This window comes from Chenopodium album, chromosome 4, assembly GCF_948465745.1.
Source record: "Chenopodium album chromosome 4, dcCheAlbu1.1, whole genome shotgun sequence".
Classification (NCBI taxonomy): Eukaryota; Viridiplantae; Streptophyta; class Magnoliopsida; order Caryophyllales; family Amaranthaceae; genus Chenopodium; species Chenopodium album.
This window is the reverse complement of record NC_137837.1, coordinates 20,515,643-20,587,731: the sequence shown is the minus strand read 5'-3', so window position 1 is coordinate 20,587,731 and position 72,089 is coordinate 20,515,643. Positions and strand designations below refer to the sequence as shown.

The 72,089-nt window shown below is 34.1% G+C and overlaps 1 protein-coding gene and 1 pseudogene across 6 annotated transcripts; both read right to left on the bottom strand.

Annotated features, from left to right (window-relative positions):
• Positions 1-34,002: 34,002 nt before the first annotated feature.
• On the bottom strand, positions 34,003-35,075 carry LOC145626812 (NDR1/HIN1-like protein 6 pseudogene; annotated as a pseudogene).
• A 6,702-nt stretch (positions 35,076-41,777) lies between these two features.
• Positions 41,778-58,083, bottom strand: LOC145626811 (uncharacterized). 6 transcript variants are annotated; one of them, XR_014111088.1, is made up of 8 exons: positions 57,907-58,083; positions 57,181-57,338; positions 56,538-56,604; positions 52,794-52,895; positions 44,615-44,662; positions 44,399-44,498; positions 43,220-43,458; positions 41,778-42,049 (listed from the first exon to the last, which is right to left on the bottom strand). XR_014111088.1 is itself a non-coding variant. In XM_081679280.1 (5 exons), exons 1-4 carry the CDS (start codon positions 58,036-58,038, stop codon positions 52,797-52,799), a joined length of 456 nt encoding a protein of 151 aa, XP_081535406.1. In that variant the 5' UTR covers positions 58,039-58,083; the 3' UTR covers positions 41,778-42,049; positions 52,794-52,796. The 6 variants fall into 6 exon arrangements, 2 of the variants coding, with proteins under 2 accessions (XP_081535406.1, XP_081535407.1); XR_014111087.1 differs by having other exon boundaries at positions 44,399-44,662; XR_014111085.1 differs by lacking the exons at positions 44,399-44,498; positions 44,615-44,662.
• Positions 58,084-72,089: the final 14,006 nt, after the last annotated feature.

Here is a 72,089-nt window from a genome sequence, read left to right as displayed (position 1 = left end):
GCTAACTCACCATTGTAAAAAACATAAATAAGTGACTCTTAATAGAGACTCAAGTTTATTGAATATGATGTGGAATAATTAAAATTGGAGAGATAAATTATGAGCTACTCCACCAATGTGGTTGCTAGATAAGGTTACTTTTTACAGAGTATTGATTTCCACACAATGTCCACGTCACCGCCTCACTTGTTTAGTGAGCATTTTTTTTTCTTTTTCAAGTTTATTGGAAAACTACTACTTGAAGTGAAGGCACAACACCCAAATTGTTTTGAAACATATCTTTGGGGTATTTACACTATTTTATAGAATAACTAGGTGTGAAGCTCGTGCGATGCACAACTTTATTTTGTTTTTATTATTATTTAAGATTTATTTCCTTCTCTTATAGTACATAATAATAACAATAAAAATATATATAGTCATAAACACAAAGACAGTTATAAGTATAATTATCATTGATAAACTATTGCAATTAATTAAAAACTTCTTTTTTTATTAATAAGATATATATAAAAAAAACAATCTATAAGGTTCATTTTTTTTTATTGGATTCGTTGTCTCCTAATTACCATGATATCCAAATAAATATAAATAATTTACTAATAAATCTAACATTATCAAATATAAATTATTTTTAAATAATAAGGATCTGTTCTCTTTAGATTATTTTTAGTTCTGTTCACTTCAGTTCTAATAAGTTCAGTTTAGTTCAATTTACTTCAGTTCTTAATTTCCTTCTCTCATAAAATATTGAGTTCAGTTCAGTTCAGGTCAATTCAGCTCAGTTCAGTCAATCAGAACAAACCCTAATTAAATCTTAGTTTATCATGATTGATAATCTAATATCATATCATATCATATCACTAATAAATAAAACCGGTTTCGCGATCAGGCCACGATACATCAACACTTGGCATTTTCAGTTTTTCACCAAGTGTCGAGCCACATAGCCGACAATTAGGTATTATTGTGATACATAGGAAACTAAGTAAGCGAATTTTGGATACATTTTTTTAATTAAAAATGTTATATAGTGTTTTATTATCGATATACTTGTAAATTTCGTATATACAAAAATTAATTATACCTTTTAATAAATGTCTTATAACTCTGTACTATTTTCATCATAAAATTTATTTTAAAAAGTTATGTAAAATGAGATCCATTAATAATATTGTAGGGAATATTTCAAGCATTACCCCAAACTTGAACCCCACTGTGATCATACACTAAAGCATGGTGGCGTCCAAAGGGAAGGAAGCTAGAGCAAAAGAGTCGCCAACAAGTTTTAGGAACTTGTAAACCGTTCACAAGGTGAAGATTACACCCCTTAACGATCTAAGAGATCGTTAACTCCAATAGGTCTGTAACCATGACTAGAAGTTCGGGGATGAAGGTACAAATCCAACCTAAAAGAGATTGAACCTGCCCTAATAATAGGCCTCTACTTTTTTCTTCTCGTATTCATGTGCGCTTTCTGACTAACATACAATCAATAGATTAACTCTAAACCTGTTTATCTATGTTGGTTGAATATTAATGCACAAATAAAACTATTATTGGCGATCACTTGAATTATAATCATATTAACACTAAACAAAATTATTAATTATCTTATTAAGCGTGATTACAAGTACCAATTCCCTTTAAATATGCATAAAAGGCGTGATCAAGTAATAACAATAAATATCAAGCAACATAACAACAATAATCATAATAATAATCATAATCAAAATAATCATGTTAAAGCATAATAGCAAGATCCTAGGCATGATACTAACAAGATTAATAACGAACCCTAGCATGTCACTAAACAATAAAAATCAAAGCTTTAACCCTAACATGATACTAACATGAATATTAAGAAAGACAATAGGAAGCATCACATGAATCATAATAAGCATATTTGATATTATAACCTTTTCCCTAAACATGATACTAGGAATCATAATAACAACCTAGACATGATTTCTATATCATAATAACAATAAATCAATTAAAGCACTTATTTGGATGTCTCGTATCTCTTTCTAATAACAAAATACACATGTTAGTAACTTCAAGGAAAATAAAACAAACAATTTAATTAAATAATTGAAAGAGATATTTGGAACCAAACCCTCAGAAATCAAACCTTTCACGTCTAGGGCGAAGGCAACTTCGAATTTGGCTAGGTGTGTCTAGTGCTAATGTATGAGGAATTGTGTTTGTAAAAGTGTTTGTTTAGAAAGAGAGAGAGAGAGAATCAATAAATTCTTGATGAGAGTTGATGATGAGAATTGATGATTTAAAACAAAATTTTATGAGGCTATTTATAGAGAAAATCAGTCGGACATGATAAAAAAAAAACGAATTAAAGTTTCGAAAAGAATAAAATACGAAGCTGTCGCCAAACACGCGCTTGTCGCCAGACGCCAAGCGTGTTGCCAGACGCCAGGTCTGTCGCCAGGCGACAGACGTGTCGTACGGTGCAGCAATCAATTTTCCACGCGTTTTCTTATTTTGATAAAATTTAAGCGTAAAACTGTATTTTCCTTAAAAACACTTCTTTTATTCTAATTAAAACTCTTAAAAGTCAATTTATCAATACTAATCAAATTAGGATTCAAAAGAACCTTCTAGAAGATTCTAGAAGACTATAATCAATCCTAATCGCATTAGGAAAGATAAATCAAAAGTTTTTTTTAGATTTTAACACCTGCTAAAAACCCGAAAATGGTTTTTAACACCTCCAAAAAAAAATGGGTATTAAAACCATACAAATTTCCAAAAAATTGGTATTACCACCAGTTAACGGTTTCCGTTAAAAAATTCCGTTAAATGTGGTCCACAGTGACACGTGTCACTATTTTATTTATTTTAAAAAAATAAAAATAAAATTAAAATTAAAAAAATAAAAACCTAAAACTATCCCCAGCCACCCCAGCCACCCCAGCCCCACCTACCGTGCCACCACCGCCGTCCCCAAACCCACCCTCTGTCGACGTCCGGCATCCCAGAGAATCGCCCGGCGCCGGCGACCCCACCCCACCCCCTTCCCTTTCCCCATTTTCGTTTCCCGATCCACCACCCCGAAACCACACTTAATGCCCCTCCCCCGGAAAATGGCCCTCCTCTCCTCCCTCCTCCCCCAGAAATGCCCTCCCTCTCCTTTCCCCCTCCCTTAATCGATTCCCTACCACCCCAAACGAAACCCTAAAACCCGTTTAGGGTGGTTTCGGGGTTGTGGGTCGGGAAACGAAAATAGGGAAAGGGAATGGGTGGGGTGCATAGGTGGAGGAAAGGGGGGGTGGGGGGCGCCGGGCGATTTTTTGGGACGCCGGACGCCGGGAGGGGTAGGTTTGGGGACGGCGGTGGTGGCGCCGTGGGTGGGGCAGGGGTGGCTGGGGATAGTTTTAGGTTTTTTTATTTTTTTTTTAAAAAATTTTTTTAAAATTTTTTTTTTGTTTTTTAATTTTTTATTATTTTTTTTTTGGCCAATAATAAAGCGACACGTGTCTGTATGGCCCTACTTAACGGATTTGTAAACGGAATCAGTTACGTGGTGGTAATACCCAATTTTTTGAAATTTGGGTGGTGTTAAAATCAATTTTTTTTTTGGGAGGTGTTAAAATCTAAAATAACCAAAATCAAAATAGGCTCCTCTAGATCATTGAGCCGCATATAAAAATCAAACCGGGCGCAATTTAGTAATTTGGCCATAACTTCCTCATTATTCATCGGAATTGGGCTTACAATATATCGTTGGAAAGCTCTTTTCGAACCCGACCCAACTACACTAATATTGGACCCTTGGCATGGACCAAACTAAATTGGATTGGCTGTTTTCACAAAAATAGGTTTTCAAAAACAGAGAGAAAGAAAATAATTAAAAACTAAACGCAACACCAGACCTTCCACACTTTCACTTCATTTGATTATGATTCGACGTGAAAGGTACTAATCACTGGGTTTGATTTTGGGGAGACACAAATGGGTGTCTACAAATATACTTTAATAAAAGGTAAATTCTCAATGGTAGCCTCATGTTTTTTATTTTTCTCAATGGTAGCCAATTTTTTTTTTTTTGGATTCTCAATGGTAGCCTCCAATTATTTAAAAGTTGCAACTGTAACCTTAATCATGCTTTTCCGTTAAATTTCTATTAAATCTAACCTTGTTATAAACCAAGGTTAATTTTTATAAAAATAATAAAAATAAAATAAAACCACACCTCCTCACACCACCGTCTCCCCCTCCACTACCATATGCCGGCGCCTGGTCAACCCTTGCTCACTAGCTCCCGGCCTACCCCCAACAGAAATTCTAACCTAACACAATAACAACAACCACCACCCCAAGAGCCCATCTATCCCTTCCACCCCTTTCCCCATACCCACCATTTCCCCCACCCTTTTCGCTTTCCCGTTGAAACCTGAACCGCCCACTCCATTTCCCCAAACTTGATCAAAACTTGGGAGACAGCCTCGAATTTAAGAAATTGAGTATGATTTTCCTCTTCCTTGTCCAAATTTGAATCACTATCCTTTTTCAATTTCGAAATTAGCATTAAGATTTCCAATTAAATAAAGGTGCGACTTGTGGTGGGAGAAGGGAAAACGGGTCGAGCCGTCGTCGTGGTTGGGGAAATGAAGGGTGGCAGCCATGAAGGGGAGGAGAGAAAAATGGGTTTGTTGATCGGTTATTTGCCGGAGATTTTGTGACGGGGTGGCGGCGGTGTATAGCTAACCTTGGAAATGGGGTTGAGGATCTCGAAGTTGAAGGGGTGGAAATGGGTATGTTTGTGAGTTTTTCGTTGTTAGAAAGGGGTTGGAGTAAGAGGTTTGTAAGGGTGTGGCATGCGGCTGCCATGGCCATGCTCTCAAAGGAGATACAGTGAGAAGGAGGGGGAGAGGGTGGCTGGGATGGTGGGTATTGATTGGAGGAAAAGATCGTGGTAGCCATGAAGGAAAGGAGAGAGAAAAAAAATTGAACATGGTTATTTTTTTTTTTTTTGTTAATTTTAAGAACACATGGTTAAATTCTCTAACTCTAGTTACATTTAACAGTTACTTAACCTTTTTTAGTTAATAAGGTCGCGGTTGCAACTTTTAAAAAGTTGAGGGCTACCATTAAGAATCCAAAAAGAACTTGGCTACTGTAGGGAATATTTCAAGCATTACCCCTATCTTGAACCCCACTGTGATCATACACTTAAGCATGGTGGCGTCCAAAGGGAAAGAAGATAGAGCAAAAGAGTCGCCAACAAGTTTTAGGAACTTGTAAACCGTTCACAGGGTGAAGGTTACACCCCTTAACGATCTAAGAGATCGTTAACTCCAATAGGTCTGTAACCATGACTAGAAGTTCGGGGATGAAGGTACAAATCCAACCTACAAGAGATTGAACCTGCCCTAATAATAGGCCTCTACTTTATTCTTCTCGTATTCATGTGCGCTTTCTGACTAACATGCAATCAATAGGATTAACCTAAACCTGTTTATCTATGTTGGTTGAAAATTAATGCACAAATAAATCTATTATTGGCGATCACTTGAATTATAATCAAATTAACCCTAAACAATATTATTAATTATCTTATTAAGCGTGATTACAAGTACAAATTCCCTTTAAACATGCATAAAAGGCGTGATCAAGCAATAACAATAAATATAATCAACATAATAATAGAAATAAATTATAACAATTATAATAATCATAATAATCATAATTATAAAAATTATAAAAATAATCATAATCATGTTAAAGCAAAATAATAATAGCAAGATCCTAAGCATGATACTAACAAGATTAATAACAAACCCTAGCATGTCACTAAACATTAAAAATCAAAGCTTTAACCCTAACATGATACTAACATGAATATTAGGAAAGAAAATAGGAAGCATCGCAGGAACCATAACTGTCATATTTGAGGTTAGAAATTATAGTTGTTACCCTAAACATGATACTAGGAATCAATAAAACATCCTAAAATGATACTAGGAATCAAAATAACAATCTAAACATGATTTCTATATCATAATATCAATAAATCAATTAAAGCACTTACATGGATGCCTCGTACCTCTTTCTAATAACAAAATACACGCGTTAGTAACTTCAAAGAAAATAATAAAACAAAAATTAAATTAAATAATTGAAATAGATATTTGGGACCAAACCCTCATAAATTAAAACCTTTCACGTCTAGGGCGAAGACAACTTCGAACTTTGCTAGGTGTGTCTAGATCTTGTGAATGCAGAATTTTGTATGTAAAAGGGTTGGTTTAGAAAGAGAGAGAATGAGAGTTGATGATTTAAAAAAGGGAGATATGACCTCTATTTATAGGGAAAAAAGAGGGTCGAAGAATAAGAAAAGAATCCGAATTCGAATCGAAATAAAACTCGATGGACAACAGTTTTTGCGGATTTTGTTTTTATCATATCTTTTGATCCAGAAGTCCAAAGAAAGCATAAAATATGTCATTGGAAAGCTCTTGAAGTCTACTTTCCAACCCAATTAGAATCAGAATAAAATAATTTGTAGATAAAAAGATATGGCCGAAATAGTAGGACAGTGTCAGTTTTGGATAGAGTTTCTTATCTCATTCATATATTTTTCGTTGTAGCTCGGATTTAATATTATAATATATCATTGGAAAGATAATTTCAAGATCTATCCAACCATATAAAATTTGGATAAAGATTATGAGGCACGAAAATAAAATCTGACTATCTTTGAACATCTTTAAATTCGAATAAAATTAGGTTTTTTTTTTAATAGAATTAGGATTTAAGAAAAAGGAAAGTTTTAAAAAAGGAAATTTTTTATTTAACTCAAATTATTTAATCTTATCTTTTCAAAAAGGATAATTAAGATATTTTAGAAACTTATAGAAACTTCTAATTAATCCTAATTAGTTAAGGAATATGATTAGACCTTTGGACCCCCCACATGATCATTGGGTCGTAGGTAAAATCCGGTTTGGGCCCAGTTTAGTATTTTCGCCATAACTTCCTCATTATTCATCGGAATTGGGCTTATAATATATCGTTGGAAAGGTATTTTCAAGCCCCATCCAAATACACCATTATTGGACCCATATCATGGACCAAACTAAACTGGAATTCACGTTTTTCAAAAATAGGGTAAGAAAAGAAATATTTTCAAAAACAAAAAGAAGAGATATTTTAATAAAAACATCCTCATCACTAGACTTTTCACACTTTCGCTTTGTTCAATAATCAAATGACGTGAAAGGTACTCATCACAGGGTTTTGTTTTGGGGAGACACATTTGGGTGTCTATAGCTACCATTGAGAAAAAGCAAAAACATAACGCTACCATTGAGAATTTCCCTAATAAAAAAATAGAAATTTGGTAAAATTAAGTATTAATCATAAAAATAATTTTAGTTTGGTAAAAATACTTTCAGTTCATTAAAAATAATATAAGCGCAATAAAAAAAATCAAGTTAATATTAACATACGAGTTTATATATCTATTTACAAATAAAACTACAAAAAGTACATTATTATATAAATAAGCGATATGATATCATATGTCTAAATATTTTACATCATCAAAAAGGGTTATATAATCGTATTTAACATTCAAGCTAGGACAATCCGGGCATTGCCCGGGCACAAAACTAGTATATATATATATAAAGGAGAGTTTTTTCCCGAGTTTTTAGAGAGCCACATAGGATTCAATTTTCTAAACTTGTCATGTATGATTATAAATTTCAGTTTTAGCCAATTAAATAAGTGATTTGTAATTTCTTTTATAATAAAATAATTCAAATGCCACGTAGGCAAAATGGATGAATGAGATTTTAAAATTTAAATTATTTTAATATAAATAATATCTTTTGAGATTAGGAATTTTATCCAAATATATAATGAATGAGTCGCAATTTATGTTAAAATATAAATAGTAAAGGACATGGTACATACATATAAAGAATAAAATAACAAAATTTATCATATAAATACAAAAAATATTTTTTTTTTTAAATAGAAACAACTTGTGCATCACATATACAAATAAAAAAAAAAAAAAAAAAAAAAAAAAAAAAAAAAAAAAAACTACAACACTATAAAAATTTTAAGATAATTAAAATGGAAAATATGTAAAATATATACCAAGGAGTGTTGCATTACTACAAAACTGATCTAAATGTTGCAATTGAACAAATACAAAGCTATGCAATGAAATTTTGTTATTATCTGCAACACCCTTGACTGTTGTATTTTGAAAAAAAAGGAAAAATACACTTTAATAATCTCAACTATGGGCGATTTACCTACAATAATTCCAACTAACGTTTATTTTGTAACAATCCTAACTATGCCCTGAGTTTTCTTTCAGCAGTCCCAAAACCCGGTTACCTGCTGAAATGATAAACTTTTTTTTTTGTTTTTAAAATGCCACATGTCAGCACATGATTGGCTTAATTTAAAAAAAATTTAAAAAAAAAAAAGAAAAATCAGCCTGTCAGCCTAGCCTACCACCCCCCTACTCCCTTCAGCCACGACAACCACCACTTCATTCCCAAATCCGACCACCGGGAGGTCGACTATCCTGAACCCCATCCCCGTAGCTAACATCCGACCACAGCCTTTGATCTCGCGGATTTAGGACTTGACGAATTGAAAGCAACAGTGTCATGAGGAACAGTTTCCGGCAAGGTGTCGCAGATTCAAGCCTCCTCCGGGTAATTTGGGGCTGCTGGTGGTTTCACGGGCAAGGGTTTCGGGGGTGCGGCTGGTCATGGGTGTTGCTATTGCGATTTAGGTGTTTTGGCCGGTTTCACGAGCAAGGGCTTCGGGGGTGCTACTGGTGCGATTTGGGTGTTTTGGTCGGTTTCGGGGGTGCGGGTGGTCGTGGGAGTCATTTCCGGCTTGGGTGGCTGGAGAAGGTGGTGTTTTAGGGTTGGGCAGCAGGAGGTGGAGGTGGTGGTTAGGGCTGAAGGTGGTGGTTGGGCGGTCGGAGGTGGAGGTGGTGGTAAGGGTTGACTGCCAGATTTGTTTTTTGGTTTTCTTTCCTTTTTTTTTTATTTTTTTAAACCACTCACACGTTGACACGTGTCAAACAACCTACAATAATAGGTTGTTGACTTTTGTTGACCGGTTTGGGACTGCCAGAGGAAGACTGACCTATTAGTTAGGATTATTGTGGAATAATCGATAGTTGGGATGATTGTAGGTAAATCGCCCATAGTTGGGATAATTAAAGTGTATTTTTCCTTGAAAAAATTGTATCATTATCTTGTTATGCTCACAAAACAATATCCAGTCTTGTTAGGTACAATGGAAAACTATCGAATCGTGTAAACTTTGCCTTCAATTAGTTTTGAACAAAATTGTTGGACAAATTTTCCTTTGATTGAAGCATGAACATAATCACTTTGCACATGAAAAACATATTGTAAGTTAAAATAATATTTTAAGTTACACAACAAATTAACAAAAATATTATGTTATTCAATGAACTAAAAACGATAAGTATGATCAATTAAAATAAAATTTAAGGCATACCTCTTCGTCAATTAAAACCATGTCCATACTAATCAAACTTTTATGTTTTCGAAAGTTCAAAATTAAACATCAAGAAGCCTTGATATATACACGTACTTTAATTTTTCAATAATTTTTGGAAGAATTTATTTCTCGAATCGAAGAAATAGTTCTAAGAAAACAATGCAATGAAAATAATTTGTTAATAATAATCCTACACATAACTACAATATGAAAAAATTTGAGTTAAGGAATTAGATGAATTATTGTGTGATTCTTTAATTTGGTGGTGCGTGAATTAAATTAATGGCTATTTATAATAATAACAAATCATAAGCTAATTAAAACAATTCATATCTTTTTCCCAACTTAAATTTTATCATTTTTTAAATTGTAATTTTAAAATATTTCTAACAGTCCAAAAATTTATCCATGTAACAACATGCATTATCATCGACAATCATCAAAGGCTAAAACCTTAGGTTGCGGAGCCTACAAACCTACAACATGATAAAATCTGAAAACTACAATTACTATTACAATAAAATCAAGTTTACATGAACTTAAGCTGACAAAAAATTATTAAAGCATAAAACGTATAATAGTCATTGACCAAGTTTACAATTCCAATTATATCTTAATGAGATTTTTTTATTGGTGGGGTTGGAAGGGACTAAAGGTGGTGAAAAGGATTAGTGATTTTTTTAAGGATTAATTTTTTAAGTTTTTTTTTCTTATTTGATAAACATAATCCTACAGCTTGTCGCATGACGACAGAGCCTGTCGCCATGCGTAATCCCTGTCGTTTCGCGCTGGGTCCTGTCCTTCGCGACATGAGTTGTTTTATCCCGATTCGAATCCTGACTATTTTCTATCGTTTTCGAACTATTTTCTTTATAAATAGGGTCGTATTTTCCCGTTTTTATTCAACAATTTATCATCAATATTCTCTCTCTTCTCTCGCTTAAGAAATATCTTTTCTTTCCCCCTATTGCTTTCTAGATAGCTTTTACAAACAAAATACCGCATTCACAAGTTCTAGACACACCTAGCCATGCAAGCTCGAAGCTGCCTTCGCCCTAGACGTGAAAGGTTGATAATTTCTGTGGGTTTGGTCCCAAATCCCTATTTCAATTATTTAAATTAATTGTTTGATATAATATTTTCCTTGAAGTTACTAACGTGTGTATTTTGTTATTAGAAAGATATACGAGTCAACCAAGTAAGTAATTTCATTGATATGTCTATAGAAATCATGCTTGAATTATATTAATTCCTAGTATCATGTTAGGATGCTTTTGTTATTCCTATAGTATAATGTTAGGATTTTTTATTGCTTTTCTAGTATCATGTTAGGTTGCTTCCTATTTCTTCTGTCATGTTAGTATCATGTTAGGGCTAAAGCTTAAAATCTTTATTGCTTAGTGACATGCTAGGATTTGTTATTAATCATGTTAGTATCATGCCTAGGATCTTGCTAATGTTTATGCTTTGATGAGATTGAGATTATTATGATTATTATTATGTTGCTTGATATAGCATTGTTATTTCTTGATCACGCCCTCTCCTGCAGGATTAAAGGGAATTTGTACTTGTAATCACTCTTAATAAGATAATTAATAATCTTGTTTAGACTAATATGATTATAATTCAAGTGATCGCCAATAATAGATTTGTGTGTGCATTAAAATTCAACCAACATTGATTAAACAGGTTTAGGTTTAATATATTGATTGTATGTTAGTCAGAATGTGCACATGAATATGAGAAGAATAAAGTAGAGGCCTATTTTTTAGGTCAGTTTCAATCTCTTTTAGGTTGGATTTGTACCTTCATCCCCGAATATCCAGTCATGGTTCCAGACCACTATGGAGTTAGCGATCTCATGGATCGTGAAGGGGTGTAAACTTCACCCTGTGAACGGTTTACAAGTTCCTAAAACTTGTTGGCGACTCTTTTACTCTATCTTCATTCCCTTTGGACGCCACCATGCTTAAGTGTATGATCACAGTGGGGCTCAAGTGTGGGATGCTTGATATTATTCCCTACAGGATGCTTGAAATATTCCCTACACTAACGATCTTTGGGCTAGTAAAATAGCCTAAATCCCAATTAGACGGATAAGGCTCATGATGGGCCTCATCCCCTAGGTGGCCATCCATATGGTGGGTTTAAGAGGTTTTAGGCTTGCTTCCTAGTCTAGTTATTATATGATTATAAATAGATTAGCTAGGTGCCCAGGGTTGAGCAGAACAATTCAGTGATCAGTAAGATCAAACCCTAATTAGCAAGCACGAGACCAAGCCTCTCTCATACTCCCCTCTCTCACGGCTCTCTCCTCCTCTCTCGGAGCCGGTGGTGTGTTCGTGGTGGTGGTGGTTCGTGCGACGGTAGGTTGTCCATTAAAGATGGTGCTCATGGTTTTTCCCTTTACTCGATCAATCTAGTATTGGTGGAAGGCTCGTTCGAATCCCATTGACTAAGTAGAGGAGTCAAGCTTGGGGCTCTATTCTCTCCCTGATTTGCCGATCGAATAGCTACGTGGAATTCACGCTTCAAAGGTATGATTATAAGATTCTTGTGTTTTATGTATGTTATCTTGGTTTAGATGCTTATGAATGTGATTCATGAAATTTCACTTATGGTACCTATAAAGTCCTACACTATGAATCTCTATCTTTGTTTTATTACTCTATCCACTTCAAAATATATTAGCATGTTTGCACATGCTTGCTTATTACTTTGTTTCAACTCTGTTTTTTTTTTTTTTTTTTTTTTTGGATCATTTCAACTTATTTGATAAGAAATATGAATGAATAAATAAATAGTATGACCATTTTTTATTAACCTTAAAATATCATCCACGAATATTCGTGAATAGGTAATTTACATAAAATTAGGCGTAGAAAAAATTACTTGGATAATTGGACAATTATATCAACTTCTTTGTAAAACTACATATGGATTCATTGATCCTACTATTACTTACATTTAAGTTCTAATATCTTCCTTATTAAAAGGCGTTCCTAAAAATGTCTATGTGTCACATGTGTCCCATCTTATACTAGCATCACCACATAACCGTTCTACATTATTAGTAATAATTGGAAAGGGAGCATTACGGAATGCAAACTTATGATATGTCCCTTGTTCTAAATAATCGAAACTTATTTAAAAATGGAGTGAGTATATCGCTCACTGATACTTCATCAAATATTAGTAGTTTTTACCTTGGTGCAGGAAGATGCATTATCATTTGTTGGTATAGTCCTTGGAATCATAAGTTATTACATTGCTTTATTTTCCAAAGATCATATAATGAGAAGAGTAAATCAAGCTAGAAGAGAATCTACAAATGAGCGAGCTTCTATAACTCACCTTTCAATCAGAGGTTATTATATTTCTAATTTTGTGTATATGTTATTTTTTTGCATTTTGATTTGAAGGGTGTTTTAAAAAATAACACTACAAAAAACCCAACCACAAAAAAAAAAAGAAAAAAAAACTTTTATTATAATACCGCAAAAAAAAAAAAAAAAAAAAAAAAGATTTCAACTCCTAACAATTTTTGGACGGAATCCGTTAGTGGGACCCATTATGGGCATGTGTCAATAACACATTGGTTTCAAATAAAAAGATGAATAAACTAAAATGAATTTTTTTTTCAAAAAACTAAAAAACTCTAAAACCCTAACCCAGCCCCATAACCACCATCGACAGTCATACACCTCATTGTCGCCACCCCCCCCCCCCCCCACTACCGCTAGAACCCCTCCCCGGCAGTCAAATCATCGGTTGTCACTCCCATTCACCAAAACCCCTTATTCACCGTCGAAACCACGATCCCTATACCGACATAAAGGAAAGGTAGCCACGACCACCTGGCCTCCTTTTCCCCATCTTCGTCAAAACCACAATATCCACCAACAATCTTTTTCGCTAGTTCAAGGTTCGCGATTTTGCATCGCCAGCAAGGGGTGAGCGAGGTTGAAACTGAATCTAGGTAGGGTTGTGGGTGGAATTAGGCATGGTTTTCTCCGACAGTGGGTAGGGGCTAGTGATGGGGCTTGGATTTTGGCATTTTAATATAGTGGGGCAGTTGACGTGGTGATGGGGAGGCGACGGTGGTGGTGATGTTTCTATGGTGACGGGGTGTGGTTTAACCGGTCGTGGCTTGGTTGGGCTTGCTGCAGTGAAATGGAAGTCGATGGTGGTGTTAGTGGCTAGGTAAGAGTTTAGCATTTTTTAATTTTTAAAAAATTTTCTTTTTTGAAACCAATAAACAACTGACACGTGTACATGGTGGGCCCCACTAACGGATTCTATCCAAGGATCTGTTACATGGTTATGAAATTCAATTTTTAGGTTTTTTATTCTGTGGTATTATAATAAAAGTTTGAATTTTGTGGTGTTATAAATCCAATTTGTGACTTTTTTTTTGTGGTATTTTAATAAAAGTTTAAAATTTTGTGGTGTTATAAATCCAATTTGTGACTTTTTTTGTGGTGCTATTTTCTAAAAACACCCTGATTTGAAATCAATTTTAAGAGCATTCTTGTGTACAAATCTATTAGTTACTTAATGCTCCTATAGTTCATGCGTATCATACAAAGTTAAACCTTTAGAAACAAATAAAGCAATTGTTGGACTAAGGATACCAAATTATGCTATTTAGAGAACTGAAGTTGCATGTATACAAAGTACCTCCATTGTTTTGCACCATGTTGATTTTTTCGCTTGTCAATGTATTGTTATTATGTTTAAATCTCAATAATTAAAAATTAAAAAAAGTTGATATTTTAAAAGTAAAAATCAAGACGATTGTAATAAGATCTTATATGACTATATTGTTAATTATACATTCTTCATTTAATAAATAGTTCAAAAAAATAATAATAAAGTAGATATTATGAAACTTTATTGTAATAACTATCTAAGAATCTATTACCATTACTACGGCCATTTTTGACATTTTAGGGGCCTAGGGGAAAACTAACAATTAGGGGGCCCTAAATTAGTGTGTTTACGCGATATACTAATTTAGCGTGTTTACATAATATACTAATTAGACACTCAATTTCACAAAAAACTATACTTGAAAGTATTATTTATAAGAGTTATTACAAAAATAATGCCCTATTTATCTCATAATATATTGCTTGCATTTCTCTTTTAGTGTCTTAAAATGTTGTGTTTATTTTTTAAACGTTTTAATTTTATTTTACATGCATACTTTTATAATATTTCCTTTTATTTTGTAAGTACCTCAATTTGTTTTTCTGTACTATGTTATAGGACAGGAGAGTATTAAATAAGTAATGGGAAGGTGACTAAAAGACCATTTTTGTATTAGATACGGAAGGAAGAATAGGTTAAAAGGGGGGGGGGGGAAGGGTTAAATTAGAAAGAAAAAAAGAATTACTGAAACAAAAACAAGCCTAACAAGTCTCGAACTCCAAAACACAATGCTTATTAAATCCCTGCTATAATCATTGAGCTACTTTATTATATATGTAGCATAAACTAGGAGATAAATTTTTATAACTTAAATTGTTTTCAATGAAATTGGGCTATTAGTCTGGGGGTCTGGCGGTCTTGGCCCATCGACAACACATATTACATGAATTTATTTTTAAGATGTTACTAAAAACATTATAAATACTTCTCTATTTCTTAATAGATGCATTCGTTATGCCTTTTTCTAACACGATTTATATTTAAACTTTGACTAATTTTATATATACTAATATATAATGATAAATGTAATGAATTTTCTAAAAAAAAAAAAAGGAAGAAGTAATGAATTAATTGTTATTGGTTTAATTGTAATGATACCATCAAATTGTCAAACTTTATATTTATTGTTTTAATTAAAACGAATACAATTATATTGAGAAATATGTGAAGTATATATATGAATATAGAGTGTAAAAAAGTCAAGTGCGTCAATAATTCTAAAGAAAATCCACCGTTTCTAAACTAAAGGTTTATATACATCTTCTTCTATGTACATCTTCTCTCTTCAGAATTTTAAGTTCGTGCAAAAGAAAAAGAAAGAATATGGAAGGAAAGATCATTGCCATAGTATGTGTAATTGCTGGTGTTCTTGGTTTAACAGAAGTTGCTATGGGCTTTTGTTGGGGAAATTGGTTTACCAGGTCACAAAAATGACACGAAATTAGACAAATTAACACTTCGATGCCTGAACGAAATCAGTTTCCCAAAGTAATATTTTGATCCTGAATTTACACACCGGTATCACGAAATTACTATGAGATACAACAAAGACAATCACAACAGTGTGTAGTATGTTTGTGATCTAATGTAACCAAACTTATTTAATTTATGATGATGATAAATAAACTTGCAATTGCTTTTTCAAGAAAATAAAGAATGATATTTTCTCAAAAAAAAAAAAAAAAAAATTGTATCTGCATCATGTGTTTTAAACACATATATATAGAAGAAATATTTCCTCAGCCAAAAGTCACGAATAAACTGACTTTCCTATTATTAACATATATTTATATTGAAGAAAAAAACCAAGCCAAACATTGCAAGGAAAAACCGACTTAACCGTCACTTAATGTATTGTTTTGCTATATAAACCAAACGCTACTAAGGAATAACCAGGCTGCTTGGATTTCCTCTTTACCGAGTTTAATTTGCTTCTAATTACTTTGCTATACTTAATTAAAAACCTTCACCTACCTATTAACACCTTCACCTTTATTAATTAAGCAAAGCAAACATGAAATTTGTCTCGTACTCTAAATTACTCAACAATTCTCCCCCATTTAGAGTTATAAAAATTAGACTCATTGCAAAAACATCATCATCATAAAAGGCAATCTTATGCATAAATGAAAGTGCACAAAGACTTGAACTTCCACTTAGTGCAATACACATTCCAAGAACTCGTATCCATTTGGTGTCGTAAAACAATTGAACCAAAAGCAATACATATTGGATTCATGAAGATATTACACACACAAGATAAATTACATGATTACATTAATACTTGACACGTAAAGCCATTTGTCCCTGCTATCGTTTCATAAGTAATTCAAAGCTATGCCCCAATAGCTTCTTGAAGCGGCTAAAATTTGTACTTATATAGGTAGACTTCCAAGCATGCTCCTGTGACCGAGCAGTATATCAAGAAGTCTGTTAAGTTAAAACAACCTCTTTTCATCAAAGTACAACCAGAACTAAACCTTGGATGATTAAACAAGTTCCCAATCATCAACTAAGAGAATTAATCTCATTGAACTTAAGATCCAACGTCATGTTGGGCGTTAAGTTGAGATTCTCATAATTGTGATTACCATAAGGCTCCAATCTAAAATATTGACATCCTTTTATTAACATCTCTTACCCATGCTTTTCAAAGCAACCAGCGAGATTAAACTTCGTACGAAAATGAACAATAGTTTTTACACTATCCTTGTTAAGTCCTTGGTTGTAACTATACCTTACATTAATATACCTTAACTCACCATTTTACACTTAGCTATATGCCTTAGCCAAAATTACATTGTTATCCCAATTCATCACCATTGGTGAAATTAGCTTTTGCAACAAAAGAATCTCATGCATTAAAATCCTAGCCATTTTGCTTCTTTACAAGAAGAATGTAATGCAATGAAACCCGATGTCATTATAAAATCCGCAATGCAAGTTAGCTTATTTAATGGTCATGAAATGGAACCTCCCCCATATGGGTTTATCTATCCACTTGTGGATGAATGATCTCTATTTGAGATCCAACTTGCATTCGAATATCCTTCAACAACCGAAGAATACCCACTATATAACAAACCATAACCCATGATATAATTCAAGTACTTCAACAAACAATGAACCGTTTGCCAATGCAGCATTTTAGAATTACTAGTGAACCTACTCATTTGACCAATCGCATATCTGATATGCCTAGTACTTGTCATGGAATACAACAAAACATCCTATAACTCTAGCAAATTCCAGTTGTGAAAACTACATTAACATCACTAGGTAATAACTTTATGCTAGGATCCATAAGTGTTGAATAAATAAAGGTCAAACTTTTATTAACATTGAACTTCTTGAGCACTTTCTCAATGTAATGAGATTGTGACAAGATCAACTTCCCTTTTTCTTTCTTTATTCTTATGCCCAAGATGACATCTGTCTTTCCCACGTCTTTTATGAAAACTATGAACTAAGGAAGGACTTTGTCATTTTAACTTGCGACAAATCCATTCCATTCAAATATCTATGTATAAACAAATTATGACACCTTGACCGTTGTCATAAAATTTGTTATATACACATGTCTAAATTGTATAACTTAAAACCATTAGACAACACTATCCATCAAACTATTGATGTCATTGCTTAGGTGCCTATACAGTGAGTTAATTAACTTGCAAACTTTTGCCTTTTAGCCTTCCACAAAAAATTCTACCGATTGTCACACATAAACCTCTTCATACAAATCTCCATTCAAGAACACAGTCCTGAAATCCATTTGATGGATCACTAGATCTTTAATTGCTGCAAATGCAATTAACAATCTAATTGTTGAGATTGTAGTTACACGTGCATATACCTTATGCCACTAATCGGGCCTTGAACCTTTTAACAGTTCTATCAATCCTCAATTTCCTTTTGAAGATCCATTTACACCCTTTTGGTTTAAACTAGGCGGTAAATTAGCTAACACCCAAATGTTGTTTCCCATGATAGATTTCATCTTATCAATAATTACTTCCTTCCAAAATGGAACATTCTAAGACTTCATAGCCTCATCATATGTGAAAGGATCATCTTCCACATTAAAATGTATGGATGTTGTAGTGAAACTTCATCCCTTGATCCTTCAACCAATTACCCATTAAAATCCGGGCCAAAAGATTTTTCCTTTCCTTGCCCTCTTGCTTATCCTTAGTTGTGATGATGATGTAAATGTCTCCTCTAAATGAGTTTGGTCATCCACCTCTTGATCAACGAAACCTTGATCAAAACTTTGAGCATTGGTATTTAGAGTTACATCCTTTGATCTAGGAATTGAAGAAAATCTAATTTCATCAAACCATGCATCTCTTGACTTAATGGTGGTGTATGTGAACTAACCAAAAGTCATTTTGCACTAATACATAGAACCTATAGGATTTGCTATGTTCCGCATATCCTATAAAATGCATTTAACTCTTCTTTCACCTAACTTTTACGTTTAGGTTCCGACATTTTTATAATTGTCCTAAAACCCCAAACTTTGAGATAACTCAAGTATGGTTTCCTTTTATACCATAGCTCATATGGGGTAACATCCTTTCCTTTCATGGGAACACAATTTAACACGTAATATGCCGTTATAACGGCTATACCCCAAAATCCATCACTTAAAACCAAATATGACAACATAGAATTAATCATTTTTTCAAGTGCATGTCTTATTCTACCTTTCCGCTACACCATTTTTTTGTGGTGCAAATTCCGCGGTAATTTCATGTACTAAACCTATAGATTGGAAATAACTTGGCTTATAGTATTCACCTCCTATATCATTTCTAAAACTTTATAACCTTTCGGTTAGTTTGCAACTCTACTTCACTTAGTAGATTTTAAATATGTTTAGGTTTCATCCTTAGAATACACTAAAATAAACATAGCAACACCTTGAAAACATCAATGATAGTTGCTAAAAACTTCATATTTCCTAAAGAAATTGTGCTATGAAAACACATATGCACTTAATCAAGCAAAAAATAATTCATTCACATTGGATTTAAATGAGAGAATTAAACTTAAAACAAACATCAATGACATGATAACACCAATGAAATAAAATAAATAAACAAATATGTCATAACCTAGTTGGCTTAATCCCAACATAACATGACATATTCAAACAAACAAAATAAATCGATATTTTGTAAAAACATCTATGCTTTCATTCTGACAATTAAAAAATAAATACTTCCTCCAAATCATGGACATCACAAAAGATAAAAACATCTAACTCATTCATCATAAACAAAAATCAGTTTCATGCATAAGAATTAATACAACATATATACAAATTTGACAAACTCCTCATTGCCATCAAATTTGTTTCATATACATACACTTATACAACTGAAGTTACATAAATAATTATACAAGACAACATCATAAAACATGAAATAAATCATAGTCTTGTAAAATAAAAAAAAATAAATTAAAAAAATTGAATAAATTAAATAAACAATAATGTATACCATACTATCTACATTAATCGTTCATGACTTATCGGAATGATCATCACTTGAATTGAATCAAGACATTTGAATTTCCTCAAAAATTATACTAATTACCGTGGCCATTAGTCATTACTTCATAACCCATTGAAAACTACAACGGACCTTTTACCATGCATAGACCAATAAATACTTTATTAAGGCATAATACTTGCCACATTAATATCATCGATAATAATCCCATGATAATACTATTAACATATGCAATACCAATTACATATTATATAACAATTAACATAATATATACATGTTAATACTTCCATAAAAAGTCATCATCAAATAATATCATATTTAATAATAAATCATCCATGCTAAATAATCATAAAATAAATAATCAAACAATAAAATTCATCGTTTCAAGCATGGAATAAAAAATACCAATATAGAAAATTAGAAATACTAACCAATTCGCCATGAATAAACATAATAATAAAAGTATCGTGAATTGCATTGTTTTGATAGCACCGAACAAAATCGTTCTTCCGCTTGTTCCTCTTGCCTCCAATGTCTCGTCTTCCTCCTCCATTAAATTCGGGGATATGAGTACAATTGCCACTCCAAGAGATATCACCAAAAAATGTAAAGATTTTGCCATCTTCGTAAAACTACTACTCTTAATTTGTCCAAACTATGAAGCTTGCAAGATGATTCTTGTACCATGTCATCTTTGTAGGAAAATATTACTTTGGATTGTTGGGGAAATTGGTTTACCAGGTCACAAAAATGACAAGAAATTAGACAAATTAACACTTCAAGGCCTGAACGAAATCAGTTTCCCAAATTAATATTTCAACCCTGAATTTACACACCGGTATCACGAAATTACTAGGAGATACAACGAAGACAATCACAACAGTGTGTAGTGTGTTTGTGATCTAATGTAACCAAAATTATGTAATTTATGATGATGATAAATAAACTTGCAATTGTTTTTTTCAAGAAAATAAAGAACTGATATTTTCTCAAAAAAAAAATGTATATGCATTATATGTCTTAAAAACACACACACACACACACACACACACATATATATATATAACTAGGCTGCTTGGATTTCCTCTTTATCGAGTTTAATTTACTTCTAATTACTTTGCTATACTTAATTAAACACCTTCACCTATTAACACCTTCACCTTTCTTAATTAAGCAAAACAAACATGAAATTTGTCTAATACTCAAAATTACTCAACAGCTTTGATGCAGAGGCTACTAGATTAAGGTAATACTACATATGTGTAAAAGATACTCCTCATAATTTCTTCTACTGTCAATTAACATCACATGATAGTAGAATTCATAATGTTGCTTTCTAATACTACCAATGTAATTTTAAACAAATTTAACAACGAAGGGAAAAAAAAACTAATACTCCTCTAAATACGTATAACGTTTTCCAACATTTTATTTGCAGAAGTTTTGATTTTCATTTTAATTAATCTTGCAACCTGGTATTTGTTCATTCCCAAGGACCCCAACATATGGGATCAAACTAGGTGTTGCGTATGCCCACTTAGTTGCGCAAGCCCAAATCCATATTGTTGGCTGCCGTATTTATTTGTTGCAGTCAAACCCTCTAATCGATAGCTTCTTAGTGGACTATTTTAATTATTTGTCTTGTTACATCTTGGTATGTATTTCGCTTTCTCATGAGGCCAATATAATATTAGGTCGTCCTATATAAGTTTGCTTTTTTTTTTTTTTTTACTTTATCAATTTTAAAAATATCCTTAGATTACTTAAATATATTAAGATATTATTTGTTGCTTCAGTACTTAATATTAATGAGTTATTTATTCAATAATCATATAAAGTCAAATAGAACTCAATAGTCAGTAATAAAACTGATTGATATGTGAATAAAAAAAAGTAATTTAATTCAATTATAGATCGAGTATTTGTTACTGAAATAATATCAATTATAGAATATTTTTGAAAATAATATCAATTATAGAATATTTTTGAAAATGGAACATGTAAAATAATAAGTACAATAATATATGTGCAATATATGAACAATAATAATATAAATATAATATGTATAATTTTGAAGTGAAACTTTGGATTTGCGGTTGATAATTGTGAGTTATAAAGTAATTTTGTAGTGTTATGAAGAATTGTAATGATTGGTAAAATATAATGTAATTTATTTTTTTTAATTTGGACTTAATTCTAATTATTGGGTGTTGGAGTTTTTATTATTCTCTAAGTGAATTTTTTTATTGATTAACCTTTTGTTTTAATGATTTTTTTATTGATTAACCTTTTGTTTTAATTATCAATTTATATATATATAATTTTAAAGGGAGTTGCTAGGGTATTTTTAATATTCATAAGGGACAATACAACTTCAATTTTTTTAAGTGACACACTTTTCCTGGTAACCTAGAAATATTATAGGAGTACATTTTGTTATTAATCACTTTACTACATATTATTTTTAGATGTAAATCTGATCTGTGCAATGCACTATTCAGTTATTGCGATCTCTTTATCATTACTTTTTTTTTTAAAAAAAAAAAAATCACCTCAGATTTTTACACAAAAATATGAGAAAATACAAGTTTATCTTCTTGGTAAACAAAATATGTTTATCAAATGGAAAAATTATAAATAAATCTACAACTTTTTAATAAAAATAGACCCCACAATAATTGGTTTATTTACAAATATTCCATTATGACTTGAAAATTGACCCACAATAGTTGATTTATTTACAAATATGACATAATGATTAGGAAAAATTGTTTATTTATTTATCATTTTACCATTTGATAAACGAATTTTGTTTATCAAGTAGATAAAATGGGGCTTCCTAAAAAAATATATATTTTTTATTTTTACTATGGATCTTTAAAGATACCTTCAATGATCTGGCGACTTGCGACAATACATAATGGTGTTATCGCTGTCATCACGGTAGTCATCCATGTTAGGCTCAGAGTCATACCAACTTTCGTCCAAGTAGTTCCATTCTGGAACACTTTCTTCACCTCAATCGCCTTCGTCATCATACCCTTCAGCATTGAAGGGATCCACTGGCTTTCGTTCATTCGCTTCTTTTGTGTCTTCGTTAAAAGACGTCTTAGTTTCTTCAACCGTCTCTTCCTCTTCGTTGTCTTCTTTTGGATCACCCTTCGCATCCGACCCACCGTCCATTTGAATCTGATCATCATTCTCTTTCTCCGCATCTCCTTATTTTTCTTCTCCTTCATCATCCTCATCCTTGCCTGAATTGTCATAACTACCGCCATTGTCGGCGTTGGCTTCATTATGCTTTTCAGCGTGTTCATATTAATTTACAATGTCTTAATTAGTTACAAGCTGAATATTATTTTTTCATTTCAATTTATGGAAAATATCTATAATATCAAATAATTATATTTTATTAATTTAATTAATTTAAGCACTTAGTCATTAATTTTGATCATATGACGATTAAATATTTTAATTCTAAACTAAATTATAACCCTTTTATCTAATTCATGTTTTTTTACGAGTATGAAATTTAAGTTTTTGTACACCTCTTATGGATCTCATTCGTCAAATATATAAAAATTCATAGTTTATAAGATAATTTTTTTATGAAGTATTTATTTTATACTTTAAAAACTTTTTCCTTAACGTTTCATCACAGCACATGAAAACTCCAACCTTAAAACTTTGTGCAGTTTCTCCTTTGTTTTTAATAAAATAATCCCAAAGTCGCTTCTTTTAAAAAAAAATAAACCTTATAACTTCCATCATTTTCCTTAAAAAAAAATCCAATTTCTAACATTGTATTTTGTTTTTCCAAATTACTCAATAACGAACTTATTAATAATTTAACAATTTATCAAAACAATTAGAATCTAATACTCCACCCGTTTTTAAATACTTGCTCCATTTCCTTATTTAAAAAGCTTTTATAATATTTAATTCATTTCTCTCACCTAGTGGACCAAACATAAATCATATTTTGTTAATTTCATATCCTCTCTCCTCCAATTCTCTCCACTACTTTTGCTTTTATAATTTTTTTATTCACAACTACCCCACTACCTCTATATTTAATTACTTTCTCCAATTTCTCCATGTAATTTCTCCTAAAACTTCGCACATGGAGAAATGGAACAAGTATTTAAAAATGAAGGGAGTATTATTTCAAAATGAACTTCAAACATCCTGAAACATATATTTTTTTTTATCCATCAATCCAAATATCTTTCGGGATAATATATATCATTTGCATTTACATGGGTTCAATAGTTTTAAACACCAATTCGAAAATCTCTTTTTTCACTGGCTTAGTAATTATATGTGGCTGTAAAAAAATTTAAAACATGCCTGACCACACCGTGAATTAAGACCGCTTCATTGAAAGCTCTTAAGTCATAGAATTCCAAGCCATCATCTTTCCTTGAAAGATACAACTTTTCCCAAGCTACCCACACAAGATTTCACTCATCATCAGCTTTGCACCGGCAAAAAAAAAAAAAAAAAAAAAAAAAAGCTACAACACATCTTCTCCATTTCATCTAAGATACTAAGGGAGAAGTATTACATAGCATATGTCATATAGGCATTGCTTGTGCAACCAATTTTACGATTATTTCGCGCCCCACTTGAGTAAGAAAATTACCCTTCAATCCCTTTCTTCCAAATCTTATCTTAAATTGATTAGAAAATCCTTTTCTTCAAATTCTTAATGTACTTACCCCAACACATGATCATAAAACTATATATAATATTGAGTCATACAGTACTAATGTTCTAAACAACTGTTTCTCTTCTACCTTATAAGTATATGTTGTGATCCATGAGAAGGATCTTAAAATGAGAAGGATGAGAAGGAATCTCAATCATTCATATGAGCAATCTAGTGGCTGGTATTAGAACAAAAAATACGCTACTCTACTTCATATCTTTACTGATCAAATATCCTTGTTTATAAAGCTTAGTGCCCACAAATTCACGCTACTCTTCCATCTAATCAAGACCGTTTGTTGTCCTTAATTTCTACTATTCACCTTTTCTCTCTCTTCCTCCACAAGTTTCATGACTATTTTTCTCCTTGCCTTCAATTCTTCCCACTAGTAGAAGCAATCTGGTCATCATCTTCACCATTTTAGATCATAGATCTTCATTTCGAATCTTCGTAGAACATTCGCCAATTAATGTTGTTCCACAACTATGTAATGGAAATAGAGGATGAGAGAGAAAGATAAGTAGGGTGTTTTTAGATAAATGAATAAGAAAACTAAGAAACTAAAGTAAATCTAAAGGATAAATTGGAATGTCTATTGGAATTGGTAATTTCATGCCCTCTCTGCCCAAATACATATTCTTAGGTGAATGAATAAGAGGAGTAAAAAATTTGCATATTTAGAAGTAAAATTATACACATTTTTTTTAAATTCTATGCACATCGAATACAAATCGAAAAGTATATGCACATTCAACTTAAAAAAATTTGCACATTCAATACAAATATATGCATATAAAACCTTCTTGTTTTAACAAACTTCTCATTTGACCCTAAATATAGGGTTGAATCATCCAGTGTGTTGTAACGGATGTGAGAAAGAACAAATTAATGAATGCAAAACAAATAAATAGCACACACAGTTTTACGTGGTTCACCAACAATGTGTTGGCTACATCCACGGGCAGGCGAGAGAAATGCTTTATTGATCTTGAGGAAATTCCAGATTACAGATTGATAATGTCAATTATCAATAATAGACTAATCTATGAATAAACCCTAACTAGGAATATATATAGCTTCCCCAAATAAGATAGATAAGTGCATAAAAACGGCCCATGAAACCCTAATGAATCGTGTGGGTTCCACCGTGCACAAACGGAGAGCTCTCGCTCACCATCGAGCGAGCTATCGCTCGGACCCCAGTCGAGCTATCGCTCATGGTCGAGCGAGCTATAAGGGCTACTAACAATCTCGAATATTGAGCAAGTTTAAACAGTGTTCAAACTTACTCCGCGAAACCGGCTTGGTGAACATATAAGCAGGATTATTGGCAGTACCTACCTTCTTCACCTTAATTCTCGTCTCAGTTCGTAGAAAATGATATCTGACATCAATGTGTTTAGTTCTCTCATGATATGATGCACTTGATCCTTAGCCAAACATATTGCACTCAAACTGTCACAATATACTATAGCTTGATCCAGATCATTAACTAGTCCCTTTAACCAGATTCCCTCTTTGGATGCTTCTGTTAAGGCCATGTACTCTGCTTCAGTAGTAGACAATGTCACTGAAGGCTGCAAAGTAGTTTTCCAACTAACAACCGAACCACCAAGAGTGAACACATAACCAGTCATAGACATTCTACCATCAACATCCCCAACATAATCAGAATCCGAATAGCCTGTAACTAAACATGCCACATCATTACCATAAATGAGACCAACATCAAATGTACCCCTTAGGTAACGAAAAATCCTCTTGACTGCTTGCCAATGCTCCTTACCATGATCAATCAGGAACCTACTAACAACACTGACTGCTTGTGCAAGATCCGGCCTAGTTCAAACCATAGCATACATCAAACTCCCTACTGCACTAGCATAGGGAACACAAGACATGTACTCCTTCTCCTCAACAGACTTTGGTGCAAAAGCAACCGACAAGTGACAATTGGCCGAGTTTGGAGTATCTATAAGCTTCGATGTTGACATGCCAAACTTCAACAATATCTTCTCAATGTAGCCTTTCTGCGATAAGAAAAGTTTCTTTTAAGCCCTATCCCTATAAATATCCATGCCCAATATCTTTCAAGCCGCACCCAAATCCTTCATTTCAAACTCGGCACTGAGAAGACCCTTCAATTTCTGAATATCAGACTTGTTCTTCGCTGTTATCAACATATCATCTACATAAAGAACTAAGTAGATGTAAGACCCATCTGTCAACTTGTTATGTTATACACAACAATCATACAAATTCCTGTTGTAGCCTAGCTTCATCATGTAGGTATCAAACCTCTTGTACCATTACCTAAGAGACTGCTTTAGCCCATACAAGGACTTCTTCAACTTGCAAACATGGTCTTCTTTTTCTGGAACTTGGAAACCATCCGGTTGGGTCATGTATATATCCTCTTCCAACTCTCAATGTAGAAAATTTGTTGTCACATATAGTTTCTCAAGCTCCAAATCCTGATGTGCAACTATTGCTAGTAGCACCCTGATGGAAGTGTGTCTGACCACAGGTGAGAAGATCTCATTGTAGTCTATCCTCTCTATTTGTGTGAACCCTCTTGAAACTACTCGAGCCTTATACTTGATCCCCTCCGCAGGTGTCATCCCCTCCTTTTTCTTGAAAATCCATTTACAAGTAACAATTTTCTCCCTGAAGGCCTAGGAACAAGACCCCAAGTCTTATTCTTATGAAGTGACTCCATCTTATCTCTCATTGCAGCAAGCCAATGGGTAGATTCTGTACACGTAACTGCTTCCTTATAGGTAGATGGCTCATATACATCCACCTCTTCGGCAACCTGTAGTACATAAACCACTATATCTTCAAAACCAAATCTGTCATGAGGTTTTCCAAAATTCGCCCTTTTAGAACGTTCCAGTGCTAGATTAGGCTTGTTCAATTTTGGCGTTGATGATTCTGGTGCTTCATTATTTTCGTGTTGAACATCTTTTTCTTGTACCTGATCACTCTCATCATGAGTGACTTGCTGCTCCACCTGTTTGTCAACACTACCACTATCTGATACAACTATGGACTGAACATTAGAGTTAAACATAGAATTTTCATCAAAGACTACATTTCTACTAAGTATAACTTTACTTTCCGATGGAGACCAAATCCTATAACCTTTAACCCCATCGCCACACCCTACAAATACTCCCTTTTTGGTCCTTAGCTCTAATTTACCCTCATTAACATGATAATAAACATTGCAACCAAAAGCTCTCATTTTTTAGTAATTTGCAGGCTTACCAGACCACACCTCATAAGGTGTTTTGAGGTTAATTCCAGAGTGCAGTCCACGGTTAATCAAATAACATGTCGTACTAACAGCTTCTGCCCAAAACTTTCTGGTCAATCCAGCATTAGAGAGCATGCACCGAACTCTCTCCAAAAGTGTCTGATTCATTCGTTCTGCTACACCATTTTGCTGTGGTGTATCTCTGACGGTACGGTGCCTAGTGATCCCCTTATTCTTGCAAAACTCATCGAACTTAGACCAACAAAATTCTAGACCATTATCAATTCGTAGCTTCTTGATCTTCTTCCCAGTTTGATTCTCCACTAACGCCTTCCACTGCTTGAAATTCTTGAAAGCTTCACTTTAAAACCTCATTATGATCACCCAAGTCATCCTTGAAAAATCATCAATGAATGATACAAAATACCTGTGACCTCCTAATGACTCAACACGTGAAGGACCCCAACAATCGGAGTGGATATAATCAAGAATACCTTTAGTTCTATGAATGCCTTTGGGGAACTTACTGCGATGTAGTTTCCCAAAGACACAAAGCTCACAGAAATCAAGTTTTATGACCTTGTGGCCACCTAGAAGATCAGCCTTGGAGAGGATTTGCATTCCTCTCTCACTCATATTCCTAAGCCTTATGTGCCATAACTTGGTCATATCATCCTTCTGAACCTCAGATGAAGCAACAACAACTGAACCTGATAAAGTGGAGCCATGTAGGAAATACAAAGTACCACGCTTGAAACCCTTTAGAATCACATCTGAACCCTTGCAGACATTCAAAACTCCACCTTTACCCCTAAAATTGAAACCCTAATTGTCTAGTGCACTAAGTGAAATCAGATTCTTAGTCATTTGTGGAACATGTCTGACATCGTTCAATATGTGAAACGTACCATCATGTGTCCGGATCTTGATAGAGCCAATACCAACTGCCTTGCACACTGCACTATTAGCCATTGAAATATTTCCTGCATCTACCTGCTTATAGGTAGTAAACCACTCCCTACGTGGACATATATGATACGATGCCCCGGAATCAAGAACCCACACATCATTGTGATATGCATGTTCACCCGCAACTAAAGCAATGTCATACTCAAAATTCGAATCCTCTTCTGCTAAAGCAGCAGATACAGATTTATCTTGCTGTTTCTTCTTGGGACATTCTCTCATCCAATGCCCCTTCTCTTTACAGTAATTACAGACATCAGTTTGCTTAGGACCCCCTTTGGAATTTCCGGGTTTCTTAGCCTTCTTCTTCCCGGAATTTCCATGTCCTTTTCCACCACTGGCCATTAATCCAGAGGCTTGATTGTCTGTACTACCAGATGCCTTATTGCGTAATTCCCTAGTATGAAGAGATGATCTAACCTCTTCTAGGGACACAGTATCTTTACCAACAATAAAAGATTGCACAAAATTCTCATACGACAAAGGTAAAGAAACTAACAGAATTAAAGCAGCATCCTCATCATCAACCTTAACATCAATATTACGTAAATCTAGCAAAATCGTATTTAATTGATCTAGGTGATCTCTAAGAGGTGTACCTTCATTCATTCGCAGACTGAACAGACGTTGCTTCAATAGCAACTTGTTTGTTAGAGACTTTGTCATGTAAAAACTCTCCAATTTCAACCACAGACCTGGTGCAGTTTCCTCCTCCGCAACCTCGGTAATGATATCGTCTGCAAGACACAACATGATCGTAGAATGTGCCTTCTCCTCCAGAATGGCCATCTCAGCGGTATCCGGACCCGGTGACTTCTTTGTCGATGGTGTCTCAGCGCCATCCAATGACTTCTTTGCCAATGGTTCCCATAACCCTTGTTGTTTCAACAACACTCGCATCTTGATCTGCCATAAACTAAAACTATTCCTCCCCGTGAATTTATCAATTTTCACATTCATACCAGAAATCTCTCCCACTCAAACCGAACCTAAGCTCTGATACCAATTGTTATAACGGATGTGAGAAAGAACAAATTAATGAATGCAAAACAAATAAATAGCACACACAGATTTACGTGGTTCACCAACAATGTGTTGGCTACGTCCGCGGGCAGGCGAGAGAAAAGCTTTATTGATCTTGAGAAAATTCCAGATTACAGATTGATAATAGACTAAGCTATGAATAAACCCTAAATAGGAATATATATAGCTTCCCCAAATAAGATAGATAAGTGCATAAAAACGGCCCATAAAACCCTAATAAATCGTGTGGGTTCCACCGTGCACAAGCGGAGAGCTCTCGCTCACCATCGAGCGAGCTATCGCTTGGACCCCAGTCGAGCTATCGCTCATGGTCGAGCAAGCTATCTCTCGGCCCCTATCTCACCTTCGACCTTCACGAGCTACCACGCGAGCTACTGAGCGAGCTATCACTCGGCCTAGTCGAACCAATCTGTCTTCGTGAGCTATAGCTCACTCGCATAGGAGCTATAGCTCCAATTTCGTCGCAACTCCATATGCTTCCGAAACTACCGAGCTACCTCTCGAGAAAATGAAAAGGAATCTTGACCGTACAAATGAATCCAATGCTTCACATTTAACCTATAGAAAATGCACATCCGGTGCAAAAAATATGCATGTTTAGTACAAATTTATGCACATTTAATTTCAAATTTATGCACATTCGATTTTTACTTGCGCAAAATGCACATTCATCACAAAAATTATGCACATTTAGTACAAAAATTATGCACATTTAGTACAAAATTTATGCTTTTAAATAAAAAATTATGCACATTTGTTTTTCCTTTCATTTTCCTCATCACCAAAACAATCTCTTTCTTTCTCCTCCATTAAAGCTCAAATCTAACTTCTAATAAGAAAGTAAATGTAGTTATAAGAAAATTGCAAACCCATTAATAAGGATTGGATTTCCAACGTTTACTACTTGGATTGGATTAAAATATGTATTATTAGCACAGAGGCTTTGATGACTTCTATTAACTATGCACATTTGTAAATTATGCACATTTTTTACATAAAAAATGCACATATAGCTTCGAATTTATGTATAGTTAATCTTACTCTTGGATATAATCTCGTGTATTCTTTTATGTATTGTCCATGACATATATTTTTATTATAGTCATGAAGATCCTTTTGAAATATGAAGGAGAAAAAAGGTGGGAGAAGAGATAATTAAAGAGGAGAAAAGGGACAAGGACAGGGAGGAGAGAGAGCGAGAGAGAAATGGGGATTTTTTTTTTGTTTTTTTTTTTAAAACTTTGAGAAAAAAGATAATGGGGAAGAGTGATGATGATCAGGGAGGAAAAAGAGGAAGTGAAAAACATAGGGAAAAAAAGAATAATGGGGGAAAATATTATATACAATTTTGCCATTAATATATATAGAATGGAGGGATTGATGGATGGAGTATCTTCTACGGTCCACCAGTGGCGAATGGTGCACACAACAATAAAGGCACTAGTGCACAACTATACTCATGGCTGCAAACAAAACAAGGAATAGATTGTTTTGAAACATTTTTTCTTTCCTTTTTTTAATTTTTTTTTAAGGGAAGATTGTTTTGAAACATAGCTTAAGGGTATTTAGACTTTTTTATTTTGCTGTTACAATCTGTTGAATCTTATACTACATATGAACGATCGGAGAATGTCATTTCTTGGTGATAAAGGTGATTGGAATGGTTAGCTAGCTATTGCTCATAAAATGAAATTATTTTTATTTAACTGAAATTATTTTTGTTGTATTATTATTATTATTATTATTATTATTATTATTATTATTATTATTATTATTATTATTATTTAATTTTTTTTTTACAGATTCTATTTATTTTTGTTCATTAAAATTACAGATTTTTAATACAGAGTAATTAAATCTATTTTTTTTTTTTACTAAACTGAAATAATATTTGTTGAATATTCCGTATTATTTTCAAAGCTCAAGAGAACATGACCCCAATTAAGTTCACTAAAAATAATTATTACTCTGAAAGGGCGAAGATTGAAGTTTAGAACAATTTACTACATATTCTTTTGATATGTAACTATTCACCTATTTATAAATAAACTTTGTTACGCAGCTCCTTCGTTTGTTAACAAGTGTTCTATTAACATTTTCTGCATTATTGGGTATTTGACCTACTTTGACTAATGTTTGTATATATATATATATATATATATATATATATATATATATATAAGAAAAATATAGTCTTGTGAGTATTTCTTGGAATTATCACATAATAAATAGATTATTAATTTTTATTTTTTTAAAATATATATTTATTAATAATTAAAGATATTGTTGGTCAAATATTTGTATTGGCATATGTGTCGTGGAGAAATGGAGCACTTATTAATACCCCGTGTTTCGGGTAAAAACAATGGGACCTTCGGACAGGTCATTTCCTGTGGGCTGAACACTATTCTTGGTCTAAGTAATGATTAGGCTGAGGATTTCCTGCACAACTAACACATGTAATCTAGCCTCGGGGGTTTTGCCGAGGAAGGCCCCTCTGATGCTAAAGTCAATACAAGGTTTAGAGAGAGAAAATTATACAAGAGTATTAATCGCTTAAGACTTTGGGTGAATGAATGTAGATAGAGAGGAGAGTGAAGGCTTTTATACCTTTACTTTGATAGACAAATGGGCCTTGGGTCAAACGAGCTTGCCATGTTGACAGAGCCTTTGACTGACTTAGCTCGATTTGGAGAGTTGAACCTTAGCATTGGGCTTTATGATTGAATCATTTGTGAATCGGCCCAATCGGAGTAAATTGGACCCAAACACCTCAATTCCATGTAGCATTGTAGCCCATGATTTAGCAACTACAGCCAGAAGATTGTTCTTTTTTGTTTCTTATAGGCTGTGAAGAAAGCCAGAAGATTGGCCTTTCTGACTCGGATCCTCTTGTTTACTTGTTGTCGAATTTATTTATTTATTTATATTATTTTTTTAAAATAAAAATAAAAAGGACTAGACTGTATATTATAATGCCTCTATGTGTGCTTATTAAATTTATTGTTTAAACTTAATTCCTGTACCTATATTTTTTTTTTTTTTGAAACCCCTTTTTGACCACATTTAAAAACAACAATGTTTAATTTCTAAGGACCTTTATTACCAAATCCTTATATAAGAACAACCAGTCTTAAAAGGATTATGCAATTTCTTAATAGTAAAACTAGTTATTAACAACTTTACATTATTAATAAGAAAAATATGTATATATATTAAAACCCATGGCAAGAATTGTAATCATGCCACGTGTCATAATTTTTGTCACGTGTCGTCATGACTTAATAAATTATGTGGGGTCATGTGACTCATGTCATATTAAAATCGATCATAAATGTTTCCTCACAAAAAAAAATTGATTTCAATATAATCTCATTCTTTCGTTTACTCATTCATAATTCATAAATGTTATATGTACTACTATACGTATTAAAAATATGTAACACAAAAATACATAGTAATTTCAAAACCACAACATGTGTTTACTTTGAAGAAATTTATAATGGTAGATACAAATTCCTTTAACAAATAAAACAAACTAATATGAAGTATAAAAGTTAGGTTACTCCCGTCAACCAAAAAAAAAAAAAAAAAAAAAAAAAAAAAAAAAGGGTTACTGCATACTATATAATGAATTTTGATATTGTTCAATAATATTTTACAAAAAAAAACAAATGATTTTTTAAAATTATAAAACAACCAATAAATTTTACTTTAATTTAATAGAATTTTTTATATACAAAAAATAACCGGATACATCGCCCGGGCCTAAAACTAGTTTATAATTATTACGTATACAATTATATCTCTTATTTATTCTTAAACGTGTATTTGTTTTGAACAATTCACGTTGTTGACCTAATCAATTAATACACTTGATAACTGCCTATGGCAATACATGTCAATTCACTTCAGGTACTCATGAAGAGGTGAATTAAATTAGCAGTCATCACAACCTTTTTTAAAAAAAAAAATTCCTTTTTTTTTTATTTATTTATATATATATATTTTAATTGTGAATTTCATAAAGCTTCGTGAAAATGTGATAAAGTACACATTGTATGTCAGCTTAAATTACTTAATTGATCTAGTTGGAACGTCATATACTCATGAAAGCAAAAGTAAATAAAATCCTACTCGTAATAATAAATAAATGTACAACATTCTTATTCGTTGTATAGTATGTAATATAGCATATCCATCAAAAGTCGATGTAACATGTACATGTAGCTCGCTCATATACAATAATAATCTATATGCCTTGGAAGATCCACAAATGATCCTCCAAATCTTTATTTAAAATATCTAATACTAGTAATATAACAAATAGTATAATAAACAGCAACAAAAAATATATCAAAATCATGTAAAAATGTGAAATGGAAATGAACAGAATGAATTTCCAAAAAAAAAAAAAATCAAAAAATACGTTTGAGTCTAAATTTGCAGCTGCTACTACCAATTCGAATTTCAGCTTGATCAGCTAATTTATCAATACTTAAGTGACACGTAACCCTAAACCTCATTTTCATCAACTTCAACTTTCCCAACTTAATCTTCACAGGAACCTTAGCCCTTAAAACCAAGGGAATATTTCCAGTTTCTTGCTGTTGTTGTTGCAATGTAGAGCTTAACCCCGACGCATCGTTAACGGTACCAGATAACGAGACGTCGAGATTGGTGGTGTTACGGTGGCCTTGGTAAAACTTAGGCAATGACCCTTGACAAAGTTGAATGTCTTTGTACCAAGCAGTAAGACTAGACCCACCTAGGTAATAAATACCTATGCGTTTGTTAGGGTTGTGAGCGGTTATGTTTACGACGAAGGTGGCGGATATAGAGTTGTTGTTGTTAGGGGAAAATTGTGTGACTTTAAGGGTGTCGATGGAATAATCAGGGATTTTAGGGCGAAATATGAGGAAGAGTATACCTATTGTAGCACCGATAGCGACGATTAGAACAAGTAGTGTACAAAATATGCAACAAAATGCACGGCAGCAACAACTTCTTTTTCTACGTTTGTATGGTGGTGGTGGTATGGGGTAGGCGGGTGGAGGGCCGGCTCGATGTGGTAAAGGAGGGTAGTGTTCGCGACCAGTGCTATCGGACTTGAGTGTATTGGGTGGGATCAACGGCGCGGATGATGGTGGTGGCGTTTCCACGTCCGGTGCCGGGTGGATCCTTTGGTGATCGGTAGACATCTTGTTTGGGCGGTTGTGTTGAGACTTTTTGAATAAGATAGATGTTTTTGAATGTAATTGTGACTTTTGTTATAAAGAGGGAAATATAAAGGATATTATAGGAGTATAGAAAGTCAGGAATTGGGTACGTTGAAGTTTCGTTTTATTGACTTTGAGTGGTTTAGGTGATTTAATAACGTGTCCCTATTTGTTTCTAGATATACATATACTTGTAATTCTTTTTCCTTTTCATATTTGTAAGAAATTAAGAACTTTTCACTTTTGTGATTTGTTAATTGGTTTAATATATGGCAGCTACAATGGTCAAAGATGAGGGGGGAAATTGTTTTTATATCTAATCTTTGTCAAGTTGTCTAATTATTTTTTGATGTATTTTGTTGTTGTCAAAGTGAAATGCATTGAATTTATGATAATTTTGATAAAATAATTTGATTGAAGATAATAGAAAGTGAACAGATAACCAGATTTAGTCATACTCGTATTAATTAATTGTGTTTTGTTGCTTGTGGTAAGGTCCATCAAAGGTTAAAACGTGTACATAATTTTGGAAAGCATGACCTTGTCTCCTATTTGGAGTTTTAGGATTTAAGATTTGCCATTAATAAACTGACTAAAATCGCAAGGCATGACCTCCTAGTTATGGTTTTACGCTTTCGGCTATGGTGATTGGCTATGGTGATTGGGTGATGGCCATATATACTGAATGTAGGCCCTATTCTTTTGAGCTATTATGCTCTGCTCTGCACTGCTCTGCTCTGCACTGCTCTACTCTGTCCTGAAATCTGATCAGCTTTGCTAGGGTGAAATATGCTCTGCTCTAGGGAAGATTCGACACTTTGGTACTTCACAAACTTTTAAAAAAATCGGGTGTACAATAATTTTTGTACATCCACTATAAAGATAGACTAATTTGATCAAAAGTTACCCCTGAAATAAATAAAAGTTACCCTAATATGCATAAAAGTAATCCAATACAAAAAAAATTATTAATAAAGAATCATATTTTAAATGACTAAAAATCAATTATTAGTGATTGAATATAATTAAATTACCATTATAAAACTTTTCTTATTGTCTATATATATAAAAATTGTATTATGTTTAAAGTTACCCAAAAAAGGCAAAAAGTCACCCTAAAATTAGGTAAAAGTTACCCTTATACTGCTCGATGTACAGTAATATTAGTGTAAACCGGGTGTATACAAAAGTTTTTGTTGGTACTTTAGGTTAGTTTTTATAATCAAATGATGTCTTAATCTAAATAAGTTAATGATAGAACTAAATGGGTTAGCACAATCCAAAAAAAATATATAACACAACACACTTCTGTGTCTATTGGGTGGGCCTAGTTGTGGCCGTATTATTGGGAAACACGATACTGAGCAAATGTGTTTTGTTGATTGTGGTTGCAAACGATTCAGATATGATGTAGATCGCAGAGCATGCAAGATCGTTGTAGGATCGTACAGGATCAATGTAGGAGCGTATGATCCTATTTTTCACTTGGATTATTATTGAATAGTATAGGATTCGACATAATCGTGTATGATTGGTCATGATCGTCTGATCCTACTTTTTAAAATTAGCGTATAGCAATCAGACTTTTTCTAAGCTAGAAAAATTACTATCCAATTACTTAGGACCTATTCACATTTACTTAATTTTACTTCAGTTCGTCCATTTCAGTTCAGTTTAATTCAACTCTAATTAGTTCAATTTAGTTCAATTCAACTCCTAATTTCCCTCTCTCATAAAATTTTTATTTCACCTAAGTTCAGTTCAGTTCAGCTCCAACTAGTTCAGTTCAGTTCAGCTCAACATAGTTCAGTAAATGTGAAGAGACCCTTAAACTATAGAATTAAGCATTTTTATAAATTAACAATTATGTATCTAATTATGTAGCCGCCTTTTTATTATTTTTTTTTATCAATTTTGTAGGATCTTATGATTCTATGATCCGACTTTATTTCCATCCTACTCCCTTCATTGATCCAATGTACACATAAATGTGTGGGTGCTTGCAAGGTGTCCTAGGTAGTAATGTTGTTGATGGATGAAAGGAGAGTATGACAAGGCAAAAGAGAGAGAAGTATTACTGAAACTTTTTCCTAACACTTGAACGAAGTAGAGTAAATACTAAATAGTGTAATATTGACCCTTCATTTACAATGAATAGATAGGATTTCTCAATCTCTAACTTGTTGAATTACAAGTATTTCACAAATCACAACTCTATTAGCTCCAAAGCTTTGTTTTATAATCATACCTTATATGTCCTCCATTCAAAATATCAAAAGTTGAACCTTTGAAATCACCAATGAATCTTTATAGTAAGATTTATTAACTTATACATTGATTATAAGAAAAGGTAATTGAGGATGCAAAAGGTCCATATTGTATCCACATTTCAAACCCTAAGTGTTCTCATATAAGGAGCGTGGTATATTATATCAACCAATCCAGGGCCTCAATTATAAGCTTACATTTTTGGTTGAGTTAGTCCTTTATTATAAGTGAAAAAAAAAATTCTTATTAGGCTCTGATACCATGTAAGTCTGTGTAATTTTCCATTGTTAGGATGTTCTCATTACACAATATATATATGGATTACAACCTAATCTATAAGAATATAGGGTTAACATTAATACACAAAAGATATTAACAAGATATATACAAAAAAAATTAATCATATTCTCCAGCAACCAAAAGTGATAATCCAAAAGGACAACAATATTTCTCGTTACAAATCCATTAAGGTTGTGTTTGGATACTCACATTTCATTTGAAATCACTGATTTCAATTATATTCCAGAATTTCAATTTCTAGAATTCAATTCCAAGTTTCATGTTTGGCAAATTAAGAATTTCAAATTTGGAATTTCAAATTCCAAAAACTTGTTTGGGAAAACAAAAAATTTCAAATCCTAGATTCAAGCTAAAACGATAATACACTTCATGAGCAACAAAATTGATTTCTTTTGCCACCAAATTTCAGAATTCGTTTTTGCTTTTCGCTTTTTTCCCAAAATCAACTCAGAGAATTAAAAAAATTAGAGAAAAAAAAAAGAAATAAAGAAGAACAAGAAAAAATTTGTTTTTCAAAAAATTTCTTTTGTTTATTATGAAAAGACGTTACTTTTATTTGTCTTATAACCTGTTTCAACACCAAACATATTAAGATAGACATAATATTGTTTCGAAAAAATTTGTTTTTACCGAGTTAGGTTTGGGTTCTTCGTATTTCTAAATAACATGTACAATTGTACGTCATCGCAAAGACCTACCACGAGACTTTGGACATGTTCTCTTCAACTTGTTTCTGGTATTCATTACTTATTCCTTAATAAATTTATATCAAATCAGATCATACTAGAAAAAATTCAGATCAATTTAGATAAGAATTTTTAACTATCACTTACTTATAGTTAAATATGGTTGATTGCGTATTTAAAAAATTATGAAAAATTACATATTTGGAAAGTTTATAATGAGATGAATCTAATAAAATCCATTTTGATAATGTTTTTCTTTATAAATTAATATTAAAATACGGTCACAGTTTAGTCAAATTATTAAATCTAATAAGATCAAACTAGATCAGAAAAGTTCAGATAAAAACATAACAAAATCAGACCAGATCTCTTTGTTTCAATTTTTTTTTTTTAAAAAATAATATTAAAAAAAAAAAAAAAAAAAAAAAAAAAAAAAAAAAAGTCCTATCTTAGAATTCAAATTCAATCTTAGCTTCATCATCCTTGTACTATGATTGCAGGGAGTGATAAAGAATATTATACGTAGTAGTTTTGTAAATGCTGAAAAGCCGACATATTCAAAAAGCGTGTATATATTTCTCACCTGGAAGGTATTATAATATCATGTTCCACGCTACACAATCATGAATATAGAAAATCTTACCTTCTAAGCAACTTGAAATAACTTCTATTTAAATACTCAAAAAAATTTCAAACCCCCGGTTTACAATAATTTATTATAAATCGGGCGCCGCCACACGTGCCAATTTATTTTTTTTAAAAAAAAATTCATATAAAACGACGCGAAAAACTGAGAACATTCTTCCCTTAATTTTAGTAATCGCAGAGCAACAATGGAGGAGAGAGAAACTGATAAAGCACAGACAGTAAACGCAAAATTGATTACCTTAGGGATTTGATCATCAATGGAGGAATCGTCGACAAACTTTAATTCATCAAATTACAGTAATTTGATCCACGATTTTCAACAACAATAGAGGCAAATTCAAACACCATTGTTAGGTAATTTCGACGTAAATCGCACAATAATAGAAGATGAAACAACAAATTTTGTAGATGATAACATAGAAACTACTCGAATTGATGATGAACACGGAGAAGCGTCATTAATGAACGGGGATAGAGAAAGTATAAGCACGAATCAGGACACTAGAGGTAATCAAATTGACAATGCAAAAGAGGCAGAAAATCAAGTGGTTCCTCGTAAGTTAATTGATTTAAATTTAGCACAAATGTCCAAATCAAATGAAACTGAAGGTAATTTCGATACAATCAACCTTCTAATTGGAACGAAACTGAATTTTGAAGTTAATGTGCTGAATTTTGCACAAATGTTACCCTTTTTATGCATAAAGGTGACCCTTTGTACACATAAATGCTACCCTTTTGTAAACTCACATGTTACCTTTTTGTTATAAAACGTACAATCAACCTTGTAATTACTATGCAAAAGTGAACCTTTTTATGCATATAGGTGACCCTTTTATACACTCACATGTTACCCTTTTTGTAATATAACGTTACCCCTTTTATGCGTAGATGTTATCCATTTTATGCATAAAAGTAACCCATATAAAACATAGTATTTCTCTAAACATCATGATATGTTGCTACTGCTTATATGATATGACTGTGTTAAATCACATATGCAAATCCAATTAATGTTTCTTGTTAGATCTTAGAGGATCATTTGTTAGTGTGGTAAGACAAACTTTTGAAGAAATCTTGGAATTGTATGAAAAGCATGCTGCTATACTCGGTTTTTCAATAAGAAAACATACAACTAGATACATCACACACACAAAGATAGTAAGTGAAAAATATTATGTGTGTTCTACTTAAGGAAAGAGAAATTTCGAGACACAAGAAAACAAAATTGGTTGAAATGATTGATGAAGAGAATGTACATGTGAAAGCAAGAAAGCAAAGACAAGTAGGAATCACACAATCTGATTGTAAGACAAGCATAATAACAAAACTTAATAAAGAAGGACAGTTTGAGGTGGTGTCACATGTAATACAACATAGTCACAAGCTAACAAGGTCAAAATGGCATTATCTGCATCGTCGTTCTTAAAGAAAAATGACAAAAGAAAAAGGCGAAGCAATCAAAACAATGAAATCTTCAGGTTTGACAGTTACCATGGCTACTGAAGCCGAAGTAGAACATAATATAGGGCACAGTGTTGTAGATCACCTAAATTTCTATTTAAGGTTAAAAATGGAGCAAATTGAGGCTGAAGATGCTCAAACTTTAGTGAACCTTTTAAATCAAGAACAATCAGAGGATCCAAACTTCTTTTTTAGAATGAAATTTGACAATGAAAGAAGAATTTCCAATGAAGAATTTTCAATATCCTTTGGAGAGATTCGATGATGCTAGAAGACTATAGAATATATGGAGATGTTCTTGTCTTTGATTCAACATACAGAACCAACCGGTATAATCTTATATATGCTTCATTTGTTGACAAACAATCACTGGCATAATTGTATGTTTGCATGTGCTTTTTTTGGGGATGAAAAAACTGAATTGTTTGTATGGCTACTAGAAACCTTCTTGAAAGCTATGGAGGGTAAAACACCAACTTCAATATTCACTGACCAAGACAAAGCAATGACAAATGCAATTAAGCAGGTTATAAGTTTATATTTACTACATAAAGTGACCCTGAGTAAAACGTTACATTTTTTATAATATAAAGTGATTCTTTTTACTGCATAAAGTGATCATTTTTAATGCATAAAGTGATCCTCTTATTTTGAATATAGGTTGTTTCGGGTGTTTTTTGGATTTCCTCGGATACTGGTCGCGTTTTTCTGACAACGAGACTGAGACACCTACAAAACAACGAATATTCCTTTGTCGGAATATTCGCCTTCGACGATCAAGTTAGTGATCGGAAACGGAAAAGGCTAGAGAGAGAAGTTGGAGCTATTGATGCTCTTTTTCTTGTAATGTCCTAATCCACCCCTCCCATCATAAATGATTGGGGTATTTATAGGGGTGGGAACTTGTGCCCTTTTTAGGGTTTGTACCCTAAAATTACGTGACGTGATTGGCGGCGCAATCACGCGATGCCACGTGTAACATGGGGGCGCCGTTTTGCAGCTTTTAGGGATATCTCTTGGGATTTGGGTCATGATGTAATTAGGCCCCTTTTTGTGCTGATTTAAGGGGTTCCATATTCCCTAAACACGTGGCTTCTTCCTGTAGTGACACGTGTCACCTTCTCATTGGGCCACGTGTCGCTACAGGATTGTCCTGTGCTCTTGAGTGCTTTTAACCTGAATGCGTGGCATCTTCCATAGTGACACGTGTCAACCTCTCACTGGGCCACGTGTCGCTACGGGACTAGTCCACGTATACGGGGTAACAAAATTCATAGACTTTGTATTTGAAAATTGGAACAAAATGCAATAACCAGAACTAGAACTCTAAAAAAAGACAAAGAGTTCAAGTATGCATTTAACTACTGCTTAAAGTGGTGTGTAACAGCACAAGAATTTGAAGAAAAGTGGCAGGCAATGATGCAGAAATATAACTTGGCAACACACTCTTGGTTCAAAAAAAAGTGTACGAATTGAAAGATAAATGGTATCATGCCCTTAGTACAGATTTCTTTTTAACAAGAATATTGTCATCACAAATGAGTGAAAGCACTAATCATGCTATAGGATTCAAAGCAAGTAAAGCAACTATTTTGACAGAATTTTATACCATATTTAAGAAGACAACCAATCGTTGGAGAAGCTCAGAGAAATATGATGAGTTTACCTGTAACAAGTCAAAATAACATTCACTTCATTGTCACTGTCCGAAATGCTAAAGCATGCTGCACAGGTAAAAAGTTCACTCAAAAGTTCATAAATAACACATAATATATAACAACTTAAATCTAGCTACATGATTTTGGTGAACATGTATTCACTTTGTCACTCTTCAGAGACTTTGAAGAGGAGTTTGGATACTCTATGACAATTGTTCAAATGATAGGGACAACTGAATAATGCATACTTTATCAAGTAACCCTAGAAGATAAGCTATGTTCTGCTAATCAAGTAAACATTATACATGAGAGCCAAGGTGTACTTGCAAAAATTTTGAAGCATCCGGATGGTTATGTTATTATTGCATCAGAATTCTACACCTACATTCAGTAACAAGAATACCAGACAAGTATGTTACAAAAAGATGGACTAAGTTTGCAAAAATCGAGACATGAAATAGGAAGAAGAGTAGGATCCTACACAACCATATATACCATGGAGACAAACAATGATGAGAAAATACTACAATTTAATTTTAAAAAATCTGGTTAATGAAGAGACAAGAGCATTTATGGAAGAAAGCAATAAAAACCGTCTAAAAATGGTGGAAAACTTACTTGCTACTGCAGCTCAGAGAGAAGAAGGTGCAGAAGCTACTTTTGATAAAATGAGGACTTTGAAAAATGCAAGGGAAAAAAGAAACCAGCACTGCCATCCCCTCATTCAGAATTTGGATCAAAGACACCTAACATACGACTCTTTTACAAAAATTTATTACCTGCTTTAGAACATTTTTTTATCAGTGTTATATAACTTTGTATTGTATATGTAAAAGGCATAGACATTCAATTTTCCCTATAATTAAACAGTTACCCTTTCTAACCACAAAAGTGACCATTTTTAGTGCATAAAGTAACCCTTTTTAAGACATAAAATTACCCTTTTAGGTGCTTCCAAATACAAGGTATAGACATCCAGTTTTCCATACGATTAAACAGTTACACTTTTTACCCACAAAAGTTACCCTTTTCATGCATAGACGTTACCCTTTAATAAACTAAAGTGACCCATAAGAAAACGAAATTGAACATTTTACCTATATGAATTAACTTTTTGTACCTACATCAAGTAACCTTTTTTAAGTGCAGGTTTGTCTCTTTTAATGCATAAATGCACAATTAAAAAGAAAGATATGTACAAAATAATATTTTAAATTACTTAATGTATGCACATACATTCAAAAAATACATTAGGGTTTTCTTCTTGTGCCTTTGCTTGTTCTTCTACTTTCTTTTTTCTTCTTCTCAACAATTAAAGCCTTAAATCTTACTTCAATTTGCTGGACATAATCAACATATTTCTTCCTCTCATTGAATTTGGCTAATTCTGACAAGACATTAGCCCTAGATTCATTCATATCACACAATACTAGTGTGGTACAAATCACTCCACCCGGAAATTTTCTTCTAGCAACCTCATAACAGAGAAAAAAAAAACTTATCAATATGAAATTAATAAAACATTAAAAAGGGAAGACAAAAGATAGATAGATGAATAATTACTGTTTTGAAATAATTTGATTTGAATGATTCACCACAACATGGAGCATGTGATACATGACAAAGACCCCAGAGACTAAGTTGTCAACCTTATCCTTTCTCCATTCCAACTCTAACAATTTCAAAGTGATAAAAAGGTATCTGAGAATTCTTTGGTTGATTTCTTTTGCCAAGAAAAGCACCCAATTGATCACACTGATAAAAATATATAAAAGTTCATAATACACTGAATACAAAAAAAAAAAAAAAAAAAAAAAAAAAAAAAATTGTTAAAATCTAAAGTAAAAAAGTACTCCCTCCGTTTTTAAATACTTGCTTCACTTTCCTTTACAGGCCGTTTTTACATACTTGCACTATTTCCTTATTTGGAATGATTTTATAATATTTAATTAATTTCTCTCACCAAGTGGACCCAATAATATTAATTCCATATTCTCTTTTCTTCAATTCTCTCAACTACTTTTGGTTTTTATAATTTTTTTATTCTTTCACCAACCCAACTACCTCCATATTTTATTAATTTCTTCAATTTCTCCTAAAACTCCACGCACGGAGAAATGGAGCAAGTATTTAAAAACGGAGGGAGTAACCCTTTTATCTACAAAAAGTTACCCAGTTAGCTATTGAGCAGCAGACAAAGCTTAAAAGTAGTCGAGACTAGAGTCACGCCATAATATTGTCAAGATAATAGATCAACTCTTTTAAACGATCAAGAACAAACAAAACGTAGTGATTCTCAATAAGAATAGGAATATAGATATGAAATTTAAAAAAAAAAAAAAAAGTGATTTAGACAAAGCATTTCACATACATAACTCTTTTAAGAGTACTATAATAGTTTAACATGAACCATACCAGTTCAGCAACCATTATATCACATTCACGATTCTCGTAGCTGACCCACTCTTTCCATAGACCATGCAAATCCTTAACAGCACTAGAAATGTTACCTTGTCTAATGTTTTCAAAAACATACAACAATGCAAACTATTAAAGTATAAGATCTTGTTTATATACAAATATAAAGTCAATGTGTTTAAATATAAAAATATCAAGTTACTAACACTTTACCTCGCACCAAAACAGAATCTTCGAGGACCAGAAGACTCAAAACAAGCTCTGTCATTCAAATACAGAGCAAAGCAATCAATAATGCAAAATCGAATCTTAAGTGGAGCAGTAAGGGACGCCATATCTTCTCGTAGAACTAAAACATTCATTCACAAGATTCTCAAAGCAACGATAAAAAAAAAAAATAAATAAATAAAAAAGATCAACATTTAAAAAAATAAAAGCAAAAAAGGGGGGGGGGATAATACTCAGAAAATGACGTTTAACTTCCTATACATTGATTCATGCTTCAGCAAACAATAATCAAGAACTTCTAAATATAACGGAGTCAAATTGTAGAAAATCCGAGCACTGCCCTTAAAAAAAAGAGTAAGAAAAGGCACATTCTGACCTAATGGCCCACAATTCTGTGAGCATAAATATTTATTGGATTTAATAATACGCTCGGAAACAACTTTATGAGATACGGGAACATTTTCATTAGCTCCTCCACCATCATCATTAATTTCACGAATATGAACATTTTCATTAACTCCTCCACCATCATTATCATCAACTTCGCAAACAGGAAGATTGTCACTAACTCCACCACCAACATCAACATTAACTTCAGGAACAACGCCACCAACATCAACATTTTCATCCTTATTATGTTATTTACCACCATATGCTTCACGAAACAACTCATGTGCAGATTTCATCTTAATACACTCCTTAATTATACCATCTATAAGCTTATGGTAATGAGAATCAGAGAGTAACTATTGAGTTTGAGAAACTGCAACAGAATACTCAGAAGATAATGAAACAGTTCTTTCAGAAAGAACATTGGAAACTAAATCACTCAAGGTTTTAAAACCATTTGCCTAAACACTTAATAGAGCATCCATGTTTCTTTTAAGCAAAAGAAATAATTCATGAATAGCCTACAAACATAGAAACAAAAAAAGAATTAAACAAATGTGACAAAGAATAATTATAAAAAAAGTAATTAAAATTAATATTTAGGGTAACTTAAGTGTACAAAAAAGGAAACTTTAGAGCACAGAAAGAGTAACTTTAGTGCACAAAAAAGGTAACTTTTGAGCACATAAAAGGTTACTTTTGTAAACATAAATGAAAACTTTTGTGCATAGAAAAGGTAAAATTTTATGCACATAAAGGGTAACTTTTGTGCACATAAAGAGTAACTTTTGTGCACATAAAAGGGTAACTACTACACATGAAAAAAAACACTTACATCTGTTGAAATTTCTTTTATTTAATCATTAGTCATCACACCTTCTAGAATCTCAAATTGAACAAAGCGGCCAATTATACTACTTAGAAGAAACACCACCAATTCTTAAACCGCCCTCACCAGATCCTAAAGTAAGAGGTTGCTTAACAACAACAGATTGGCTAATAGGAGATTGTAACACAGGATACGTAGTAGTATCCAATGGTCCCTGTCCCAAACCACCGGCTTTAATCTCCAAATTAATCCGACTTTTAATCTTAGCATTGTCCAATGCCGAATCAAAGGAATGCTACAACTCTCCTTTACTCCTTGAAAATTTAAACGATGAAAATACAAAATTCGCAAAAGCACCAAACATCCACTAACATTCTGAGTAGTTGGATCATTGTTATAGTCATCAACAATTTCTTTAACTTCTTCAAAACACAAGAACACCTATCAAAAGTTTTTATTTCAATAACTTTTTCAACAGCCTTTAGCAAATTCAATGAAGCAATCCTATAAGTAGTAGGAGCTAAAAAGCTAGACATAGCATGAATCACAAAATACCTCTTAAATTCTTCCACTTCATCAACCAAAGCTTTCATCCGAGCCTTCAATTTTGACAAAGGAATAGCTTGCTTATTAGAAATATCAAAATCAAACCTCCAAGCCTGAATAATACAGTTGTCTACACTTGTATCTTCATCATTTTTCTTTAGCTCAGGAACAAGAATATCACTCATAGGCAAACAAAACACGTCACATACATCATTTCTATTAACTACGAAATCTTTATCACAACCAATAGTAAACATGCAGCTATCACCATTAAAGTTTTTAACAAGTCAAGGAAGCATTTCAACTTTAAATGTAATAAACCACCAAAACCAACTTCTTGAAAATCTTGTTTTTTTATTAACACTAAAGTTTTGCACCAAGCTTTCCAAGGTATATGGTCTACACCTTGTAATCAAAGGTCTTTGGTCCCTATATAATATTTTTTTTTTTAAAAAAAAAAATAAAAAAGAAGTAAATAAAACAATATAAAAAACAAATGCAAATCAAGAGTCTTGAAAACAAGTTCTCTTACTAATGAAGTATTAGGGTCAGAATCAGAATCTAATTCTACTAAATTAAATTAGTGTAAATCAACTACTTAAAGGAATCAGAAACCAATTCTACTAAATTAAATTAGTGTAAATCAGCTACTTAAAGGAATTAGAATTGGGTGATACTTCACTGTAAGAGAACTTGTTTTCAATGACTCTTGATTTGCATTTGCTTATCATATTGTTTTATTTATTTTTTTTCTTTTAATATATATATATATATATATATATATATATATATATATATATATATATATATATATATATATATATATATATATATATATATATATATATATATATACCAGAGACATTTGATTACAAGATGTAGACCATATACATTAGAAAGTTTGGTGCAGAACTTTAGTGTTAATAAAAAAACAAACTTCTCAAGAAGTAGGTTTTGGTGGTTTATTACATTTTAAGTTGAAAACTCTCAGTCGTAAAGTGCTTCCTTAGCTCGTTAAAAACTTTAATGGTGGTAGCTGCATGTTTACTATTGGTAGTGGTAACGAATTCGTAGTTACTAGGAATGATGTATGTGACATGTTTTGTTCAATTTGAGCTTTTGATGAAATAAAAAAAAAAAAATCAACTGATGTAAGTGCTTTTTTCATATGTGTAGTAGTTACGTGCACAAAAGGAACTCTTTGTGCACAAAAATTACCCTTTATGTGCATAAAAGTTAGTCTTTATGTGCACAAAAGTTTACCTTTATGTTTACAAAAGTAACCTTTTATGTGTTCAAAAGTTACCCTTTATGTGGACTAAAGTTACCCTTTTTGTGCACTAAAATTACCCTAAATATATAGTTTCAGTTACTTTTTTATTATTTTTCTTTGTCACATTTGCTTTATTCTTTTTTTTTCTATGTTTGTAGGCTATTCACGAATCATTTCTTTTGCTTAAAAGAAACATGGATGCTCTATTAAGTGTTTAGGCAAATGGTTTTAAAACCTTGAGTGATTTAGTTTCCAATGTTCTTTCTAAAAGAACTGTTTCATTATCTTCTGAGTATCCTGTTGCAGTTTCTTAAACTAAACGGTTACTCTCTAATCCTCATTACCATAAGCTTATAGATGGTATAATTAAGGAGTGTATTAAGATGACGTCTGCACATGAGTTGTTTCGTGAAGCGTATGGTGGTAAACATAATAAGGATGAAAATGCTGATGTCGGTGGAGTTGTTCTTGAAGTTAATGTTGATGTTGGTGGTGGAGTTAATGAAAATCTTCCTGTTTGTGAAGTTAATGATAATGATGGAGGAGGAGTTAATGAAAATGATTATGTTCGTGAAATTAATGATGATGGTGGAGGAGCTAATGAAAAAAGTTCCTGTATCTAATGAAGTTGTTCCCGATCATATTACCATATCCAATAAATCTTTATGCTCACTAAACTGTGGGCCATTAGATCAGAATTTGCCTTTTGTTACTCTTTTTTTGAAGGGTAGTGTTCGGATTTTTAACATTTTGCATCGGTTATCATTTAGAAGTTCTAGATTATTGTTTGCTTAAGGATGAATTAATGCATAGGAAGTTAAGTGTCATTTTCTTTGAGTATTATCCCCCCCCCCCCCCCCCCCCACACACACACACTTTTTTGCTTTTATTTTTTTTTTTTTTAAATGTTGATATTTTTGGAATGAATTTTCTAGTTTCAAGAGAAGATATGGTGTCCCTTGCTGCTCCACTTAGGATTCAATTGTGCATTATTGATTGCTTTGCTCTGTATTTGAATGAGAGATCTTGTTTTGAGTCTTCAGGTCCTCGAAAATTCTATTTTGGTGCGAGGCAAAGTGTAAGTAACTTGACGTTTTTTATATTTAAACACATTGATCTTATATTTGTATATAAACAAGATCTTATACTTTAATACTTTGCATTGTTGTATGTTTGTGAAAACATTGGGCAAGGTAACATTTCTAGTATTGTTAAGGATTTGCACGGTTTATGGAAAGGGTGGGTTAGCTACGAGAATCCTGAATGTGATATAATTGATGCTAAACTAGTATGCTTCAAGCTAAACTAATATAATACTCTTAAAAGAGTTATGTCTGTGAAATGCTTTGTCTAAATCACTTTTAATTTTTCTGTTTAATATCTATATTCCTATTCTTATTGAGAATTACTACGTTTGTTTGTTCTTGATCATTCAAAAGAGTTGATCTATTATCTTGACAATATTATTTGGCGTGATTCTAGTCTTAACTACTTTAAAGATTTGTCTGCTCATGTGGTACGTTTGAGAGGGTAATTTTGTGTAGTTAAAAGAATCACTTTTTGCAGTTAAAAGGGTTTACTTTTCTACTTTAAATTTTAACCTCTTTTTTTTTTATATTCTAAACTTTTAAATTTTTTTATTAGTGTGATCAATTGGGTGCTTTTCTTGGCAAAAGAAATCAGCCAATGAGTTCTCAAATACCTTTTTATCGCTTTGAAATTATTGAGTTGGAATGGATAAAGGATAAGGTTGACAACTTAGATTGTGGGGTCTTTATCATTTATCACATGCTCCATTTTGTTGGTGAATCGTTCAAATTAAATTATCTCAAAACAGTAATTATTCATCTATTTGTCTTTTGTTTTCTCTTGTTTTCTCTTTCTGATGTTTTATTAAATTCATATTGAAAGGTTTTTTTTTTTAGTTTCTGTGTTGTGAGGTTGCTGGAAGAAACACTTGGATTGTGTGATATGAATGAACCTAGGGCTAATGTTTTGTCAGAATTAGCCAAGTTCAATGAGAGAAAGAAAGATGCTGATTATGTCCAGGAAATTGAAGTAAGATTAAAGGCTGCAATTGCTGAAAAGAAGAAAAAAGAAGTTAAGGAAAGAAAAAAGAAAACAGAAGAATTACACTCCTTGTGAATAGTGAAAAAGACCCTTAAGATAAAAAATGAAAAAAAAAAAAAAAAAAAAAAAAAAAAAAAATTACACTCCTAAATAGTGATATGACTTTTTAGTGATTAGGTGTAAAAGTATTTTTTGAATACTTAACATATGTGCATACATCAAGTACAATGATGTAATTAGGTCTTCTATGGTACAGTGGTTGGTGGGGTTTTTTTTTTTTTTTCTTAATTGAATGTATGTGCATACATTAAGTAATTTGAAATGTTATTTTGTACATATCTTTCTTTTAAATTGTGCATTTATGCATTAAAAGAGACAATTCTGCACTTAACAAAGGTCACTTGATGCAGGTAAAAAGAGTTACTTCATACTGGTAAAAGTTTCAATTCCCTTTTTTTATGGGTCACTTTAGTTTATAAAAGGGTAACTTCTATGCATGAAAAGGGTAACTTTTGTGGGTATAAAGGTTAACTTTTGTGGGTAAAAAGGGTAACCCTTTAATTCTATGGAAAGCTGAAGGTCTATGCCTTGTATTTGGAAGCACCTAAAAGGGTAACTTTATGCATTGAAAAGGTCACTTTACGCACTAAAAATGGTCACTTTTGTGGTTAGAAAGGTAACTTTTGTTTAATTATATGGAAAACTAAATGTCTATGTCTTTTATTTGGAAGCACCTACATTCAAAGTAAGTGGGTAATTTTATGCATTAAAAAGTGTCACTTTATGCACTTAAAAGGGTCTGTGGGTAAAAAAGGAAACTAAACATGTGCTAATTAAGTAATAATAGTATCATCCAAATTTTAATCAAATTAGTCATAGAGTAAATTTTATTTTTTTTTAAAAAAAAGGTATAACAATACAAAGTAATATAACACTGATAAAAAAAATAATAAATAAATAAATAAATTCTAAAGCAAGTAATAATTTTTTTTAAAAGAGTCGTATGTTAGGTGTCTTTGATCCAACTTCTAAATGAAGAGATGGCAGTGCTGGTTTCTTTTTTCTCTTGCCTTTTTCAAGTCCTCCTTTTGCTCTCTTACTTCTTCCTTTTGTTACATGTAGTAGAATGATAATTGTGAATCGTTAATTTATTATGGCGAAATTGCAAAAAGATTGAGAAACACTTGGTTTACTCCAACAAGATCCAATTCAAGTCTACCTTAACCTAGTAAGATAAGGATCAACTGACTACAATTTCCAACCTTATGTCAAATACTCACTCAAAATTGAGAGAGACAGTAGGTTTACTCCAACAAGATCCAACTCAAGTCTACCTAGTAAGATGAGGATCAATTGACTACCAGTTTCCAACCTTATGTCAAATGTTCCCTCCGTCCCTATTAAAAATATAATTTCTCCCCAAATGCTAGTCCCCATTTAAAAGCCTCCATGTCTCCTTTCGGTGGGGTCTATCATCCACTAACTTATACTTAGTATTTTATTCATTTCCAACCCCGCCATATCTTCTCACTCTTTTCCTCCTAAAGACAATAAAATATTTCCACTACTTTTATTTTTTTTATCCATTTTTAATCAACAATACCCCACCAAAATTTATCTTCTCAATGTATCTGTCCAAGGAAAATGAGGCTTTTAAATGAGTACGGAGAGATTAACAGAACTAGGAACCAATCACTGATATGGAGGTCTTTTGAAAGGAATGTGGAAAAGGTAATCCTGGGTACCTACATCAGTGTGGACAAGAGCCCCTCGGGGGAGTACACCACAAAGTCATGGTAAGCATGGTTGCTCTAGATAGGCAAGTAAGAAGGCAATTAAGCAATTACATAGTATCATACTAGAAGAGATGTTGGAAGCTGAAATAGGCTCCAAAGGTGTGATGTTGGTATGGAAGATTATCAATAATGCAATCCCCTCAAAGGCAGAGCTGAGGAAAAGAAATATCCTAGTTCATTGGGGCTCTCCGAGGAAACAGAATCATTTATTCAGAGAGTGCTAGGTGACCTAGCATGTTTAGGGATGCAGAGATCTGAGAATTCGGACAGGGAATCTGGAGCTGGTCCTAATTATCACAAACTACCTAATGAAAAGAGGTCAAAGACAAGAGACAGAGATACTTTTGTCCACAATCTGGAGTTTTGGTTGCACATGAACGAAATTCTTTAATCAATAGAACCGAAATAGTCTTCTATCATGTTATATCTTACCTTTAAATAAGTTTGAACACTTTACAAGGTGTTTTTATTGGCGACTGTCATCTGTTAATCACCATGAGAGAGGCTTGATCGGATAAGAAAATTATAGCGAAAGTCTGGTTTAGCTTGTAAAAATCAAATGAAATATGTAACAACAAAGTGGAAAGCTGGAAGTTTGCACCAGAAATAAAAGACAAGAGTGAAGATTTAAACCAACTTTTACTTGAAGAGTTACTTGATGTCCTGAAGAAACAGAGACCATTTGGCATTTGGAAAGATGGAGAGATATAGATATCTTAAAGACCGACATGTAACAGGAGTCATTATCTCTCCTTTTCTCAAATGTAAAAAAAAATCTCTCAGCTGAAGGAAAAAGAGCAATATGCAGGAATCAGCCATCAAAAGGAGGTTGAACAAGGCAGAAAAGTGAGCCCCCCTCCCCCCCTCTTCCCAACTCCCAAGCAAATCCATCTATGACAATGGCCCTAAATTCAGCCGAATTGAACATCAACAATAAAATATGGAAGCAGATATTCGATTTAGTAATCTCTACAGTACATTAACTCAACAATTTACTCAGGCTGTGCCAGAACTAAACATCAGCAAAGAGCACCAGATATAAGAGCAGACTTCCGGGATCAATTTCAGTGGGCTACCAAGTGCATGCCTGCTTCTTGAGGAACTAAATATTGTCCCCAAAAGGCCAAAAGCATCCCACATAATGGCATGAATTTAATTGGTTCGTGATTAAATTATGGGGTACTCAATTCCAATTTCCAACAGATATTACACAATCAAACCCTCTTCCAATAAGCAAGAGGGCCAAAATTACCAATTTACCTTTTATACATCCTTGTATAGCAATTGGAATTTTGGTATTTTTTCTGGAGGCAAAGGACAGGTCACAATCAGTTTGCCTTTCATCGCTCCTCTATAAATAGCCTGCAAACATATAAAAGAACTTAATTAGAAAAAAAAAACTTTCAAGAAATGTGCTTGATTAAAAAGCAGATACACCAGAATCCAGAGTACAATCAATGGACAATACACAGTCAAAATATTTAATATATGTGAAAAGGACAACCATACACAGTACAATAAGTTCCATTATGTTCCGATAAGTTCCCAATACATTCAAACAGGTCAAATTAAGTAGATCAAAATAGCGCATACCCAGAAGGTACTACAAAATTAGTATGACTAGGGCTAATAGCCAAATAGGAAGTGAATATTTATTATGTCTTGCCAAATGCATAGTAAAAATAAAATCCGGCAATAATAGGAAATTTGAAGATGCTCTAAAACAATATTTAGGCAAGAAAAGAAAGTCATACTGTATTTTATCCTTAATGATTTAAAATAAATTCATCAACTTTATTGATTTGACAATTATTTGTGAGAAAGGGAAACAGCAGAACCTAAATGGGTGGTTAAAGACATGTAACCATGATATACATTTGATACTGAGAGAGCTAGATGAACTTTGTACTGAAATACTGCTCTTGTACATAGCAATCTTCACTTAAGATATTACAATTATAGATCTATATGGTTATATCAAAGGGAGCAGAAAAACAACGGTAAAGGGGAAGAACAAAGAAGAGCAGCAAAAGGGGAGAATACTTCTATTGATTACCCAATATAGCAAAAGGGGCTCATGCTAATATCCATTTGGATATTTGGGCATAATGCTAGAAAGCAAGCCAATATCAATAATAGCTTTCAAATCATACCATTCATTACAAGAGTGATCATCAAGACACTTAGGATTTAGTAATTTATAAGCATACCTTAAAGGAAAAGGAGGATTAAATCAGGGCTGGCAAAAATTGATCTGACCCGAACCCAACCGGAAAATAGCGGGTTAGGGTTGAAGTTTTCAACCCAAAAACTTAAATGGGTTGACACGAACACGACACGAAATTTAAATGGGTTAGGTTAATGTTGAATATTCCAAATTTCCAACCCGAAAATGATCCACCTAACCCGAAAAAAAAAATGAAAAAAAAAATGAAGGAAACTTATTGAAGTCAGCCCAAGCCCACATTTAGGTTCTAATAAAAACTAAAACCCTAAAATCTTCTCATATGCTCACTCCTTTCAGCCGCAAGAGCTATCTTTCTCCCTAATATTTCATTTTCCCCTCATCTTTTATCTCTCTTCAACTCAAGAATTCAAACCCTAAAGACTTAAAATCGTTTCCCTTTCCACACCTTCCTCTCTTTCACAAACATAACAGTTCAAGAGTTCAACCTTCATCAATCACCCACAGAGCAGTTTAATTATGAAAGAATGAGCAGTACGGTGTCGACGGCACTTCTAATGATAGCAAGGGCTGGACATTTACAAGAACACATTATAATTAATGCTAAGGATATGATGTGATGAATCAGATGATGTATGCTATTTTCATGTTTTTGTTATACATCCTGTAATGTATAATTAACAATGACCCTTTATAATTATTCGTTCAACACACTTTTTTTGGTTTGTAATTGTTAATTAGAATTGTTAGTTTATTACTTTGTTAGACTATGTTGTTTATTTTGGTTTCAATTGAAGCACTGATCCTATGAACTCCGTGTGTGAAAAAATCAGGGAGTTTGTAAATAGCAAGTTATTTGTGAAAAAAAATCGGGTTAAATAAGGTCAAATTAGGGTTGACCCAAACCCGAAAATATCAGATTCAGGTTGAACTTTTCAACCCGAAAAGTTAAATGGATCAGGTTCGGGTTGAGGGGTAGCTGACCCGAAATCAGCTAACCCGAACACGAACCCGACCCGACCTGATCCGTTAGCTAGCCCTAGCTCATAATGAAAGACTAGGCAATTGTATGCAATATAACAGGATTCTAGAACATCTCAACTCAGAAAACTTCAATATTCTTTCCCTTAGTCACACATAAAACTTAAGACAGGCTCTAAGAATTTTTTTTGATGCATACCTGTATCGATAAGGACGCAAAAACGGGAGGGGTGGGCTAATAGTGTTTCTATAGTTTACTATGAAGTCCAGTAGATTAGGGGTCCTTTTTGCTAGTAGCTCCTTTTCAAAATTATTGCAAAAACTGCCATATCCAATGTTTTACTCCAGTTCCCGGTAAGTGTCATCTCAAATATTGTCATAGTTCTTTAACATATAGTCCTGGATGAGATAAAATTGGGGTCTGAGAAAAATCTTGGATAGATAACATTCTTTCCTTCCTTCTTCAAAAATACGGCCAAATTTTGAAATTCTTCATCAGGTAGTTGTTTCCTTGAGAGTTTTCACCTCAAAAACTAGCTTCAGTGTTGGGAAGTTGGTGAACCAAATTTAACGGTTGTGTAACTTGTGTTCAAACTTCAAAGCCTTATTCTCTATAGATTCCCATGTAATCTATTTGTCTGGTAAATTTTTAATGATAACCTTGTGCTCCTTTTCAAAACATTTGCAAAAGTTGCCACAAATTGTCTAACTCCAACCTGTGTATACTGATCTCAAATTTTCTTTTCTCTCTGCTACATATAAGATTCTGGATGGATTAAGATCAGTTTCTGAGCTTGGATAGGAAGCAATTTTATTTTAATCCCTATACAACAATTTTCTGCCACTTCACTTCATATGGGACCCCATTTTCAAACTTTAAATTATAGGTGCTTTCTTAAGTATTTCAACCTTAGAAAGTCTTCAGGATTAATTAGTAGGTGAACTGGTGAACAATTATGATGGGTGTGTTAGAAGGCTTAATTTCTGCGAAGACCCCAAGATTTTCTCATTTGCAGGAATAGTAGCTCCTTTAAGAAAACACTTGTCAAAGTGCTGTACTCATTTTTTCAGCAGATATATAATCCAAGTGTTAACAGAGATTACTTAGGAAAGAACTAACTATAAGAAGATATGGAACCTAATTCTATTCCCTCCAAGATGATATTCATGTAATACGGTTACATGTAACCTAACCCACTCAAATCCAATATAGCACATGCAAGTATGCATTATGCAATATTTTGATTTAGTATTTTTTGTCAACAAATAATCATATTCACCTTAATATTATGGACAGCTTTCTACCCTTTTAATTTTTGATAATCTGTTTTTATATATAAGTATATAACATGCACTTTTTTTCCCCCTCATGATGTTTGGCTACTCACATGCTATTTTTTGTCTTTTGCTTGTTTTCTCCCTAACTTTTCATTCCTGTTTCTAATTGTGTTACTGAACTGGTCTGTTGTTCTTCTCTGTTTACCAGTAAAGCATCTCAATTACAATTTAAAGGTAGCATTAGCTAAGAGCCAACTAGCTTATAGCATATTTGGAGATTTCCTGCACTGAGTTTGTACCAACTGATGTCATCAGCTATCAACTCCTTCCCCTCTCTAGTCCAAAGCTAAGTATTCATGTAGCTGACAGTCAGATACCACCAGTATCTTAAATGGAACAGTTTGATCAATCTACTTGAAGAACATGCAAACTATACAGAAAAAGTTGTCTCACTTAATGAGTGTTACTTTCCCCAGCTAAAATCTGGCATAATAGTATGATAGATTTGCAAAATCCAAGTAACATAACAATGAGTCAAAAGTATTCCAGTTGTCACTAACCTCGACGACATCAATAAAATCTTGTTTTTTGTGAAATGCTCCTATCCATTTAGTGTGATCTGCAGTCCTGTTTCAACATAATGAAGAAACCTCAATCTTACAACTAATTAGGTGAACCAGATCCACCTTTGTCTTGCATAACTCCTACACAAATAGAGCAATACGGAGAAAAAGTGATATAGAGAGCACAGCCTAAACACAGTTGTGTATTTAATCTAAGGGTTTAAGGAAGATCAGACCTAACTGAACAATCCTTCAGCTATATCCACATCTCAAATACATTTTCAGAGAAATTCCAGGTTGAGTAAACAATTCCAGAGAAACAGTAGAGATTCATTAAAATGCATCAACTATAGACAACTAATCAACTGCAAGTCTGCAACTGTGATTTCAGAAGAAAAGATATGCAGAAGTGGGCAATTTGAGATATCATTCATGAATCATGACCCCAGGTAATACACACAGTGTAATCATAATCAATCAGCAAACATATTATCCCTCAAAACCAAATCAACAAAAGGATTTGACAACATAATCAAAGTAACTAAGCCAAAAAATAACATGAAATGACAAGAAATGACAACAGCTAATTGGAAAAAATAATAATATGAACAACAAACATTCTTACACAAACTAAACATACCCAGAATCCATCTTCATATGGTGTGCATTAAAGAAAAAGATAGTTGAAGGTATTAGTGTGATGTCAAAGTACTTGACATACACCTGCACATCCTCTGAATCAATATCAACCAATGCAATACTAGCAAATTTGGAGACATCATGAGACGATTTCGCCAACTGCATCAAGAAAGACACAAACAATATCCATTATCCAAACATTAAGTCATGCACCAAAAATTAAGTGGCAACTTAATCAAATAACCACTCATCCTCGGCATCAAATTAACCAAACTTATGCCTAATGTAATCAAAGCCATTTGCAATTGAGCATTATATGGTTATAATCAAACACCCCAACTTTATCAATTTGACAATTACAGTAGATTAGCTCCCCTAAAGCATCTCGGAAGGAATAATATTACACTCGAGTGTATAATAGACACATGTAGCGATCCCTAGAAAATAAAAAACAAATATATAAACAGCCCTTTAAATAATCAAATATCATCATCTTTTTCCAACAAAAAATTTCTATAAAATAATACCCAGAACAAAAACTGGCAATCGGGATTTAAAAAAATATATATATATTCAAAAAGGGTTTGAACATTAATTGTCTAAAATTGCAAAAATCAAATATAGGAATACAAGCAATCATGGTAAAATACTGTTCCTTGAGAAATTGTAGTTACAGTAATAAATTAAGCAATCAAATTAATGGAAATAAAGGGTAAGGAGAGAATACGATGTCGTAGAGTTGGAGGCATGCGGGGTCGGAAGAACGGCCGAAGCGGAGGACGAGAAGTTTGTCGATGGTATCTCTGATAATGGAGTCCACCTCCTTCTTCTTCGTCAGCGTTTTCAACACGTTACTCATCTTTCTATTTTGTCTCCCACTTTCATGCGTTACTCAAGAACATCGCGGGATGGATGCTCATTTACTTTCAAGGGAGGACTTTTTATTGAGGACTGAGATCCCAACTAAAGGGTCAAAACTAGAGCTGTCAAAAGCTGACCCAAGTCGGAATAGTGACCATAACCCGATCTATTAACCGACCCGCCTGAATATGAAAAAAATGGTGACCCGAACCCGACCTGAAACCAACCCTAGACCCGAATTACCCCGATTATTTGAGACCCGAACATTAACCGACCTAAAGACGACCCGACCCGAATGTAATCCGTAAATTATTGACCTGAACCGAAATTGACACAAACCCGTTTTAACCCGTCAAAACCCGAAATCAACCCGTCCCATTTCTAACCCGACCCGAATTCAACCCGACCTGTTACTAACCCGACCCGAATTTAACCCGACCTGCTACAAACCCGACTTGAATTTCAACCCGACTTGTTACAAACCCGACCCGAATCAACCCGACTTGTTATTGACCCGACCCAAATACAACCTGACTTGTTATTGAATCAATATGTATAGGTCGTTATCTCATGTTGGTATTGGAACGGAAATTGAATCCTAACTCTATTCCTTCAATATTTCACTTTGAATTTTAAGAGGTTAGTTTCACAACATTTTTTTAGGGACGAATATCAGGGACGGAACATGTTTTCCGCAAATTATTGACTTGAATCAAACCCGACTCGAAACCGAGAATGACCCGATTTGATTATAACCTGCTAATTATTGACTTGAACCGAACCCGACTTGAACCCGAGAATGACCCGACCTGATTATAACCCGTAAATAATTGACTTGAACCGAACCCGAGAACGACCCTAACTCGTTTAAACCCGTAAAGACCCGAATTTAACCCGACCTATTTTTCACCAAACCCGAATGTAACCCGACCTTTTACTTACCCGACCTAAACCCGACCCAACCCTGATAAGATGTATGACCCGACGTGACCCGACTCAAGCATAACCCAACCCGAACCCAACCTGCATATGTTATGACATTAACCCGTATTGACCCAACCCGAGATGGCCCGACTCAGACTAACCCGACTCAAACCCGACCCATTTAGCCGAATTGACAGCTCTAGTCAAAACCTAACGGACCGACTCGATCAAAATAAACTAAAATAATATCCAATTCAGATTCTGACTCGTATAGATTTAATTTTATAACATAATATAACTCAAGTTTGAAATTAGACTCAATCCGACCTGATCTCACTGAGTTTGATCAGAACACCTGAATTGACACCCCTAATTTCAACAAAACATGTTAATCTATTACTTAGACACTGGTTAGTATGATGATTGCAGTGTCGATCTTGAGCTATGTTTTGAGGGGCAATTGTCCTAGGTCCCAAATTAGGAGGACTCCAATATGTCATATGTAAATACCTATAGTGTTCAACCCACATAATTATGAAGTACTTTGTAACATATTAATTATCAATCAATTAGTCAATAATCATCAATGAGAGTGATGGATAGCTCAAGTGGTTAGAGCTTCCCTCCCGATTCCTAGAGATCTTGGGATCGATTCTCACCCCCGCCCTTGTGGCTCTCTAAACACGTATATAATTGCTCGACCAATTGATTGTTGATGTAGTGGTGATTGGGGTGTAGTAGCAAATTAGCCCCAACACTTTTATTGCATGTGTAAAGTAACCCCATAACTTTTACTTGTAGCAAATTAACCCCACAACTTAATATAATTGTGCAATCAAAACCTATACATCAAATTTGAGCAAAATCACATTAAAATATATAAATTTCATAAAATATACTCCAATAAAAGACAAAAAAAAGTTAAAAAAAATTAATTACATCCAAAATATTGTGCATGTACATTATCATACATATTAAATACATACTATAAAATATAGAAATTATCGACACTGAAATATGACAAAGGGCGAAAAAATTAACGGAATTTAGCAAACCATCATACTTGATTAATCTCTTCAATTGCTCACATTTAATTGAAATGGTAAGAAATATAACGCATGTATAATACTCTTAATGCTTATTATTAATACGAAAAATTAGCATGTTTTGATGAATTTATTGTTAAATAATGATGCTCAGATGTACGTTGCACGATATGTTAAGTTTTGGGGTCCATTTGCTATAATTAAAAGTTAAGGGGGTAATTTGAACATAGAGTTAAAGTCTTGGTGCTAATTTGCTATATTTCCCGTGGTGATTGGGACTACACTTGGTAGGGAAGACCGTGTCCGATCCCTCGCAACAACAATTGGGAGGGGACTAGAACCTAACCACCCAGAACTGATCCCCGAATCCGGATTAGCCCAAAGGGTGAACCGGGTAGAACACCAAAAAAAACGTTATAATTGCTTGACATGTATGGGTGGATTTGGCTAATATTTATAGGTTACAAAAGGTATCCTAAACCGTATAAAAATATACTTTCCTAATCTATTAACAATTATTACTAAAACAAACATGCTAACATCATTAAGGGACACATGTCAATTTCTTTTTAAAAATTTTCAAAATTAATTACTGAGATTATGATTTTTTTTTTTTCAAATAATTGACAACTATTTAAACAAATAATGGCTACTTAATCCGTGCAACGCACAAGACTAAACTAGTATAAATCTACAAAAGATAAATCAGTTTACCATAAATAATAAGTCGTATCCTAAACATAATAAACCTGCTACGGTTGTTATTAAAAAGAAATTAATAAAATTGATAGTATGGTGTAATTTGATAATGTATATGTACGGCAAAATTAAAGAAAAAACTTTTGTATACAACCGGTTTTTACTAATATTAGTGTACATCGAGCAGTAACTTTTAGCTAATTTAGGGTAAATTTTTGCCTTTTTTTTGGTAACTTTAAACATAATACAATTTTTATATGAATCGACAATAAGAAAATCTTTATAAAGGTAATTAAATTACATTCAATCACTAATTAATAATTGAATTTTAGTCATTTAAAATGTGATTCTTTATTAATAAAGCGTAGATAATTTTTATTTATATTGGGTTATTTTTATGCATATTGAGGTAACTTTTATTCATTGCAGGGGTAAGTTGTGATCAATTTAGGCTATTTTTAAAATGGATGTACAATAATTTATGTACACTCGTTTTTTTTAAAAGTTTGTGATTAAAAAATCACTACTTTTGTGCCCCGTGCCATGCCCGGACTGTTTTTAAATTTTAAGATAAATTTTTTAATCCATACGTCAAATTTAAAATGTATCATTGATATAAAATTAGTTAGGAATTGATGGATTTTTGTTACTATTTAAACTATGGAGTAGGCTTGTAATGCATAATAATAATATTGGTGAAAATGTTCGATTAAATATATTTAAAATTCTATAAAGTAGCAAAAATAAATCAAATAAAAAAATTGTTCTAAGCCTATTGGGTCGACCTAAACCCAAAACTTTGAGCAAAGGTTGAATACTTCTTGACCCCTAACTTGAAATGACCCTGTCCGAAATAACTCCTAACCCGACTCGATTGACAAGTTTACACATAGTAATAAAATTATATTAGATTGCGTAGTATAATATATTTTAATTGATTATTTCCCTCCTTTTCTTTCTTTCTCTCTCAATTTTTATTCCCATATATGTACTCCTCTCAAAATTAGGGAAAAACTTCAAATTAAATTACATATTCATGTTAATTACTTCACGAATAACTAGAAGTTTTCCCCCAATTTTATGGGAATGAGAAATCGAGTGAGAAAGATGAAAGGGAGGGAAAAGGTAGTTAGTGGGCCCCACATGACGTCACATTTGAGTTGAGAGCAAAATAGGTGGGAAGTTTTCATTTTTAAAAAATAGTAGGTGGTATATTTTATTTTATTTTTTTTTTTTAAAAAAAAAAGAAAACTGTAGGTGATAATTGCTAAAATTGCAACAACTGTAGGTGGTATTTGTCAAATTTTCCAAACTTTTATAATTCAATTACTCACCATTTCAAAATTTGAGCATAACTCAAAACACTACTAATATTCGGTAAATTGCGACCAAAACTAGAAATTTGCGATCGTTTTTTTGCAGTCGTAATTTTACTACCGTTTTTGAGGCGGTTGCAATTATCGCGACCGTTTTTTTACTATTTACACCGTCGCAAGCATACTTGAATAATTATTTTGTAAAAAAATACATGTGAAAAAAAGTTAAAAATAAAAATAAAATAGTTGCGACCGCCTAAAATGGTCGCAAATTATGACTGTTTTACAAACAGACGCTAGTTGCGACCGTTTTTAGCAGTCGTAAATGGTTTTTTTTAATAAGGGGTATAATAGGGGTTCCCACTCACCCAACCCCCTAATAATTTTTCAACTCATCAGCCGCCCTCTTCCCTTCTCTTCCTTTCTCCTTTCTCTCTCTTCTCACGTCTCTCCATCATTTCTTCTCTTCTCCATCTTTCCTTTTCTCCCCCATCTTTCCTCCTCTACTTCTTTTATTCTCCGACTTTTATTGCCGGAAGTCCAAGAACTAGCGGTCGGAAATCGCACGAAGAAACTTCGGAAATCCGATCACCGACACCATCCTTCAACCGTCGGACCTCCATGGCCTCCGCCACGATCTCCACTATCACAAGATCATGATTAAACAATTTAATAGTGTTTAAGGTCAAATTCGACCATGAAAAGGCTAGATTTAGACATTTCCTGGTCGAATTTAGCCTTATAAGCCAAATTCGAGGATAAATTCAAAGTCCATTCGGGTTTGAGGTATGTTATCGTATTTATAATTTTTTTGTTTGATTATTTCGAATTTGGTTTGATTTTTTTTTAATTTTATTCAAGTTCGAATGTTGATTTTTTTTTTGTTTGATTTATGTTCATTTTGGGTTTGATTTTCGTTTCGTTTTTTTTTTTTTAATTTGGGTTTTATTTTTGTTAAATTTGGGTTTTATTTTTGTTAAATTTGGGTTTTATTTTTGTTTAATTTGGGTTATATTTTCATTATGAATTTGGGTTTGATTTTTGTTAATTGTGGTTTGTTTTTGGTGGGTAATTTTGTGGGGTTTTTTTTTTTTTTTTTAATTTTGATTTAATTTTTTAATTTTGGTTTACTTTGTGGATTTAATTTCTGGCTTTTTGGGTTAAGATTGGCGGTGGTGGGTTAGGGTAGGAGCTTGGCAGTGGGTATTGGATACAGGTGGTTTACGGTGTGAACGCAAGCCGGGTTTTGGTTTGTTAGGGAGGGTGCTGCGTCGTTTGTTTTTGTTTTTTTATTACACATTAGCGACCGCCTATAACCATCGCAAAATGCAATTTTTGCAACTGCTACACTACTGGTCTCAATTATTTATTTTTGCAACCGTCTACGTAACGGTCGTTGAAAATAAAAAACAGTCGCAATTTTTTTTGCACCGTCAACCAGTCGTAATATTGTTTTTTTTGCGACCATATACACATGGAAATAGCGACCACTACTTTATGACCGTTGACAGTCGCAATTATTTTTAGCGGCCGTTTTTGCTATTTTCAGCGACCAAAAGTGGCGGTCGCAAAAACAATAATTTTTAGTAGTGAAATAATCTAATAATCCTTCTATCCCTAAATATAGCTCTCATTTTTAGTTTTGATGGTCTTAAATATAGTTTGTATTTTCTTTTTGACCATTTAATATTCCTTGAAAATCACTCATTTACCATTAATTAGTTCTTGTCTTTATTAGGTGAAGTGCCAAAAGTACCGTCAATTTTATTATTATTATTATTATTATTATTATTATTATTATTATTATTTTTTTTTTTGCTTCATTACTCTCCTTGTTTACTTTATTAGTATTTATTTATTGAAAAAGTAAAAAAAAAAGTACTCCCTCCTGTAGACACCAAAAAATGTCTCCCCAAAACCAAACCCGATGATAAATAACCTTTCACCGCCACTATTGGTCGGGTTTAGTATTTAATCCCGAGAGTGCTTAAAGAATCGTATCTTATTAAATTCTTGTTTTTGAAAGGTCTATGGATCAGTCTTGGTGTTTGGTAAAAGCATAGTTTTAATTTGTTAATTAATTTTAAGCCCAAACCTTTTATTTTATTTTTTGGCCCAAATATTTTATTTATTTTTGTTATTTTCTTATTTTTAGCCCGAATAATAAAAGTCAGAAAAAAAGCCCGAAATTATCAATCGGCACTTAAAAAAAGCCGAAAGAAATTAGGGTTAAAAATGAATTTAGACGGAAAAGTGGACTGGAACTGACCGTGTCACGGTCAAGCTTGACCGTGTCACGGGAACTCTTCCCGTCTGACGGTGGGACTTCCCGTGACACGGGAGGTCTGCCGTGACACGGGAAGTTCCGTGTCCTTTTCGCGTAAACCCTTAACGCGTTTTCCGTTCCGTTTTCTAAAAATTTCCCGCGACACTCCAAAACTGACCGTGTCACGGGAACTTGTACCGTCTGACGGTACAGTCTAACCGTGTCACGGTACAGTCTGACCGTGTCACGGGATGCATTTTTAGGGTTTTTATCATTTTAGGGTTCCGTGTGCTCCCTCAGCACATTTCCCTATAAATACCCCCTCATTTCTGATGAACGGGAGAACGAGGATTCGATTATTCTTGCTTTCTCTCTTCTATGCTATTAACCTAAACACTAGCCTACCCTTTTCACTTCAAAATTCCTTCTTCAAGCACTCAAAGGAGTCCATATTTTACTCGAGGTTCTGTCCTTAAACCAAGGCGTGAAAGGTAGAATTGTTTGAGGGTTTGGCCCCAAAATCAACTTTATTTTATTTAATTTAATTTAGTCATTGCTTTATTATTTTCTTGAAGTTACTAACTCGTTTATTATTTTGTAGTTGCAAACAAACAGATTCAAAGTAAGGATCATGCTCTTTTTATTATTATTGTTTTTCTAACGATTTTTATGTTGTTGGAATTATGATTAAATTGGTTTTTATGTTGATATTGATTCTATTATTTATTTTGATCACCATATTGCATGTTTAAAGGGAATATGTAATTGAAAATCACGCCTAATAAGATAATTTGGACAACCGGTTTAGGTTCCTTTTAATCTTGTTGTTTAATCAAGTGATCACAATATTTTAGAATTATATGTTGCATTAATATTCAACCAATTTAGCTTAATAATAGATTGGAGCGAATTGAATTATTGTTTGTATGCCTTTGAGATCACAAGAATGCTTTTCAATATAAGAATCGAGTAGAGGCCAATACGGGCGAATGTGACTCCATGACTCACTTCGTACCATCATCCCCGATCCTCCTTTCGTGGTTCCGAACCATATGGAGTTAGTAATCTCATGGATTATGAATGGGGTGTAACCTTCACGGGTCAATCGTTGTTGCCTATCGTTGTCCCTTATCGTGGTTGCCTTTTTATGATCCGTGGACGGTTTACAAGTTCCTTAAAAATTTGTTGGCGGCTCCCTACTTTATTTGTCCCTAATCGTATGTGTCAATTCCCACTTCCTATGAGTGCCAAGCATATTCACCACATGCTTTAACGTAGGCGCACTTCGAGCGACGCCTACAATTTGGCGACTCCACTGAGGAGGATTCTTAATTATTTATCGATTTGAGTGATCGGTATTTAATTAAGATGAGTGGATGAGACTTGAAAGATTCTTGAAAAAATATTCCTGTGATTAATTTGGCATTTTTGCATCTGCATAGACGTTTTAACGTCGCATTCAGGTCTGTACCGTAGGAAAAATTGGATAACTTGGTTGCGCGCTAAAGCAAACAGGGCACCAGTCAGATTTTCTGACTGCCGTGTCACGGCAGAGTCTGCCGTGTCACGGTACAGTGTACCGTCTGACGGCACATTGTACCGTGACACGGGAATTTCTGCCGTGTCACGGCAGTCCTAAAATCAGTCCGGTGACCTATTTTCTTTTCCCACAGTTGACTTCCTTCGATTTTTCTGAAAAAATGTATGTGTTCTACATGCGTCTTAGCCCCGGGGAATTTAAGCTCTATCAACCCAAAAACGCTCATGGCAATAAGGGTTCATCCGAGTCATTAAATTCACCCAAACCATGGAGTCGAGTTCGATTTCATCACGAACTCGCGGAGCCGCCCGTTGGCATACACCCTCAAGGGAGGCTGCCTTGCTAACGCGTCCAAACTCTTAACCATGGTACCCTTTTGACACCCAAAGCTTGACCAATAGTTGAACATAGATCTTGACTTTAGGTTGCGAACCTTTTTTTGCATCATCGTGCCTAAATGCTATGTGTTTGTTCGGTGCTAACCCTAATGTGTTTGCTCTCTTTGTTTGACCCATGACCGAGGGTTTTTATTCTCACATAGTAATTAGTACGGACTTAAAATCGATTAAAATCTGAAAAAAAAATCACAAAACTGACCTGGAACTGCGCACCGTGTCACGACATTTTCTGCCGTGTCACGGTGAACAGTGCCATGACACGGTAAAGGCTACCGTCTGACGGTAAGCCTTAACCGTGTCACGCCAGTCTGTACCGTGACACGGTGCCCAGGAAAGTGTCCCGTCAGTCTTTTTTCTCGATTTTTGTGTCCAGTATTGAGTCGTGTCTAGTTATACGGTCAAAACACGTGTCTATAACCTCACCTAATCACTCACATATTATGTCCGCACTTTTAGTCATGCACCACTTTTGACCGTATTTTAGGGAAGTTTCGTTTGTGTCGTTTTTTTTTTTTTTTTTTCGGAGTAAGTTGGATGGTATCCTCCCATGTTTTCTTTTTTTTTTTAATAAGTAGAGCTTCGATAAAAAAAAAAAAAAAATTTCTTTAATCCGGATAGGTTAAGGTCAAGTTTGGTCATTAAAGGTGTGTTTGTTTCGGTGTCACAGCACTTGGGCAAGAAGCAAGGGTAGATTGTTACGGTTCGAGTCCATACCTCAACAACCTCTTGTACCAAAGAGGCGTACAAGGAAACCACCTCAGTCATCTCCACAAGATCCGTCTCCAGTCTACTTTCAACCAATGGCCACTAAGGAAGACATCGAGAACCTCAACAGGACAATCGAAAGATTGTCTGACATGATGCAGATACTCACTACTAGAGTCAGCACTGTAGAGCAAGACAAGCAAAACAGTGTCACTACTGCTGCGATGGACAAGATCAAGGAACAAATGAGCAAGATTTCCGAAGAGTTCACTTATGTGGAACAGCCTATCACCTCCTCGTCTATAAGAGAGAAGCTCCCTGAGAAGTTTTCCACTGCTGATATTCCCAAGTTCAAGCCTACTGATAATCCACTTTTCCATTTGAAGGCTTTTTCTGCAACTATGGCTCTTAAGGGAGTAGATGTGACACTCTTCCCTACGGTGTTTCCTCTTTCCTTAGAACATGCCTGTCAACAGTGGTTCTATTCTCTGGAATCCAAGCATGTCACGACCTGGGAGGATGTTACTGAAAGCTTTATGAATCGGTACAAGTGTAACATCCAGGCCAAGACTTCTGAACGTGAACTCTCCATTCTCAAACAGAAAGAGAATGAAGGCTTCACCACTTACCTAAGCAGGTGGAGAGAAACAGCTGCGCTCTTGGTGGATCCTCCCAAGGAGAAGGAGATGGTTTGCTTGTTCATTGCCAATCTGACGCATAAATACAAGCAACACCTGAAGTTTCTGCCTCTAAGTACCTTTGATGCTGTATACGATATTGGAATCAATATCGAAGACGAACTGATGAAGTCTGTTGGTAGCAACAATAACAACAGCACTTGGAAAAACAAGAAGAACGACACTCCTTCTTCTTCGTCTTCTAAGCCCAATAATGCTACCAACAATATCAACATCAATGATGTGCTGGCCCTTAATGCCTCTACTCAAAGATTCCAAAGGCAAAGGAGGATTTATACGCCTTTGGGAATGACTTATGATGCGGCTTATGACCGTCTACATGGTCAGGGACTGATTATGCCAATTGGACCATTTCCAGAACCTCGACCTGAGAATAGGACCGCCAACTATGACCCCAATGCTTATTGCAAATATCATCAAGGCAAGGGTCATAACACTGAGAAGTGTTGGAGGCTGAAAGACGCAATCCAAGACCTGATAGATGCTAACCAACTTCCTGTCCCTCCAGGGGGCAAGAAACCTAACATTCAAATAGGTCCTCTTTCTGATGCTTTGGCTATCATGGGAGATGAAGTCTACTTTGATCCGTCAATACTCATTCAACCTGTGAATAAACCTCTGTCGGAAGTTGTATTTATCTCAAACACTGAAGAAGTGAATGGGATTTGGGATAGTGATGATGAATACGTCTATCTCAAAGACATAGCCTGTTCATCTCTCGGCACCAGTGAAGATGTTTGGGGGGGACCTTGAGGTCAAGGTTCTCATCAGAAGTGGACGGTTGCAACAACCTAACCCACCTCCACCTCCACCACAATCAAATTTGATAGTTGATCCCATCGACCCTATGAATAGCGATGTGGTCAAACAGCTGCAAAAGACCAAGGTGGAGATGAATGTATGGAAGCTTTTGGCCACTTCCCACGAGCATCGAAAGGCTGTAATGAATGCTCTGGTGAAGATAGGAGTTGATGACGACATGACTCCTCAAGGATTGGTCAACTTTCTCACTACTGAGCTGCCGAGTACCAGCAATCTGATCTCCTTTTCTGATAAGGATCTACCCCCGGAAGGGGACCAACATAATAAGGCCTTACATCTCACTGTAGTGTGTAGGCAGATGAATGTTCCTATGAGCCTGGTTGATAATGGCTCTGCAATCAATGTGTGCCCACTCCGTACTGCAAGGAAGTTGGGTATAAAGAATGAAGAGTTGACTCCCTCCACTCAAGGGATTCGAGCTTACGATAATACTCGCCGTCAAGCCGTAGGTACTATCGTACTGAATATAACTACTGGGGCTATTAAACGTCGCACCAAGTTTCAGGTGGTGGACATTAAGGCCTCTTTCAATCTGTTATTAGGACGCCCTTGGCTTCATGAGCTAAAGGCGATTCCGTCGTCGCTTCACCAGAAAGTGAAAGCCATAGTGGGAGGAATTCCGATTACTATCGATGCTTCTCCTATGCGCATTCAAGTTATTGATACCCCTATCGTCCATATTGAGCACGATGAAGATCTGTGGGGGTTTTCTTTAGATGATGTTCTTGCGATCGAAGAAGAGGAAAAGTGTCATCTCGACTTCGATCCTTATTCAAACACTAGTATCAACGCCATTATGAAGAAGCAAGGTCACTTCCCTGGAATGACCCTTGGGCTCAAGAAGAAAATGGCTAAATCTTGGGGGCATCCTGGTGCAGTCAAGAAGGACACTTTCGGCTTAGGATTCGAGCCGACAAAGGAAGACCTGAAACGGGCTGCGTTGAAATTGAAGGCTCGCAACAATGCTCGAATCACGAAGACAGAAATGGCCATGGATCCATATCCGTTCACTCTCAACGGCCAGTACATCAAAGAAGGAGAAGACTTCCCATGCTATTAATTCCCCGAACCATTTGTCCATGATGGGATCCGTGAACCAGGATTTGAGGTATTCCTCGATTGTGACTTCATCGATGAAGAACTCTCCACAGTCGAGAAGTCAGCCAGCCTGAACTCTGATGATCTGGGAATTAACCTTCTTTTTGGAATGGAGAAAAATGAATCCAAGCCGGTCTGCAATGATAACTCTGAGCTCGTTCAAGCGGTCATAGCAAACAAGGAGTTTGATCCCTCCGAGTTAATCGTCCAAGCTGACAACATTTCAAGGGGATGGCGCAAGACATTGAGGATCACTACGCCAAGTGGAGAGAAGTTGGAAATAACCGCTGGCGAGGGTCCTATGTTTGATGAGTCTGAATTGTCTGGGTCCGAGTCCGAGTCTGAGTCTAAGTCTGTAGATGAGTCCTTAGAGTTTGAGGCCGACCCTCTTTCTGCTATAGAGTTCAGCCCTGAATCTTTTGTTGAGCCTTATCCTTCTAGTCCTAATAATTCTGGTGAGGTCGCAGCTGACCTTGCCTCTCTTGATGTATTAGCCAGTGAATTCAATGAAATGAATACCTTTGCTTACGATGTGTGCCATTCCCCTAGCCCTGATCAATATTGCTTTGCTAATGATAAAAATTACAAAGAAATAATAAAAGCAATGGAAGAACACGAAAATAAAATAGCAGTTATTGAAGATACAGAAACAATTAATATTTCCAATGATACGACTGTTAAAGAAGTAAAAATTGGATTAACACTAAGTCAAGATGAACGCAAAGAGCTAATTAACTTGCTTAGTGAATTTGTTGATGTATTTGCTTGGTCATACCAAGATATGCCAGGAATTGACAGGGATATAGCTCAGCATACGATACCACTCATTCCAGGTATGAAGCCTGTCAAACAAAAGCTGCGCCGAATGAAACCAGATGTGGCTCTCAAAATCAAAGAAGAAATCAGGAAACAATTGGCCGCAGGTTTCATCAGAGTATCCAAGTATCCGGAATGGATAGCAAATGTGGTCCCAGTTCCAAAGAAGGATGGAAGGGTCAGAATGTGTGTTGATTACAGGGATCTCAATAAAGCAAGCCCAAAAGATGGGTTCCCTCTACCTCACATTGACATTCTGGTCGATAATACAGCAAACCATGCACTCCTGTCATTCATGGATGGTTACGCCGGATATAATCAAGTATTGATGGCCGAAGAACACATGGAGAAAACCACATTCATCACACAGTGGGGTACATATTGCTATACGGTAATGCCATTCGGGTTGAAAAACGCGGGTGCCACCTACCAAAGAGCAGCTACAGCACTTTTACATGACATGATGCACAAAGAGGTGGAGGTCTATGTTGATGATATGATTGTCAAGTCTAAAGATTGCCCAGGCCATATTGTCGCACTTCGCAAATTTTTTGCAAGACTCCGTAAGTATAACATGAGATTAAATCCAGCAAAATGTGCATTCGGAGTCACGTCAGGCAAATTACTTGGATATGTGATCAGTTCTCGAGGGATTGAAATAGATCCTTCAAAAGTAAAACCGATCATGACCATGCCACCACCCAAAAATGAGAAGGAGATTTGAGGCTTCATTGGAAGGTTGCAGTACATAAGTAGGTTCATATCAAAGCTCACAGCAATATGCGAATCTATATTCAAGAAGCTTAAGAAGAATGTCCCAATCACATGGGATGATGACTGCCAAAAGGCTTTCGACAAAATCAAAGAGTATTTGGCAAACCCACCCGTGCTAGCGCCAGCAATACCTGACTTTCCTCTTCGACTCTACCTTACAGTCACAAGAGAAACGATGGGGGCAATGCTAGCACAAGAGATCGAAAGCAAGGAGAATGCAATCTATTACTTGAGCAAGAAACTCCAAGGATATGAGACGCGATACACGCCACTCAAGAAGTTGTGTCTCGCACTTGTATGGGCCGCACAAAAACTGAGACATTACATGCTCACTCATACAGTGCATGTCGTGTCTAAGATGGATCCTCTCAAATATTTGTTCGAGAAAGCAACACTCAACGGCAGATTATCAAGATGGATAGTCAATCTAGCTCAATTTGATTTGAGATTTGTGCCACAAAAGGCCATCAAAGGTTCTGCAGTTTCTGACTTCTTAGCAGACTTTCCGCTAGAAGAAGCTGAGAAAGAAGAAGATGAGTATGATTTCCCTGACGAAGATTTACTCATGACCGAAGACGATAGTTGGACGCTCTATTTCGATGGAGCTTCAAACCAAAAGGGATGTGGTGTGGGAGTCTTGCTCGTATCACCCAATGAAGAACACATCCCAATTTCCATGAAGCTCGACTTTGATGTCACCAACAATGCCGCAGAATATGAAGCATGCATTTTGGGATTAGAAACAGCTGTCGCCTTGGGAATCAAGAAACTCAGAATCTACGGTGACTCTTCACTAATCATTAACCAAATCTCTAAGAGATGGAAAGTGAGGAGTGAAAGTCTCGCTACATATCAAGCTCATCTGGAAACTCTCACGGAGCAACTAGATGAAGTGGAATATACATATCTGCCAAGAGAAGAAAACCAGTTCGCTGACGCACTAGCTA

Bases quoted from the DNA above. Each gene is read 5' to 3' on its own strand.
- LOC145626811 (XM_081679280.1), bottom strand. From the start codon at position 58,038: ATGAGTAACGTGTTGAAAACGCTGACGAAGAAGAAGGAGGTGGACTCC. The intron at 56,605-57,180 runs GTATGTTTAGTT...ATGTTGAAACAG, and splicing joins CATATGAAGATGGATTCTGG to GACTGCAGATCACACTAAAT. The intron at 52,896-56,537 runs GTTAGTGACAAC...ATATGTTTGCAG, and splicing joins ATTTTATTGATGTCGTCGAG to GCTATTTATAGAGGAGCGAT.